The following is a 72089-nucleotide window of genomic DNA, read 5'->3' as shown; positions in this document are numbered from 1 at the left end:
AGAGTAATTAACCTTAAAAATAAACACTAAGAAATATTGTTCCAAATTTTTTTAACAACCTATAAAAGATATCATACAAATCATGAATCCAAACATCTAGATTCTTCTAAAACCATCTAATTTCCCAACAATTAACATCCAAACACATTCTTATATATTGAATAGAACCAAGTAAAAATCGAGATTTGTCTTTGAACACAAAAGAGTAGTCGAAGTTTTGTCTTTGAATATAAGAGAGTAATCACTCGAAGGTGTGGACACTTTGTAAAAAAAAAAAAAATCAACCATCCAAAATGAACATTATGCACCATTTAATGTGTCTGTTATTCAAAATATACCATCAAAGCAAAACATCCTTAAAATCATCCCACATAGACATTGTCTGAAACATGTCATCACCAAAGTTAAAAATCTTTAACAAATACGATTCAAAACTATACATTTTTTTTCCATTAAGAAGGTAAGCCCATGGATTAGGGATTCGCGGTTGAGCACAATCTTGACCCAAACCGACATCTCACTTTTTGGATTAGGCATTGTAACATCTCGCATCGAGCGATAGAAAGGACCGGAATAACTTATTCTAATGGGCTTACACGAACTTCCCAGGAGGTCATACATCATTGAGCTTCCACAGCTCAAGCATGCTTAACCCAAGAGTTCTTTGCCAACATTTAACTCAAAAGGTATCCAACTGGTATTGTTTCATTTCTTACACTATCCTCAATATATACTAATTTCTCTGGGCCAGATTAAGCGTACTTGAGCTAAGGTAGCTCAAGGATGGGTGAGCCCTTGAAAAGTTTGCGTAGGCCCATCAGAATAAGTTGTTCTGGTCTTTCCTATCGCTCGATGCGGGATATTACAGATGGTATCAAAGTCGACCCCCAAGCCTTTGAGCGCGGTGGTGGAGCAGACCTCAGCGAGGACGCTGAGTCCCCAATGAGGGGTGCGTGTAGGCACCTTAGGAAAATCTCACATCGGCCATACAAAAGGGGGAGATCTAGGACTAGTTGTAAGGTCACATAACGAGGACGTCATGTGCTTAAGGGGGAGAGAATGTAATACCCCAAGACCCTAGATACCTTTTGGGCTGAATAAGGGGATGTCATGTGCTTAAGGAAGGAAACAACACCAGCTGGATACCTTTTGGGCTGAATGCAGGCAAAGAACTCCCGAATTAAGCTTGCTTGAGCTAGGAAAACTCAAGGATAGGTGACCCCCTAAGAAGTTCGCCTAGACTCATCAGGGTAAGTTATTCCGATCCTTCCTATCGCTCGATGCGAGATGTTATACGCATTGTGATTGAAACATCTGAATAAGAATCAACAAGACACATATAACCGTGAGACATCTGATAAAACTTAACCAAACCCTTCTTAGCATCAATGTGGCATGATTCACCCCTTCATCTTTTAAACCCAAATAACCATGGTAGGGGACCATGCTAGATCCAATGAGGGGGACAATTGGGGGTTAGGAGGATTTGAACACAAAACCTCCCCTCATCAAGGGCACATCCAACCACTAGACCACCACCTAGATGGTTCAAAACTATACATTTTGGTCAAAGGAGAAATCCACCCATCATTGCTTTCTTTTTCTCTTCAATCGTGCCTGAAATAAAAAACACCCTATTAATATAACCAAAAAAAAAAAAAGCAAGTTGTAAAGGTTAATATAAAAAACATAAACCTAGGACATGCTAAAAGAGCTTAGGAAGAGCTCATTTTCTCTTTGCTCTAAGTGTATTTTTTTAATAGAGTAGTTCTATCTTTTCTTCATTTCACAAATGAGGCTAATAGTTTCTTCTCAAAAGGAGAAGCTATCATATTAATTCTACCATATAGTTGGACTACCAATAACACCTCATCTAGGTTGCAACTTCCTTGTTAAAAGAACTCAAATAATAAAATTAAAGAGCCAATTGCTATCTTCTAGCTTGAAACTTGTTAATTTAATCTACCATATATTCTTAGCACACTGGAGAGAGAATGGTAATGAAGAATAGATTTGAGTAGCTCTTTTGACATCGAGAGTAAACAATATGATCAACTGTAAACATATATAGACATAAACATACATAATAAGAGATAACATGTAGCAGTAATTAAAGCATACAACATCCTTAACCAAAAAGATTAACAGAAGAGCAAGACTTGGGGCTAACATGACCATGGCTTTGACCTCCCATCTCTCTTGGTAGATCATGCAACTGTAACTCTAATTTAAATAAAAGGTAAAGGCTTTCTAACCTAACAACCGACTACAAGTGAAATTATAATGATTATGAATAATTAAACCTACACTACTAATGAGAAAAACAAAATTAATTATCACCTCCTCGTCTGAATCGTTAAAAAATGAAATGGAGTGCAAATTTATTCCCACCATTTCAATCGCTTTTACCATGATTTTCATAAGTATTTTATCAGCCTTGTCATCCTTAGAAGAAGCGGGGGTCTCCATGCCTTCCTACGACCATAATACTTATTAGAAGCAATTTCTAGTCCTTGATCCTTAAGAAGTCAACATCTTTTTGGCCTAGTACTTGTGTGAAGATGGTATCACCATTTAAGTTTTGTGTTAATTATTGAAAGAGGCCAAATAAATTAGAGGATGTATCCAAGATATGGAATAATAGATATGGACATGATAAGAAATTTTGTCATTAGTGGTGACACAAAATTGTCACATATAATTAGAATTTCATCACAAAACTGTATTAGTGACGATTTTATGGCGTCACAGCCATCGTCACGTTAGGTCCGTAGGAAAAAGTAATTAGTGACGTTTTTTATATTTCGTCACAAATGCATAGAGGAAAGGTGATGAAATTTTTGTCGTCACCGAAGGCATATCCTTTAGTGATGCGTAATTTTGCCACGAAAACCAACAAAATTGCATCATTTTAGAGTTCAAATCATCACATAACTGTTGTGGAAGGGTTTCTTATAGTGACAAAATTCCTATCGTAACAAAATACTATGACAACAGTGACGTTAATATGGTTACTATAGTATTTTTATATTTCGTCACTATTAGATCAAATCATCATTGAATAGTTTGATCAAAGTTTGATTTGGTAACACAAACTAAAACGTCACAAAATATTGTGTAATTAGTGACACAAAATATCATGTAATTAGTAAAACTTTATATATATATAAATAATTCAAATGCTAAATAATAATAAATTAATCTTATTTTTAAATAAGATACATTTATTACATATTATTTTTAACATTCAAATAATTTTATTAGTTAAATAAATAATTCAAATCATAATATATTTATCATTAACCAATAAAATTATCTAAATTTTAATAATAAGATATAATAAATGCATACAATCTAACAAAAAATACATTTAATAATAAGAAATTTTAAGTGTCAATCAACTTAAATTTTTTTTTCTAAAATAAAATTATATTATTGTTAATACGTCATTGTTTATTCATCTCACTTGTTTCTGTCTTAGATAAAAGACAAGAACTTCAATATGAATACAAATAAATTTAAAAGATATTAAGATTGCATAATATTATAAATAATATAAATGCTATTTAGAATAAATTTTAATATTTTGTTTAAAATTTAGTATTAATATTCAAAAAATTATTAATAATTATTTATTAACAAGTTATTAATTACTCATTATCTGACGAATAACCATGCATGACATATTTTTTCGTCACCCAATATAATACGTAATAGTGATAATTAATGTTTTGTTAACTTGTACACACAACACAAAAATTATCAATAATTAGAGGCGGGGCCAAGTGAGGCCCAGTGGGGGCAGTTGCGCCCCCACTGAGCTAGACAAAAAAAAAATTATTTTTTATAAAGGCCCAAGAGAGCCAGCAGCCCAAGCCCACTTCACTTGTGACCCCATTAGGGCTCCACTCTAGCCTCCCACGGTCCCACCACTTCCACTATCCTAGCTTCATTTCTATTCTTCTCATTATAGTGTCTCTATCTCTATCTCTCTCTCTCTCTTTTCCAAGTGCGTAAAACACATATTTGTTGAAATCTAGCCGTTCGATCTTAGATTCGATTACATTTTCACCGTAAAAGTAACCCCAATATACAAGAAGGTAAGATTTTTAGTTTCATCAGTTCTATTTTCAGTATAGATTCATGAAATGCGGATTATTTTTTCGTTTTGATCAAAAATTAAAAACCAGATCTACAGCAATCCAACTGTTAGATCTAGCCCATTTTTGGATATATTAACCCCCTTGGCTTTGCATTTCAAACGGTAGCATTTGATCATGGAAATCGCTGGTTGACGGTGGTCGTCAGCTGCTGCCAGTGGCGACGGATACGGATGGTATTAGATATATAGATAATAAACTTCCACAGTTCCACTGCTAGAAACATCAGTGATGATAGATTAATAACTAATCTTTCAATAATCCTATAATTTCATTTTTTTTTTAATTTTATGTTCTTTTCATTAATTGTTATTTTTTTACTCTTTGGAGCTTAAACAAAAAGAGATCATGTTATCATATTACTTACTTATGAAATGTGCTAACAATGACAATTTTGGGTTGTGGAAGAACCAACGGTGGGGGCTGGAGCTTGATTATAAAAATTGTGAGAATGAAAGCTATGAATAGGATGCATTCCAGTTGATAACAACCTCACATCTAGTCTTCTACTCTAAGGTATATGCATTTTACACATTTCTTTACAAGAATAAAATGTTGTTCATATAATCCATTATCCCCTATTCTTATATATTGTTGTTTCTCTATTATTTTTATAAGATGAAAAAATAATGATAATTTGGACGATTTAGAAAAGCTTGACATAGATTCTATGGACATATTATTAATCATTGGTTATTTATGAAATTATTGTTTATTTTTTAGGAAGATATGGAAAGATATTTTAAAAGAAAGTCTCTCTTTTCAATTGAAGAAAATAGTGGGGTAAAGAAAATAAGTGTTGGGGTAGATGATAATCATGATATTCAAGAAAATGATTATACACATAAAGCAAGTATTGAAGAAAATTCTGAAGCAAAGAAAGCAAGTGTGGATGAGGAAAATCATACTAAAGAAAATGAACAAGTTAACAAATGAAGTATTGAGCAAATTGATATTGCACAACTTCCTACAAATCCTGGGCTAAGAACTCCAATAATGGATTACAATGTTAATCTTAGAGATCAAATTAGAAGAGTCTACTTGCAAAGAGGTTCGTGTCAGCCTCGAAATCATGCATTTTCATGAAAAAAATTAAGACGATTCATTACGGCTTGGTTCAATGAATTTAGTGATTGGTTGGAATATAGTATAAGCAAAGATGCCGCATTTTTCTTATATTGTTATCTTTTTAAAACAAATAATGGGGAACAAAGAGGTGGTGATTCTTTTGTGAAAGAAAGGTTCAGTAATTTTAAAAAGAAAGATAAACTTCAAGTTTATGTTGGAGATGCCAATAGTGCACACAATCAAGCTCGAAGTAACTATGAAGTCTTAATGAATCAAGAGCAAAATATTGAGACAGTTTTTTTTAAGCAGTCAGAACAAATACAGTGTGATTATCGAATTCGTTTGAATGCATCAATTGATTGTGTTCGACTTCTTCTACGATAAGGACTTGCCTTTCGTGGTCATGACGAGTCTGAAGATTCAAATAATCAAGGTAACTTTCTTGAACTATTGCAATATCTAGCCAATCATAATAAGGAGATTAAGGCTATTTGAAAAATGCTCCTAAAAATCTCGAGTTAACATCACCTGATATTCAGAAGGATATTGTACAAGCTGCTGCTATTGAAACAATTGATCTTATCATAAAAGATGTTGGTGATGCATTCTTTTCAATTCTAATTGATGAATCTCGGGATATCTCAATAAAGGAACATATATCTACTGTTTTGCGTTATGTGAATAAAACGGGACATGTAGTTGAACGGTTTATTGGGATTGAACATGTTTCCAGTACTACTGCCCTATCACTTAAGGCTGCTATAGATAAATTATTTTCTAGATATGGGTTAAGTATATCTAGATTGCGGGGGCAAGGTTATGATGGGGCTAGCAACATGCAAGGTCAGTTTAATGGTCTCAAAGCACTTATTTTGAAAGAGAACCCATGTGCTTTCTATGTTCATTGTTTTTCTCACCAACTTCAATTGGCACTTGTAGCTATAGCAAAGAAACATGTGCAAGTTACTTCGCTCTTTAATTTGGTTTCTAGAGTGGTGAATATTGTTGGAGCATCATCAAAGCGTTGTGATCTTTTGCGAGAGAAACAAGAAGCTGTAATTTTTGAAGCACTCCATAATGGTGAGATTTCAAGTGGCCGGGGTCTTAATCAACAAAGTACTATTACTCGTTTTGGTGATACTCGTTGGGGATCGCATTATGGTACTTTGATTAGTTTGATTTCCATGTTCTCACCTATAGTTGATGTTCTTGAAATGATTGTTGATGATGGATCTACTGAACAAAAATGTGAGGCAGATGATTTATTGGACTCAATACAGTCATTTGAATTTGCTTTTAATCTACATCTCATGAGAACCATCTTAGCGATTTGAAATGAATTGTCCAAGGCATTATAAAGAAAAGATCAAGATATTGTAAATGCTATTACTTTAGTGAAAATATGCAAACAAAGACTCCAAGTGATGAGGGACAATGAGTGGGATTTGTTTTTGAAAGCAGTGGTTTCTTTTTGTGAAAAGCATAATATTGATGTCCCGGCATGGATGATGTTTTTATACGCCGAGGTTGTTCAAGGCATAACACTGAAGAAATGACAAATTTGCATCACTTTCGTGTGGACTTGTTCTATGCTATCATTGATATGCAACTTCAAGAATTGAATGACCGTTTTTCTGAGGTTAGTACTGAGTTACTTCTTTGTATAGTATGCTTATGCCCAAATGATTCATTTTCTGCTTTTGAAAAAGAAAAATTAATTCGTCTTGCTGAGTATTATCCTGAAGATTTTTCAAGAGTAGAGCTCATGGCACTTGATGATCAGCTTCAAACTTATATTTTTGATATGCGCTCCAACAAAGAGTTTGAAGAATTACGGGGACTCGATGAACTCGGACAGAAGTTGGTTGTAATGAAAAAAAATATAGTGTACCCATTAGTTTATAAGCTTGTGACTTTGGCATTAACTCTTCCGGTTGTGACTACTACAGTTGAAAGGGTATTTTCTGCAATGAATATCGTGAAGAATCGATTGCATAGTAGGATTGGAGACCAATTGATGAATGATAGTTTAGTTTTGTATGTTGAAAATGATGTATTTAACAAAATTGATAATGAGATCATTATGCGACGTTATCAAAGTATGAAAAGCCGCAAACAACCATTGTAATTTTTTTTTTTTTTTTTACATTTTAATGTTATTATTATTGTCTTATGTTGGAAATTATATTTTTTGTATTTAAGTTCGCCCCCACTGAATGAAAATCTTGGCTCCACCCCTGTCAATAACTATTAGTGATGAAACTCAACATCACTCAATGATACTCACAAATATGACTATTTGTAATGTGTCACAAATAGGTATTTTTTCATATGTGACGTAAATAATTATAATCACCCAATGTTTTCACCTTATATGTCAACCTAAAAAATTACTAACAATGGGTGATAAAACTCACCGTCACCTAATACTATTCACGAATATGACAATATGTAATGTGTCACAAATAAGTATTTTTGAATATGTGACGTAATAGATCATCACTGAATGTAATATTGATTAGTGACATTTCTCAAATCGTCACCATATGTATCAAATTAAAATATTACTAAGAAGGGGTGACAAAACGTAATGTCACCTAATACCATTGACAAATTTGATAATATGTAATGCGTCACAAATAGGTATTATTGCATACATGACGAAAAGGCAATCGTTGCTGACTCTAATACTCATTATTGACATTTCAAATGTAGTCACCTTATGCATCAAAACACAATATACTAATAATGGGTGTCGAAACTCAACGTCACCTAATATTATTCACAAATGTAACAATATGTAATGCATCACAAATAAGTTATTCTTGTATACGTGACACAAATAATATCATCCCCAAATGTAACACTGATTAGTGACATTCCTAAAGTCGTGATCTTATGCAACAAACTAAAATATTACTATAAATGGTTGACCAAAGTTAACGTCACTTAATACTATTTACAATTGTGACGATGTTCAATGCGTCACTGATGGTCATTCATTCATTTGTGACACAAATGTATCGTCACCCAATATAATATAACATATTGACTTTTTATTTTTCATCACCTACATATACAAAGCGTCAAGAAATCATTTTTTGCAATTGAGTGTTGGCACTAAAAGTTGGTGCCAACTTATGCGTGACGATTTTTTGTGACGAAATCTCAAAATTATCATCAACAAATAACAATTCACAAATTTTGATGATGAAATGCTTATATCGTCACCAAAAGAGTACTTTTTGTAACGAAAATTCATAGTGCCACTAAAAAATTGTCACTAATAGCAAAATCTGTTATAGTGGGAATATATAGATATTTTCTCCGCATTAGGTAGTTTCCAATTGTACATATTTCCCTTTGTAACTAGTTTCCTTAGTAGGTTGGTTGTTAGTTTCCATATGTAGGTGTCAAGATTCATCTTAAATAAGACTATAAATTCATTCTAGGAATTGAGAAGAATTATGAAAATTTATTCATGGTATCAAAACCATCGTTCTAAGGAACCTTTCTCTGAGCTCCATTACTGTCACCTCAAAATATAGATTTGCCTTTATTGCAGTCCTCCTCAATCCTTTCCTTTGGCCTTCATTGTCACTACCATAGACCTACAAATCGATCTTCATTGCAATCTTCCTTAAACCTTTTCCCGTCTTTGTCACAGTAAGTCAACTGTTTCTCAGGATTCAACCTCTGCTACTATAGGTGAACTATCAACCACACCTATTATTGTCAAAATTGCTAGCACCAGGAATGATTTCCAGAGCATAAATCCTTTTTACAGGCTTAATAAAACTAACTACTTGCAATGGAGCCAGGTAGTTTGCACATTTCTTAAGGGGTGAAGGAAGATAGGGCATCTTACCGATTCCAAATCAAAGAAAAAAGATATAGGTATTAGGGTATGGAATGAAGAAGATTCAATCATCATGTCCTAGTTATGAAACTCCATGAAACTAGAGGTAAGCAATAATCTGATGTTTATTACCACCACAAAGGAGATACAGGAAAACTTGCAGCATACTTACTCCAAGAAGAAGGATGCAACACTAATCTATGAATTGAAGAACCAGGTTAGATCTACCAAGCAAGGGGGTATGTCATTAGTGAGTATTACAACTGGATGACTAGACTTTGCCTAGAAATAGATCACAACCAGGATATGAAATTGGAATGCAGTTATAACATTCAAGATGTTCAAGAGTTACTCGAAACTAATTGGGTATTTGAATTTTTTGCAGGTCTAAATTCTAAATATGATCAAATTAGAATTCAGATCCTTGGTAAGGTTCCTACACCAACTCTTCGTAAGTGTTTCTTGATTATTCATGCTGAAGAAAGTAGACGAGGTGTTGTGTTGAAAGCTCGTAAACATGAGGCTTCAGTAATAGTCTTTCAAAAGCCTAGAGAAAGAGACAATAAAGGAAATACAAATACGAGATTTGTTGATTTAAGGAAACAGTCTAGAAGGGATGGACTATGGTGCACCACAGCAACAAACCTTGCCACACTCGTGAGAACTATTTTAAACTACATGGGAAGGCCCAAGTTTTGGCACAAACAGGAGGATCTAAGGGACAAGCGATTGTGGTTAGTAAAGAGTAGTCTCTAACTGCTGACACTACTCAATTGGATAAAGACTAGCCCACAAAATTCAACCAAGAAGACATAGGAAGATTGAGGTGTCTTCTTGAATCTTTGGACAAACCTTCAAGTTCTTGTTTTCTTTCCAAAAGTGGTATGTGTCTCATGTTGATTCTTTAAAGCATCGCATACTAAACAAATAGGTAAATGGGTTGTAGATTCGGGGGCAACTAATCATATAACCCTTGATATATCCTTTGATTCTTATAGACCAACCCTAGAAAACTAGAAAATTATTGTAGCTGATGGTTTTCCTATTGATATTACTGGACAAGGAAGTCTTCACCTTACCCCCTCTATATCTATTACAAATTTCCTTCATATCTTGAACCTTTCAACCAATCTTATCTTTGTTCAAAAAATTACTAAAACTCTATTGCAAAATAACATTCTTTGACTCTTATTATGTGTTTCAAGATCAAATCTCAAGGAAAATGATTGAATTTGCTAGAGAATGTGATGGGTTGTACTACCTTGAAGATCTTGGAGGTGGTCCAATTAAGGGAAACCAACCTACTCCCTTTCAAGCCTTTTTAACCACATCCAACAAGCAACTGATCTAGGTACATCATATTTGACCTAGTCATCCACTTTTTTCTCTCGTAAAACATATGTTTCCTTTGCTATATAGATATACGATTGTGTCAAAATTTTAGTGTGAGGTGTGTTAATTTGCAAAACACTGTCGTACTTCATTTCCTATAAATTCATGAAATACAGTCTAATATTTGGGGGCCAACAAAAATCTTTGATTCTCATGAGGCAAGTTGGTTTGTTCCCTTCATTGATGATTGTATTAGGACTACGTGGTTATTCTTAATGGAAGACAAATATGATGTTAGTACACTACTTCCTCAATTCGGCATAATACTTTTTACTCAGTTTGGAGTAAAAATTAAACGATTTCAATTAGATAATGCTAGGGATTATTTCAATCAGAATCTCTACCTTTTATTAATGAATGTATTATTCATAAATCATCATGTGTTGAAACTCCATAGCAAAATGGAATGGCATAATAGAAAAATTGCCATCTCTTAGAAGTCACTCATGCACTCCTTTGTCAATCAAATGCTCCAAGATTTCTATGGGAAAGAAGGGGGGGAAGTTGTACTAATAGCCACTTATCTCATTAATCGTTTTCCTTCTAGAGTCCTAAACCATCATAATCCTATAACTATCTTATCCACACATTTCTAGATATTGTGTTTTCCATAAATCTATCTCCCAAAGTGTTTGGCTATGTTTCTTTCTTATATATCCACAAAACTTAATGATCTAAGTTGGAGCCCCAAGCAAGAATGCATCTTTGTTGGTTATTCTTTCACTCAAAAGGATTACAAATGCTATGATCCTTTCAACCGACACAACTTTGTTTCTCTTGATGTTACTTTTAATGAGTCTCAACCATTCTATGGATTTCCTCACACCCATCTACAAGGGGAGCAGTCCAAAGGAAAAGATGTGTGCTCAGGTTCCATCTCATTTCTAGAGTTCTTTGACAAACCACCACCACCATAGTCATCCTTGCCCCAACAAACCATTAAACAAACTGCAAATATTATTGCCACTAAACTTGTCAATACCATTGCATAGGTTGCAAATGACATTACTATTAAATTTGCCAATGATACTGCATGTGTTCTTACTCTTGCCAATCCCATTGAACCAGCCAATGATATTACCATTGAACCACCTAATGACACTGCCAAAGCTCTTGAACGTGCCATTGATATTATTGAAAATGTTCCCGAACTTACCAATCCTATTGAACCAACCAAGAATCAACTTTGAGCTTAGATAATGTAAACACTTTCAACTTGCTTAATTTTGACAATGATACTTCTTGTGATACTCATGCAAATTATGATTGTAATCTTCCCATTGCCTTGAGGAAAGATACACGAAAGTGTACTCAACATCTCATAACAAATGTCATCTCCTCACATAGACTATCCTTTCAGTATACAAGTTCTCTCCACCTTGAACTCAATCGAAACACCCAAAACAGTATATGATGTTTTAAAGGACAAGAACTAAACATATGCAATGAAAGAGATGAGAGCTTTGGAAAAAAATGAAATATTGAAAATTGTGGTGCGTTCTAAGGAAAAGAAAGCAATTGACCAAACAGAAAATAAAAGGCATGCTTTGTGAGAAAGATTTCTATTTTTTATCTTCAAATTTTCATACTAATGAATTTTATATGTTGAATTGATAGAAAAAAATAGAATAATCTATCAAGATGTGTAGCTTATGATGCAAAGATTATGAGTGGAAGTCTCAGCAGAAAAATTTCAACTCATGGTTCCTTCTTTATCTCAAAATCCAATAGCTCAAATCAACATCAATAATGTTAAGAGTGTTATTAGGAGGAGGTTGTGGCATTTTTGTAGGTGTTTTTATGTTTTTACTTTTTTGTTTCAATAATATTTCAGAAAAGTTTGACGATCACATTTATAGTTGATGCTGTAAAACTAAACTTGGTAGGAGGTGTCTACAAAATGTTTATACATTGAAAAAGAAAAATAAACCTAACTAAGTGAAGGAATTTACGAATCATAAGTATAGAAAAAAAATAAAAATTGTTAATCATAAATTCCTTTAGGATTTCTCCAAGGGAATAAATTACGGAGGAAAAGGCCAAGGATTACCTCTTGAAGCGAAAATTCAAGACCAACACTTGATGGAGGCGATCATGAAGCCATTCAAGCGTCTGCCCTTTAACAGTATCTACGGGAGCAAGCAATCTAAGAATCTAGAAGATGGCGGTTTCCCTAAGAACAAAAGAGTGCTAGCTTAAGAAGGCGGCGTGAGAGCTTTCTCACATGCACGTCACAGGGCATCAATGGCTGAGAGGCACACCGAAAAGAACCACATAAGGACTATTTATAACCCTTAGGTATAAAACCCTAATTGGAGGGTTTGGGCCACATGTGTAACGCCCCGCTTTTCTGGGCGTGTCATAAATTAGCACAATTCTGGGACAATAATTTTTTTCCTTTCAAACTAATCCTAAATCACATTATTCCTCGCATCTGTCCCAGAATTCCCATAGATTAATCTCGAAAGAAAATCATCATACACATCTATTGTGGAAGCTATAATCGAACCTGATATCTTAACATTAATCATAAATCACTTCTTACATCCTCATTAACCATAAATAAGGTTATACATCACCATTCCTCAAAACGTTCAGAATTCAAAGTATCAGAACTTAAATACATGGGATACATAAGATACATACAACTCAATACATCATGCACTTTGCTAAGTGCCGTTCCATGTCTCATTCATCCTTATTTTTGCTACAATTTTAATTTAGAACGTTTGAATATTTAAGGGGCAAAGCCCAAGTTAGATGATGAATCATTTAAGTAATGTACAAAATATTTTATCATGCATGTAAGCAATGTCCTACTTCTTCGTACGGGTCAACTGCACATTTATACTGCTTACCATTTTTATGGTCACCTCTTTTGAAACCGAGGTGTATAGGGGTACCCTTGGTAAAGCAGCGGTGTCAGTTCATACTCCAAACAGAAAACATACGCATGATCAATGATATCAATGTGTACATATGCACATTTCATCATAGCATGTAAATGCAATCTACATGACATCTTCACATCAAGACATGATAAAATTATTTACTTAAAATCAAGTTTTTTGGTGGAACCATTTACAAACCAAGCATTTTTCATAAAATTAAATCCAGTTGAGAAGTACCACTTACCTTCTCAAGCTTATCGGGTTATCTCGATATTCGTGACTTGCCTCGAAATACATGCATCGTCTTGATTTGCGTACTAACCTCAAAATTTGCACAAGTCACTTCAACTTTAAGCCTCAAATCATCCTAATTACTATATTTATTTAAGTAAACATTAAAACCTATTTTTTCATAATTTCTTTCATTTTTTTATTTTTCTCTCTATTTTTTCCTATTTTTCCTTAATAAATCCAAACTAAATATTTCTCAAATATTTCACTATAAAAATTTATAAAATAATATTCTTGAATTTCTAAAATTTTCTAAGGAATTTTACTTACCTTAACTTAGCCTCTCAAACTTTCTCAATATGCGTGCCATATCCTCGAAACACGTGCCAGAACAGTTTTCTCACTTAAAATCTACAGAATATTAATAAATATCCACTTCCTATTTTTTGAAATTTTTTCAAGAATTTTCTTCATTTTTTTTCTTTCTTTATTTTTTTTTCTTTTCTTTTCCTTTTCTTTTCTTTTTCTCTTCTTCCCCACTTCATCTTCTTCGCGCTTTTGCTTCTGCCTCCAGCAACCATGCCACCATTTCTTTTTTTATCTTTCTTCTTTATTTCTTTTTCTATTTCCTTTTTTTTTCTTATTTCTTTCTCTTTTTCCTTCCTTCCTTATTCTTCTTCTTCTCTCCCCTGCCACCTGCGCGAACAACCATTGTTGCCGCCTCTAGCTGGGCCTCCGTCAGCTGGTTCGGCAGCCTGCTGCGTCACCTCCTACCGTCCCCGACCTCCCGCGAACCACCGCCATGGCCGATCAACAACTTAAAGCTACCTGTTGCCACCTCCATGCTTGTTGCTTGCTTCGCTTGACTGCCATGACTTCCTGCCACCATAGCTGGTCACCAAGGCCCCTTGGTTGTAGCACACCGAAACCACCAACTCCCTTCCTCAAGGTCTCTTCTCTCTTCTCTTGATCTCTCTCTCTCGCGCGAACTCTCTTGCTACTCTTGGCCGCAACTTGCTGCTATTTCCTTAATTTCTCTATCCTATTTATAGTCGAATTCCACCCTTCTGTTCACTACTTTTTCCCATATTTCTTGGAGTGAAACGTACTCCAATTGCAGCCTTACACTAGCAGAGCATGGAGTTGTAGAGGCATGGAGTGAATTTGCAGAGGCATGGCCTCATGCACACACGCGCACAGCACGCAACCTATGTATATAAATATATAATTATAATTATATATTACACTATAATAAAAATTATATACTTAGACTTCAAATTCCATCTCTATTTCACAAGAAAAATTATTTAATTACCATTACACCCTTACACATTAAATTAATTTACATTTCAATACTAAAAACGCAAAATTAATAACTTCAAAGTTACTCGATAATGACAATTTCACCCCAGTGTCCTTACCGAGCTATCATTTCATCCCCAAACCACTGAAATGTTGCTCATTACAAAAAATCGAAGCCCTCTCAGGCTTCCATTGACTTTCTGGAAGTCCCCTACGACAATTTAGTTTTATAGCCTAAATAGCAGCTGTATTTTAGTTGTATCGAAAATCGTTCTTGATCCGATTTCTTTCGATACCATAAATCCTATCTTTGGATGCTTATCAACGCCGTATCATTTTCCTTAAAAAATTTCACTTTGAGGCATTCCCCGCAATCGATTGGATACTTATAACTGCTATTAAACCAATTTTTTGGTATTCTAAATTTATCGAAATTACGTGGCAACGTCATACAAACATGGGGTATTACATTACCTGTAACATCCCGCATCGAGCGATAGGAATGACCGGAACAACTTACCCTGATAGGCCTACGCGAACTTCCAGTGGGTCACCCATCCTTGAGCTTCCCCAGCTCAAGCAAGCTTAATCCCAAAGTTTTTTGCCTACATTCAGTTCAAAAGGTATCCAGGTGGTGTTGTTTCATTCCTTACTTATCCTCGATACATACTACCCTTCTTTGAGCTCTTGGGGTATTACATTCTCCCCCCTTAAGCACATGACATCCCCGTCATGCGACCTTACAACTGATCCCAGATCTTTTCCCTCCTTTGCATAACTGATGTGGGATTCGTTTAAGGTGCCTACATGCACCCCCCTTAGGGACTCAGCATCCTCACTAAGGTTTACCCCACCACCGAACTCAGAGGCTCAGGGGTTGGCTCTGATACCACCTGTAACATCCCACATCGAGCGATAGGAAGGACCGGAATAACTTATCCTGATGGGCCTACACGAACTTCCCAAGGGGTCACCCATCCTTGAGCTTCCTCAGCTCAAGCACACTTAACCCCGGAGTTCTTTGCCTATATTCAACCCAAAAGGTATCCAGCTGGTGTTGTTTCCTTCCTTACTTATCCTCGATATATACTACCATTCTCTAGACTCTTGGGGTATTACAACATGGACTTTAATCCCATATTTTACACACTTTAAAACGTAGTATTGGGCCTTTCTTTTCAATCTCCTTTTGAACTTTATGTTTTAAACACTTTAAAGCAACCCTTTTGGACATTATATTTTAAACACTTTCAAACAGCCCATTAAACTCCTTAACTCACCAAATGTCCTTAGATTAGTTTCATAAATAAGCCTATAACTTAATTAAGTAACAATCTACCAAAACCTAAGCCCTTAATTTGGGTAGCCTAATCCAATTAGGTTTTCAAGTGAATTATGACAAAATTAAAAGATTAATTTATTATAAGTTTCAAAATATTAACTATTAATATTTAAAAACTCTATCTCCTCATTAGGATTCCCTAATCCTAATCAAGCCTGCCATTACCTTGTATTTCCAAACCCTTATTACGTATAACCTATTAGGCTTTTACTTATGTTAGCAATGACCATTCATAAAAATCATAGACCAAGAACGAAGTCTAGTAAGCCATCATAACCCCCAATTAGTTGAAAGATCAAGTTGTGATCATTACCTTTCAATAGTGGTCTTCCTATGCAATTAATCCTTTCATTGATTTAAAGTGTCTCCATCAAACAAGGATATGGAAAGAGTGTTAATCCCTTTTTAGTTTGATCAAGATATTCTTTGGTCTCCTCAAAGGATAACTTCTCTTGAATCAACATCCAATTGTGACCATAGATTTTAAGTTATCTTTCACCACAGGGTCTATGAGACATATCTCTCCTTAATTAGGGTCTATGAATCCTATCTTGACCACTCACAGCCTTCGCATGTTTCATGGCATACCTAATCACTACCGCACTCACAACCCTTAATAAGATGCTTCCATAATAGTATCAAAGCATACGAATCCACATGCAATGCACTATAGTGATATCAAGTTGAATGATCACTTGCACAATCACCACAACAGGTTTCCTTAGACACTCTTTGCAAGATCCATTTGGAATCCTCAAGTTGGGCCACTATCCAATAAACTTGCTCTCCAACAAACACCTATGTACTAATTTAGAAATCCAATGCCCATAGTTTGTAAGACCAACTACCACCTTCTCTAAGGTGACGACATAACACACACAAATCTCTTTGCATCATTAATGTTCCATCTTAATGATACTTTTGACCAGGGACGTTTTAGAGTATTGTGATGATCCGAAAAATTTCCTCAATTTTTAATTACATTAAGCTAATATCCCAAATACATGGGCTCGGGTTCCCCCAAATAATACCACAACAGAAGCTAAATGAATATGAGACACACCACTCAGGGGCTTAATCATACATAATAGCACAATAACCAGTAAAACCAAACAAGCCACAATGTCCGAGCCCCTGATCACAACTCGTATCTCAAGAATATTTTCAGTCAGGATTGCCCTGTACACACAATCACCTATGCCTGACACACTAAACGGTCTAGCCACGGCGTCAGCTCCCATACCTGGAATGATGGTAAAAATAAGATGAGCCACAAGGCTCAGCAAGCATAACTGGAATGATGGTAAAAACAAAATGAGCCACAAGGCTCAGCAAGCATAACAAAAGAATAGAGGTGAGGCTGGGCATAGATCTCCCACACTAGAACACATTCCATCAAATGCAGGTAAGACAGAATAAAACCAGAAATAACCATACTCAACATATGCCTCGCCAGACAAAGTTAATCCAGAAATAAACCACAATCGAGTACACCTCGCAACATAACAATAACAAAGATGGGAATACATCCCTCACCCAGAATACACCTGCACAAAGTGCAATACAGCATATGAACATGCCATGCCATAACGTACAATAGAGAATCCAATACTCCGTATAAATATAACAATGCACATAACAGTACTTGGGGCCCACATAAGAAATGCACATCCTGGCACCCAAGTCCCAGCATACAAACCTACCACAGCCATGAACTGGCTAGCATATAGCCCATGAGTCTGAGGCTCCCACAACATGATCCACACGAGCCCGAGGCTCTCATCACAATCACATACCGGAGTCCCTGAGTCATAGCTATCTAGACCCCAGCTCACACTCATAGCTATCAAGGGTCAACTCCATACCACGATCCATAATCACATACCAGAGTTCCCGAATCATAGCTATCTAAAGCCCATCTCACACTCATAGCTATCGAGGGTCAACTCCATACCACGATCCACAATCACATACTGGAGTTACCGAGTCATAGCTATCTGGAGCCTAGCTCACACTCATAGTTATCGAGGGTCAACTCTATACCACAGTCCATATCAAATGGTAACCATACAATGCAACAGATAATAGATGCAATAGCTCTTGTAGCATTAACGTGATGACAAGGCCCCCATAAGTTAAACATTAGGCCATGCTACGCCCACATTAGAACTCACACAGGTAAAATGCTTTAAATGCGCATGCTCACCTATCACACCCAAGCCGGCACGTTATGCCAATATGCACACTTCCCCGTACATACAAAGCATGACCCCCAATAAATGTAAGCCCAATCTCATGCACTGTAATGTCATGCAACATGTCACATAATGGTAGAGCCGGTCGACAGTGACCAGGTACCGGTTTACAATATGTGACTAGGGACAGCCACTCTCGGCCCAAAGACGGTTTGCCCTAGTGTCACCAAACAGTCAACATGTTACCTCACCAGACGACAGCTCACGTGTAATACCTGAGAAATTCTAAAGGACTCAAGAGTAATTTATCTTGGGGAAAAAAGAGAATTTTCAGATAAATTGAAGGTATAAGGGTAATTTATTACCGTATGAATAACCGAATCGACTGTAGGGAGTGCCCTAGAGCAGAGATGCCAAAGGAAAATGATATGGACGTGATGAGTATTTTGAGGCATGATTTATGGTATCGAAAGAAATGGAATTCGGAATTATTTTTGGTACAGCTAAAATGCAGCTGCCATTTAGGCTGTAAAATCGAATTGTTATAGGTGACTTTCAAGAAGTCAACGGATGCTTGAAGGGACTTCAGTTTTTCATAAGTAACAACCTTTCGACGGTTTCAGGAAGAAACGAAAGGGTTTAGGGTCAAAATGAAGATTCGGGTCTAAGTGTAGTTTTTTGAAATTGCTAGAGGGAGGTCAAAACGTTTTTTTTTTTTTTTTTTTGAATCTTCAGGGGTCAAATGGATGTTTTAGGACTTGAGGGTCTTAAATACAATTATGGAAAGTTAAGGGGCTATGTGATAAGGCCCAAAAAGGTAAAAGCCAAAAGTTAAGGGGCCAAAGTGAAAAAACATGGGAAAAAACTTGTAATGGGAAACTGAACAACATCTTGTCGGTAGGCCACGACTGATTTTGGCTATGGTGTTACACTAGGGATGGTTAGGGGAGGCTTTTTGATAAAGGAATGGATCGAAAACGGCCACTGGGTTGGCCAGAAAAGAAAGAAAACCGACCAAAAGTTCGGTCGGATTGTTGAATGCCTGCAAATTGCTTTTTGTGGTCGGGTAAGGGTGCTAGTAGGTCGACCTAGGGCGGGTATATGCTCTTAAGGGCTTGGGTTGGCCGAGAAAGGGAATTTGGATGCTCGATTTTTCCTATAAATAGGGGTTCCGCGATGGCCGAAAATGGAGAGAAATGAAGCTTCAAATTGAGGGATTTTTTGAACGAATTGGGAGACCAAATTAAGGGGCTTTTGTTGCCCATGAGGAGTAGATTCATTCTAGAGAATTTGAGCCATTTTGGTTGAGGTTTGGTAGGGTTTCTAGCTTCGCTGGAGAAGGAGGTGATCCGCCTAGGCTGAGACTTCAAGTGGCTGGTCGGAGGCTCTCCGGTGCTCCTTCCGGGCTAAAACTTGGCCATCGAGATCGACTCAAAGAGGGCTACAAGATGGCATTGGAATCTCCAATCTTCGGTGTGTCGTAGCTGGGAAAGATGATCGGCGTGTGGCCTACACGCGCTGGTCATCACTCGCAGACCACGCACCAGCACATGGGTGCTTGGAAAATTGTGCAAAAATGTCCCAAAAATAGAGAAAAATGTTTTATGGGGGTTTCTGCAAAAAAAATTGGATTTAGCCTTCCCGATGTCTCGATTTTTTGCACCAAATAGTCTCGTTTAGCATGAAAACGCAGCATCCAGGTAAGTTCAATAATTTTCTCTTGAAGTTCTTAGTATATTATGAATTGTTGTGGAAAGAGATTTAAGAAAATAGTCTCGAGGGTATTTATTCGGATTTTTAGAAAGAAAAATGGAAGAAAATGAAGGTAAAATGAAAGAAATTGGAATACGGAGATATTTAGTGATTAAATATTATTTATATGATTGTTGTGCTCGAGATAAAGTGATTGGTGCAATTTTTGAGAGTTGACACAAAAATCAAGGCCAGGAACGCATATTGAGGAAATTCGAGTTTATCTCTAAAAGTGAGTGGTTTTATTCCAAGAACTTATATTTATGATATGATTACTTATATATGCATGATATTTATGAATGTTGTGATCATTTTGTCATATTGCATGGAAAGTAGTGATGTTGCAGGCACGATATTATTGGTATATTGATATTTGTGCATAGGATTGAGATGTCACCTTAAGAGTGTAGTCGTAATTCCCCAAGGGCAATTGATGGAATAATATTAGGATTATCTTGCCGGAGGTGTCAAGATTCTACCTAGGATTCTGTGACGGGCTTGTGGGCCAGGGAAGTTATATTAGGGCAAATGTTTGTTCATGTTATTGCATCATGCATCCATATATATGTTTTTGGACCATCACTAAAAGTTTTATCTTCAAATAAGTTATACAACTAGGGCAAATATTTGTTCAGTTAGGATTTGCAGCTATGGCAAGAGGATGATTGATGACGTGGCCAATGGGTTCGGCGAGTTGTTCAGGTATATGCTCTTTCATGAGGATTCAGGACATGTTCTTAGAAGATTATACTATATTGATGATCATGTATAATCATTATGGTTTGATGTATTTTTGAGGCATCACTAGTTTGTATCTGAGGTGCTCAGTTGTTATCTCTTGATGATAAGTCTCCATATATTTAAGTATTTAATAATATGATGGTACAGATTCTTATGATACGATTAAGTGAATTAAGATATGTACCATAACAGATTTTGATTTTAAACTTCCGCATCTATGATGATTACCTGTCTTACCTTATTGATTCTTGTTTAGTATGCTGGGAAGGCAGAACGGGATTGTCAGGAAATGATTTATATTGAAAAAAAAAAATTCCCAAAATTCTTAAGTTATTTAATGCTCGAAAAAGTGGGGTGTTACACACGCTGCCTGTTATTACCACTCACACCTACAAAATAAAACCATAACCATATCATGATATGCACAACACCAGTAGTGGGTGTCCAGCGATATCAGCTTGCCCTACCTGTCTATAGTCTCTCATAACAGCTGAAAACCGACACCTATACATCCAGCCATCAACTGCCACGACCCAATGATCGACAGACAATAGTTGTGTATCCCACACCCTACGACTCACACAAGCAAATCCCAAGACTCCCAGTTACAACAACTCACCACAGAAGGTACCCACAACCACAACTAACTCACTAAGAACCTAGCCTAAACCAGGTTCGACATCATTTCCAACGAAGTAGGGGTGATACAATACCCCGTAAGTACTTATCGAATTAAACCCCGGAAGTCTCCTATTTAATTTAATTAAATTTAATTTATACAACAGATACTCACAATGTACGTAAATAATTTCTAAAACCAAATTTGGCTAAGGAAGGAAACGAAATCCACAAATCGAAGGAGATTCACAAAGGAAGTGAGGAGATTGCCTTAAATTAGCCGATTTTGGTATTTTTCTGCCCACACCGCTAAATTAATACACCCTACATAATAATATATAATCTCCCAAAACTAACAAAATCACATCCAAAATTAAATTCTAACCGTACGGATTTATTCACATAATTAACTCAACTTTCCTGATTATTCAAACCTTAATTTAACTGAATTTCTCTCCAATTTCTTCACAAATTTCTCCTCCACTTCAGCCTTTGTGTGCGCCATTTTCTTCTTCCTATTTCTTTCTCCCGTTTACTGTTTAATTTCCTTGATTTCTACTGCAAATCGTGGCTTAAAAGCCACAAAATGGAGGTCCTAGACGCTGCCACGTGGCAACACAAGTGCACCACCGCCTCAGCCTCACAACGATGCCGTTTTGGGTGCCCATGGCTTGGCAAAAATTAGCAAAATTTCTCCCCAGCGCACTCCTGCCCCACTGTTCAATCCCTCACCCAACCCTCAGGTCCCTCACGCACGTGCCACCCGCATAACTCGCCTTCATCAACTATTATATGCGCCTACTTAATTATAACATAATCTCACACAGTTTCCACTTATTACATTTAAACCCCACTACTTCTGAAAATTCTCACATACACCCCATATAATAATAACTCTTATACCCCAAATTCTCAATAATTAATTACCCATCACTCTAACACAAATAAATTAATAATTCCTTTAAACCTACAGATATTTAACAATCACCTTAAGTACAATAATTATTATTTCCACTAAATTATTCAAATTCTTATCATTCCAATCGGTCACAAGTTACTTTAAATACAAAAATTAATAATTATTACTATTCTCAAATTACTGGGATGTTACAAGTATACTCTTATATGTATCAAAAATCTTATAATTAAAGTCATACTTTAATTCTTTTCTATAGAGAATATCCTTAGAGACTGTCTTTAGGCATCCTATATAATTAAATATAAAAGACAAAGATGTGCTAATTGAATATCATGGACATGAAACAAATAAGTATATTACTCATAATATATTCAACTTTAATGTATCATGTACAACTTAACACTTAAGTTGTAGGCCATACGATAACAATATCAAATCTTAATATATCAAGTACAACTTAACACTAAAGCTTTAGACATACATTAACAACATCAAATCTTAATGTATTAGATACAACTTAACACTTATGTTGTAGGGTATACACTGGCAATGAGCATAGTGCAAAAGGAAATATATACAAAACATAAAACTAAATAAAATAGCAAAAAAGACACGTGAGGTGTTTGCCATAAAATTCCCAATAATACAGGACGGAACCAAGAGCAAAATTAACAAATTTCAACAAAGGGAGCAACTATACCATACAAAGAATTCCATAATCTCACGACACCAATAAAATAGACATCAAACATACACTATACAACAAAATCAAAATCAAAGTCGTTATTTGTATTCCTCGTGGAAAAATAGTGAATGGAACAAAATAGGGCTACAATGTAAAGTAAGTACTTTCATCGGCTATAATGGACAGAAACAAGACTGTTGATGGCAGAGAGAAACCTCAACTTAAGAAACATCATGAAACTAACTTTTAATGGATAAAAAGTCGGTTCATACAGAAAACAATATGATAAGCCCATTTGGTGTACAGAAATGAATTTTACCTCCTTGCCTCTGTTGCCACACTGGATTGCTTTATGCCCTTCTCCCACTCTTTATTCCTCGGACAATGCTACACGAACGAACACAACGACGAACGGGTTGACAAACCCAGATTCTCGCGAGATTTTGACACCAAAATATCGCGAGAACTTGAATCCAAATTATTTGAAGAAGTGCCCAAAATTGGGCGCTTGTACTTTGCCCCTATCTCTCTCCCTCTTTCTCTCATTTCAGAGTGTCTCTCTTTCTTTCCTCTCCATTGTATCTCCAACTATCTCTCTCACTTTCTCTCTCCACTGCATCTCCTTCACCTCCAATGGATCTCCTCCACCTACAAACCCTTCGGTGCTCATTTTTGCCGTCATCGGACTTCCATTAGCAACAGCGTTGGGCGTCGGCGTGCCCCTCTCTTTCTCTTCCTTACCCACCCAACCTGCGTTGCCAGTGAGCTTGAAGACGAAGGAGCCACCGACGAGCTTGAAGACGAAGGAAATCGGTCACCAGCGAGCTCAAAGAAAAAGGAGCCACCTACGTTGCCGGTGAGCTCGCCTAAGTCGGTGGCCGGTGGTCGATGCGCGATGCCCACTATCGTCGTCAAATCATCACAAGGTTGCTGATTTGAGAAGTTTGATTTCTTCGTGCGATGTTTGAGAACTCCTCATCAGGAAACTTTTGTTTCAGAGAGAGATTGTGCATGATTTTAAGAAGTTTAATCTCTCTGTTTTTTCTGTTTATTGTTGTTTTAGGCCTAACATATGTAACTTATAATAGGATAATTTAATTTGTCATTCTACAAAGTGTTCTTTTATTGTTGCAACTACAATATACTAGAGCCTTGACTCCAGTTTTCATATTTTATGGATTGAAATATAAGTGCAAGCAACCTGCAGAAAGACCATGGACCATTGATAGTATGTGAATCGTGGATGATTGTGGGTGCTGAGTGGCCTTGTCTTTTAATGAGAACTTGGATTGGTGGATGATATGCCTTGATACAGTCTTGTTTTTTGGTGCTAATCTCTGATGCGTCCAAACCCATTGTGCTGAAATTCTCTGTTGGATGTTCTTCCTTACTTGTTAGGTTGGATTGTTTTCTGTTAATTTTAAACATCCTTTAAAAAATTGAACAGCCAACAAGAATCACATAAAAGAACATAAAACAAAAAGAAGTTGCACCCACGTATGATCACCAACAAAATACTGATTATGGAATCTTCCATTCCTGGCTCCAAGCTACTCTTAAACCATACAAAACCCACTTCACAATCATACAAACACTTCACAAGCTACTCTTAACAACCAGTCAATGTACTCTACAAGTTTATACATCTCATCTAAACATATAACCATACACAATGTAGACATTGATATAACAACACTATAAGTTCAAATATTATAATTAAATTTATACAGAAGAATAACAAGAAGAAGAAAGGTTTGAAGCCATGGAAGGGAAATCTTTAGCCAGTCACGCACGCGCGAGAGACCCAAGGGATGCTGGACCGCCGAAAGTGGAGGAGACGCAGTCGCCGGTCACGCACTCGGGTGGAGTTGGAGCCAGATCTAAGGGATCCGTTGTTGTGATGAGAAGAGAAAGTGGATGGGCATGAGGGCTGGGCGAGGTGTATGTTGGGTGGGGTCAGTGGTAGAGATGTTGAACATCTTGTTGAGCTTGCCGGACCACTTGATGTCGCTACTCGTGTACAAAACGGTGCAGTGGGCCTTGAGATGCTCGGGTCGATCCAAGATGTAAAGGCTGCTGTTGAGCTGGTGCGATGGGAAGCCGGAGAAGATGCAGTCGCATGCGGGAGAGAGAGAGAGAGAGAGAGAGAGAGAGAGAGAGAGAATGGGTGAGGAAGAAGCAACTGTTGGGCTGGTAAAGAGAGAGAGAAGGTGAAGAAGAAACAGGGGGAAGAAGCAACTATTGGGCTGGTAGAGAGAGAGAGAAGGTGAAGAAGAAACAGGAGTTGGGCGGGATTTTAATTTTTTTAGTTGATTGAGGGTAGATTTGTAATTAAAGCAAAGGATAAATTTGTCATTTAATCTGAGTTTGTCAATCTGTTTGTCGTTGTGTTCGTCCGTGTAGCATTGTCCTTATTCCTCATCTAGCACGAAAACCAACATTATTATTAAAAGAAAAGTCAAACTAAATGCAAAATACTAAAAATCAGCTTGAAATGTTCAAGGACAAACTTTAGCTAAAAATTGTACACCTTGATGATAGGTTGATGGCGATGTGACGATCTGACACACTAGTTGCCAAGAAAGAAAGGTTGACTATGAGCATAATAATTACCTTCTTCAGCTTCCATGACCAGTTCTGTTGTCTATTCTTATTACTAATCCTGTTAGTGTAAAACAAGTATAGAATAAAGAGAAGAAGTTGACTCTTGAAGGATAATTTTATTTACTATATAGTTCTTGTTAAATAGAGCTTCAGTTTAACAAAAAAAAAAATAGAAATCTCCTGATTACAAGACATAAATATCAACTTCCTAATAATAAGTCAAACATTCAAAAATAATATCTTATCTCCTAAATACTTGGTCTTCAGCCACATGTAGTTGTTGACCCATTCTTCAGTAACTGATCAGCCTAATCTTTAGGCTATATGAAGCTACTTCAAGCATTCTTTCAACACTCCTCCTTGGTTTAATAGTTACAGAGACCTAATTTTTAATTTTGGCATGTAGGCATATGGGCATTTTATAGTTTATGGTTATGAGACATAGGTATGGTTATGGGGCATAGGCATGGATATGATTTTGACTAGAGTTAAAATAACTCCTCATTCGATTGGCTATTCATTGCTGTTTTGGTTTTATTTTGTTGTTGATTTTTGCTTACTCTCTCCACATGACCCAATTGATCACATTTATATATTGCATTTGACATCTGGTCTCCACCAACACTTGTTCGTTGGATGTTTTGTCTTTTTATAATGAGAGCAAGTAGGATGATTTTTCTCATTTTTCTTCATTGAATTTGCTTGAAAAGCCCATTCCATAAAGCCTTATGTCCTCATCAATCTTCTTTCTTCTTGTGCCTGTAAAGCACTCAAAACTTCTGCCAAAGTGATCTTGGACAAATCCTTTGTGTTTTCTAAGGAGGTTATTGAAGTTTCATAATTTTTTGAAATAGTAACAAGAATCTTTTTTACTATTCTTGAACAAGTAAACTCTGAACCTAACAACCTGACCTTGTTGGCAATACTCAGAAGTCTGAATACTCTTTTATAGTTTCAAACTCCTTTATCTTTTGCATTTCAAATTCCTTTATTAAGTTTAAGACCTGCATATCTTTTATTCTTTCATTCCCAGCATACTCACTTTTAAGGAAGTTCCATACCTCAAAAGCTGATTTCAAAGTCATTGTAATACCCCATATCTGTATGAGGTCACCGCATAATTTAGATGAATTTAAAATACCGAAAAATGGGTTTGATATTAAAATAGATCATGGGATCGATCGAAGGGAGTGACTCGAACTTTAGATGATTAAGAAAAATGGTATAGTATCATCGAGTAAAATAAATTATGATTTTTGGTGACAAAAGAAATTGTATCGGGAACAATTTTCGGTACAGCTGTCGATCGGGCTAAGAAAACTGAATCGACATAAGAGACGTCCAAAAAGTCAAATGAGCATGTCAATGACTAATATTTTATGTATAGAACAGCCCTTAAGTGATTTCGGGTTGAATCGAGTGGATTTAAGGTCAAAACGATCAGTCGGGCCTAAGTGTAATTTTTTGAATTTGCCCGAGGGAGGTCAAAACGGTAATTTTTCGAATGTTTCAAGGGAGAAATAAGAAGTACTAATCTTGAGGGTCTTAGAGATGGTGCTGGGAAGATCAGTGGCTTGAGGATAAGGACCAAAATGCAAAAGAAAATCTCAAGAGGGCCAAATTGAAATTTTCAAAAAACTGCCAAAGCATGGCAGATCTAGCCGTGATTTTGGCCTGAACATTCAGAGATTTGGGCAGCAAATCTCGTCAGGGCATGGCCAATGACGGTCTAGGAGGCATCTGGGAGAAGTTTTGGCCGAAAATTAGCCACGTGGGGGTCGGTTTTGGCCGAATTTGGAGCATCAAATTGCTCGATTTTGAGAACGAATCGAGGGAAGCCAATAAAGGGCTTTTGATCCTTGAGGCGAGAGGAGCGTTTCTGGAAAGTTTGGTGAATTTTCAAGGTGGTTTGAAAGGGTTTCGAGGGTCGCTAGAAAGTCGCAGGCGGTGGTCGAACCGAGCCTGATTTTGCTCGATTTGGAGGCCTTCTGGTGGTTGTTTCAGGCTCCCAAGGGTGCCATTGTGATCGACTTGAAGAAGGCTTCTAGGAGGTGTGGTCGGGGTCAAATTCCGGTCGCCGGCCAGCGACCAGCTTGCTGGAGAAGATGATGTGCGTGTAGTGCACGCGTTGTCTTCACTCGCAGCACCACTCGCCCGCGCGTGAGGGCTCAGGTATTTTTGAAATTTTTATTATTATTTTTAGAAAATTATTTTATGAATTGTTATGTAAAAACATTTGAGAAAATAGTTGCGTAGATAATTATTTTAGATTATTAGTGATAAGAAAATGGGAGAAAAATAGGAAAATATGAGGAAAATTAAGAAGAAAAATTATATCTAGATAATTGATGGATAGATATGATAAATAGGGTGCCTAGCGGATTAAGGTGAAGTGACTTGTGTGAAGTTCGAGGTGGGCACCCAAATCGAGGCATATCACGCTTTTCGAGGAAATTGAGTAGCATCTAAAGGTGAGTGGTTCTATCAAAAAACTTGTTTGTGGCATGGTTTACTGGGAGTGTTCATCTCCATGGCTAAGGTTATTGTTGGTTTTACAAATGATTATTTACACCTGTATTAGATTTTATACGGTAAATTGCATACATTGAGATGTTGATTTTATGCATGTTATGATTTTTCGGCATTGGCATGTTGTGTTGTCCATGTGGGACGTGGGTTGTTAACCTGTGACGTAGCTCTCGAGTGTCAGCACTCGGGATGCGTGCCAAGGGTTAATGCTATGTGACCCACTTGGGATGGGGCTGAGACGGACTTTACCCTACGGTACTCAAGTGGCGGGGCTGAGAGTGGATACCACCCCGGTTGTTGGCTCAAGTGGCGGGGCTGAGAGTGGACACCACCCCAGGTTTCTTTGAGCAATAGTATTAAGGTCGAGGTGTCGTTGATTCCGGGGATAGTACTGATGTGACACTCTTGGGGCTAGGGTTGCATTGATTTTTGGAATGCTTTTGAGTAGGAGCGTAAAGCCTAACAATGACAATGGGGTGATTCCCGGGTTCATATGTCGAGATTGTTCCTCTTGAGCAGGATTGGTTTACCAATGGGTCGGTGTGGTCGTGTCGCCTTTAGAGAGATTGCATTTTCCCTTATTAGGGCTAAATGCTATGTGGGATTCTCTTAGGCTGGGGCATGTCAGGATTTGTCGGTTTTATATATGATTTTACATGAAAATATTTTTTCACTTAGATGATTCAACATCTAACTTGGACTATGTCCCTGGAATATTCAAATGTTCCAGGTGAAAGCAGTGGCGCTAAGGGAAAGGATGTCGTCGAGATGTAGCTGCCATGTTTAGTTTTCGTAGGTTTTTGTCTATGATTACGATGTTCAAAGGTTATGTAATATTTTGATATTTTCATGTGAAACATCGATTTGGTTATTTAATTGTAAAAGGAATTTGTCAGTTATATATCATCGATGTTTTGATCTTGCTTCCGCTGATATGATTGATAATACTTGTCTTAGTCTATTAATTTTTAAATTTTGATATGCTGAGAAGGTATAATTGGGATTGTCAAGAAATGATTATGATGAAGGTATGTATATCGAGAGACTTAGGTTGTGTGTATGATGTTGAAAAAAAAAAATATTCCCGAAATCTCGAGGTAATACTCGTTTTGGGAAGACGAGGCGTTACAGTCATTATCCTTGTAAAGATGAATGATGAAACTGTAGCAAAAAGAGTAGCTATGGCCTTGGATTTTTTTGACTTTCTCTCCTTGTGGTTCCTCATTTGTGCCACCGTGGGCTTCTCAAGCAGTGGAGGAACTACATACTCCTCTTCAACAGCCTCCCATAGATCATTAGTCTCTAGGTGTGCTTCCATTCTTGTAGACCAAACATGGTAGTTTTCACCACAGAAAACTGGTGATGCAAGGGCCGTAAATGGTACTTTCGAATCCATTGATGTAGAGAATTAAGTGTTTTGTGGAATTTGTGTGTGGTTGATGTTCTTAACTTTGGCTCTGGATCACAAGTCCCTTAAGAATGAGAGCTCTAATACCATTTGTTGGTGTAAAACGAGTATAGAATAGAGGGAAGAAACTGATTCTTGGAGGATAATTTATTCACTCCATAGTTCTTGTTAAATAGAACTTGAATTTAACAGAAAAATAGAAAAATTTGCTAATTACAAGGCATAAATATCAACTTCCTAATAACAAATCAAAAATTCAAAAATAATATCTTATCTCCTAAATACTTGGTCTTCAACCACATGTTGTTATTGATCCATTCCTCAACAACTGATTAACCTAATCTTTAAGCTATATGCAACTACTTCAGTCATTCTTTCAACAAATCAAATATACTATTCAGTTCCTCCTCATCCAAATCAGAGTCATTCTCACGGTAATAATCATCGCTGTCATATTCTTCTCCTCCATGTGTGGACCCTGCAATGTATTTATCGCTGTCATGTTCTTCTCCTCCATCTCTTGATCCTGCAACATATTTGCATAAATCTAAGGTAAGGTAGCTATCCAAAATAATTGTACATGAGGGGCTTAGAAATGTAGCTGCAGTTGTGAGTGTTGGACCACTACAGCACTTCCACGCCAATGGAAGCATGAGTTCTGGCTATCATACTTGCTCAAATCCCAGTCACAAATGACTGACACCATGAGTTTAGTTAGCATTCCTTATGGGACCTGGCATCCCAAATAGACAACATTTTATGGTAACCATGACCTATTTTTGGTTGCCTATTTTAAAAATGAATGTATCAAAAATGAATGTATTAAGAATATGAAGCTACATGAAACACACCTCCACTTTCTGTACTGTCAGTAAATAAGTTATCGAGTAGAATTGCTTTCACTGTATCACTTGCGCCTTTTGCAAGTACAGAGTGCTCAGGGTGCGAGAGGAAGTATGCACCACTCTTCAACTGATATGCTGACATAGCACCATCAATCTCATTTTGGAGAGGGCAGGCAGGATTACATTTACTTACTCCTTCACTCTCTTTTGGTATTCCCTTCTGCTCCTCCTGATCTCCATACACAAAGCTGATTCCACACTCCTTTATGCAGAAAGTAGGACTCCATCCAACCACTGATACATTCACTTCATCGCCAACTTCCAGTTGATTCCCAATCATCCAATGACTTAACCATGTCATATTGTCTCCAGCACCTGGAATGCCAAGGAAAGTTGGGCTGTACACCCACTTCAGACCATTGGTCTTATTGCTGATTTTGACATAATACGAAAACCATTGTCTGAGTTTCGCTTCACCCCAGTACCGGAATTTGCAGTCCCTGGAACGTGAGTAGACAAAGCATACATTCAAGCCTCGAATATTGAGATTTGGCTGAGAAGGGACTTTGAAAGATATTGAGTTTCCCTCAACCTGGCTGAACCAGCCAGGAATTTCATTCCCAGGAAGACAGGTGCTGAATATGCTAAATTCATATAGTCCCTGTGCCAAACAAAACAACATATTAACCTCAAGAGTCCATAGAGGAAGAAAATGAGAGAGTGGGACAGAGAAAGAGGCAGATCACCTGAACAGGACATTTGATTCTTGTTTTTGTCATATTGTTGAACAATTCCACCTCTGTGTTCCCAATGGAGTCCAAGTTGGACAAGCCCAAACCGTTGATCATTTCTAGACCAAAATTTCCTATAGGCTCTAACTTGAACAAGCCCTGGACCTCAACCAGTTTGCTACAATCCATCACATCCAAGAACAGTGACTTCAACAGGTTTGGTAGATTTGTTATTCTTCTCAATGATGTGCAATTTTGTACCTTCAGCTTGACTAAACTCATTGGAAGCTCAGGAAGCAATTGGAGGCTAGTGCATGAATCTAACCAAAGATCCCGGAGCATTGAAAGACCTCTGATGCTCTCAGGTATTCTATGAATTGGGTTCTCACTAAGATTTAAGAACTGCAACAAGGACAAGCTACTTAGATCACGGGGAATAGAATCATCTGAAAGAAAGCAGTTTGCAAGACTTAATTTCACTAATGAGTGTGATAAAGAAGACAAAGGAAAGTTGATGGTCTCTGGGTGTTTTCTTGTTCTTAAAACCCAAGACCAGAAGCGTGCCCTCCTTGATTTCACCTCACCAGTGGTAGACACCAATTGATTTACAATAACTTTGTCTGCATGGAGTTCGGTCAAGAGCTTCAGATTGCCCAGTTCCAAAGGCAACTCAATGAGCTTTGAGCAACCAGAAAGGATGAGTTTTCTAAGAGATTTCAGCTCACAAATACTTTTTGGAAGCTTCCTTAGATTTCTGCAATCTCTTAGATTAAGAAATACCAATTTGCCTAGTTCTCCAATAGTTCCATGAATCTCAACCAGTCTTAAGCAACCTTTAAGCATCAAGTGTTCAAGGTTGGGGAGTCCTGAGAAGTCAGGGGTTTTAGTAAGTTCATGGGAATGACTGAGATCAAGAAATTTCAATGATCTAAGCACCTGTAAGAGGAAAAAAGAGGAAAAACAAAAAATAATGTAGAATTGGTTATTCAACATATTTAATCACCAAAACTGAAAAGGAAACCAAGAAGTAAGAAATACCTTTTTTCCTCTCCAAACTTGTTTTAAGCTGCTATTACGCATTTCAAGAGCAACAAGGCTTTCCAGAGGGAAATCATTGGGTATATATTTCAATGGAAAACCACGCCAATACAGCCTTTTTAATTTTCTGGGAAATTCCTTGTAGCTTCCAGTGAGTTTAACATAATGGAACTGGAGTATTTTCATTTCATGCATCCTTGCAACAGCATCAGTTTTCAAGTTTCCCTCATCTGAAATTTTTGAAATCGCATCTGCTGAGTGCTTAGAGAAATCAAGTCGACGCCGTTTTGATGATCTGAATAGGCCCATAATCTGCAACTCATCAAAAACTTCTTGGCAATGCCTCCCTTTTGCATCGTTACTGAAGACTGGTCGTTCAAACTTGTCCTCCATAAACATTTGCAAGTCAAGTACAAGTCCTCTAACCGTTTCTGTGCCCTGATAGCAGAAAATTTGATGAGTAACTTTCAGTCATGCAAGAAAACATAAATATAGAATGATAAGAATGTTTCTTACAGTTTTTTCACTCAATACATAAAGGGAATCCTTGTGATGCCACAATCTACTACGTTTCCCGGGCTCTTCTGGGGATTCTTGGCGAATAATCTCTCTCCCCATGTCCCGAAGTAAATCATGCATCATCAGCTTGTCATCTTCACCAATCATCAAGAGACATCTACCAATAAGATTCTGAATTCCAGCTAAGCTGTAGAAATCACATTCATCTAGTATTGAAACTGCATAATCTTTGCCTTTCCCAATGAAGAAACAGACAATATCCAGGAATAAGTTCTTGTCGTGGTTGTCATCCAAAGAGTCGTAACTTACTTTGAGCTTTTCAAAGATATGACCATCCGGTATTGCTTCCAATTTCTTTATTGCACTTTTCCACACATCTACACTTCTACCGGACATTGAAGAGCCCAGGACTTTTAGGGCCAAAGGAAGCCCTCCACAATTCTGTGTAACTCTTTGCGAGAGCTCCATATAACCCTCAGCAGGATGGTTCAGTCCAAAGGCATGCCAACTGAAGAGTTGAAGTGATTCTTTATCATCCAGCTCCTTAACCTTATACTTCTCGTATACATCGTGAGCCTTCAGCAATCGCTCATGTTTAGTTGTTATGATAATTTTGCTTCCGGGATAAAACCATTGTCGCATCCCAATTACTGCATTTATTTGATCCAAGTGATCAACATCATCAAGAACAATAAGAACTCTTTTGCAAGATACAACATTTTTAATCCTAAGGATTCCTTCATCAACATTGTATATCTTTTCAGCTTTCCTCTTTAGCATATCTGATAAAAGTTGCCTTTGTAGACGAACCAAACCATTTGGTTGTTCTGAAGCTTCTCTTATGCTGGCAAGAAAGCTGCTACCATCAAATTTGTCAAAGTTTAGGTTGTATGCAGTTTTGGCAATGGTGGTCTTCCCTGTACCACTCATGCCATAGATTGCTAATACACCAACTTCAGTCGAACCGTCTTGCAGCCACAAATTTATGTTTTTGACTCGAGCATCTATACCAACTAGGTGGGGTGCAACATTTGGTGCAGTGCAGTTTAATTTACTTCGGATCACATCCAGAATTTCCTGGATGAACCTACTTTCTTGCCTACAAATTTCAAAAGGTAAGTATGTCTTTAGCTAATATGTTGATGTGTTGATCACACTTAATACTGCATAAAATAATCTCTATCCTCTTGTCAAACCACCAGTCATTTGAAAAGGGAAAAGAGACGTGGGGGAAAGAAGAAGGAGAAGAAAGAAACCAACACATCGAATGCAGTTTCTGTCAACTAGTTTTTCTTTCCTGATATACCAATTACTTTTTTCATTCTTCATTTGAAAATATTAAATGTTTTGACACCAGTATCATGAAAATATTAAAAGAACATCCTCTGACCCCACAAGAAGGGCTAAAAGATTTTAAGATAATTGAGCATTTAAATGTATTTTTAAAATTTCTCGACCTTGGTAGCTCATAGTCACAATGAGTAGGCAGCCCCCTCTGAAATTTCTCAATAGCTCACACGTTTAGTTCACTCAGTAGTTATTTCCAAATAAGTTGACTTGGTAATCAACCAATTTTGAGCCACATGGGAAATCAACTATCAGCCAAACCAAGTTTATGGTCAATAACAAAAATTGCATTAATTGGAATCAAATATCAAAATGCATAAAGGATTTCTTAAGGACAAGCATCAGCATTTTGGAAATTACATAGATCATGATAAACAACAGCAGAATCCCCTATTTGATTCAATTTTTTTTATGACAGACCAAACATTTGGTAGTTAAGATGTTTCTTCTATTTGCAAGGAAGCTGGTCGGTACAATCAAATTTGTCAACATTTGTTTGTATGAGTTTTAGCAATGGTAGTCTTCCCCTATCCCACCCATGCTATAGAATGTTAATTAACCAACTTCACTTGAACCATCTTGTAGCCACAAATTAGTGTTTTTGACTCGAACATCTACCTGTGCAACATTCAGAACAGCATAGCACAATTTACTTCTGATTACTTCCACAATTCCTGAATGAACCTTCCAACAAATTGCAAAAGGAAATCATGCCTTTAGCTAACATGATGATGCAGCACTCATACTTCGTATATGCAGAAAATAGAAGTGAAAGGTGAACCTAGTGCATGAGGCTCCCACATCGCGGGCTCTAGGGGAGGTCAACTTGTTGCAGCCTTACTCTTGCTTAGCAAAGAGGCTATTTCCTAACTTGAACTTCTGACCTCCAGGTTACAATGAAGCAACCCTACCATTGAACCAAGACTCACCTTCTATATGTGCAGAAAATAAAAGGATTTAACCTTTTGTCAAACCATCAGACATTCAACTACAAGATGAAAAGAGAACTGGAAATAAAAAAGTACAAAAAAAAAAAAAAAAAAGAAGAAGAAGAAAGAAAGAAAGAAAGAAACCAAACACATGAAATGCGGCTAACATCAGGATTTTTTCCATTAATTAGTTTTTCTTTCCTGATATACGAAACATCGTTCTGATTCGTATTTGAAAATACTAAACTTTTGCCACCACAAATGTCAAAAAAATTTCCCATAAATCTTGTCCCAAAAGCCATGTTTTAATCTGAATTGGCAAATTTGAAGCAGATAAAGATTATGACCTTGTGCTGACTCTTGTGGTTTCAACGATTTTAATCAAGAGGTGGTATAAAAACCAAGCAATTTAAAGCATGAAATGATAATGGTAATTGAATGGTGAATGACATAATGGTAATTGAATGGTGAATGGCATCTCAGCTTGCAAGAACTTCAAGAGTAATTAGTTCAAATTAAGGGCTTCTGGAGAAATTACCCATCAGCTTCATTTTGTAGGACCTTTCCCCCTAGATTTGCAACTTCAGTGAGAGCTTCCCTCCATTTCTTCATCCTGTCCATCCATTCATTTCTTCTTCCACCTGCCTCTGCCTCAAATTCCTCCTCATGTTTATCAAAAGCTTCTCCAACAGTTCCAGTCTGCTTCCCCACATGAGATGGATGCAAGTCATAAAAAACAGGCAAGATAACCTGCCTAGAGCTCTTCATCCTCTCCACAATTTTCACAAGTTCATCAAGGCACCATCTTGAAGATGCATAATCTTTGGAGAACACAACTACAGAAATCTTCGACTGCTCTATGGCTTTCTTGAGCTCTGAGCTAATATCTTCCCCTATCTCAATTTCTTCATCATCTATGAAGGTATGGATTCCTGCTTGCACAAGGGCTGTCCGGAGATGGCTGATGAATGTCTTCCTAATGTCTTTGCCTCTGAAACTCAAGAACACCTCATAGGCACATCCTGCAGCAGCCATTGGCAAAGCTCCAGGAGATAGATGGATGAGAAAACCAGTTTCAGTCTCCAATAGTCAAATGAGGCACCCACTTGCACAAGATGTCAGAAACAGAATGAAAATGACCAAGTAAATAGACAACGGGATAGAATAGATACATCAAAGTCAATTATACCCAATATAAAAAAGCAACATCTTTGTTGAAATATTTTTCAAAAACAAGTTGATTGATTCATTGCACATGAAGCTTCCTTCAATCACGTCATATGCATACATAAACAAGCACATAGAAATCACCGAAAATACATGGGGATCTAAGTAGTGAAACGGTAGAACCAACAGCGTTTGAAGTCAAAAGGGTTCATTTGGGCATATAGACAAAGAGGAAAGATGCCATCCAATCTGGTCGCCGACTTATTTCTTATGCGATGATCTACATATCTTCTCATGGATGGCACCGTTTGATGGTTGTTTTGAGCAGATATTTGAAGGGAAATTACATTTTACTGATTGGATTAGCTCCAAAATACATAATCTCCCAATACTTTAGACAGGACTCTATGGGCATCAAAAGGTATCAATGTTCTTGAAATTCTAATTATTGAATTAATTTTGATAAATTTTAGTCTTGCCGTTACATGGAAGTCCACACGTTCAACTGGTCAAATTTAAAGATTTAATAAAAATGAAATAAATTACAATAACCATCCTAAGGTTTAATTTAATTATAAAATATAATTCATATATTTTATAAATAACAAATATTACCCATATTCTAAAAAATCAAAACAATTTGACCATCACACCCATACTTGTCCCTCCCCATTATATATATATATAATTTTAAAATCTAATTGTAAACTAAAAATATATATTCAAATATATTTTATAATTTCAAAACTACAAATTAAAGAAAATATAAATATCTATTTTTTATTTCATAAAAGAATATCGAGAAAATCTAATTCTAAACAAAATATATTCTTCTAAAACTAAATCTAAATAAGTTTTTTATGAAAATATTTTTTATATATAAATATAAAATTGAAAAAACTATATATAATCTTCATACATAAGCTAAATATATATATATATAATATTCTAGAAAATAATTAAAAAATTACTACAAAATACCAGTGATGGATACTTTTAAGTTGCATTTACATTATATAACGAATACTAAAATATCTTATCACATTACCAATTCATTGTATTATGATATCCAAATATTATATTATAGGTAGATATGTGAAACCAACCTAGTAAAACTAGAAACCCAAATCAAACCAAACTTCTTAACTTATTTCAATTTAATTTTTTATATAAATCAGTTCAAATTCGGTTTATAATATAAAAAAATGAGGTATCTGGTTCGATTTCAAACAAAGATGTTCGAAAGTTGAATTAAGGGAAAAACTAAATCAAAATCTCATAACTATCTACTCTTAGAATTTTACTATTTCTTCTCAAATTTTGCATATTATAATACAATCATGATATTTTTAAGTTAAAATAATTATCTTATCATAATATTATCTTTGTCATAATTCATTGGATTTACTACCATAATGTAAAAAGATATCCAAAAAGAATAGATTCAATAATGAATAAGTTTATTAAATTTACTTGCTATATTATTTTTATTTAATGACAATTCTATCAATATGTATTCCATAATGAAGAAGTTTATTTAGTTTTATTTTAAACTCTTTATTCTTTTAGCATTCGAAAAGAAGAAGAAGAAGAAACCACAAATTTTTTGAGAACTCAAACTATGTAGTTTGGTTTGTATATGTTTGTGTTAATTACAAATTCAAATTAGTTTCGCCTTGATCAATTTGAAAAAATGAATGTTTTGACTCAATTTAGTATGATATGATTTTTTTTTTTCAAAAATAAACTTTGAACATCCCTAAGTGTGGGATATCTCAATGTTAAATTATGTCTTTCCTAATGTTATATCACGAATACTATTGGATTATTTCACGTACATCCTAATGTTGTATCATAAGTATCATTGTGTTATACTATAAAATTCATAGTTTATATCATGAATGTTATAATGTTATACCATATTTATCCAAGTATTATGCAACAAATATGTTAATGTTATATAAGAAATATCAAAACGTTGTACCACTTATATCATGGTGAGAAATTTGGTATTTTCATTTAATAAGAAGGAAAATTAGTAAATATGGTTCAATGATGATAACTAAAACAATTGAATAAGTTTTTGAGTTTGATAAAATTTTAATCGAGTAGTTTATTCAAAAAATCGAGTAATAAGTTTGGAATAATCAAGTATGTGATGAGCCTAAGTAAGTTTTTCCAAATATAAGTTAATTGAGTAAGCCTTTTGTGTAATTGAGTAATACTCAGTATATTTAAAAAATAATTGATTACAAATGTAGGAATAATCGAGTAAAGATAGGAAGTACTTTACTATCTTAACCCTTGTATCGAGTATGTAATGTAATCTTCTGTCATATTTAAATTAATCGAGTAAGGTATTTTTGTAATCGAGTAATAGATAATGGATTTTCTTTGTAACGAATTGAGTGATCATCAATTAAAAATTATAGGCATCTTTTTACTTGAGTGATTGTTTTTTGTAATCGAGTAATATATCTTTTATACTCGAGTATATAAATTTTGTAATTAAGTAAATATAGATTGAAATAAGCCAACTTTCTGAACTTAAAATTTAATCGAGTAATAACTTTTGTACTCGAGTGAGGATCATAATTAATCGAGTAAATAATATTTTGTAATCAAATAGAAAATGCATTTTTTGGGCTCAAAAATAATCAAGTAATGGTATTTTTGTACTAAAGTAAGTATAAAAAATAATCGATTACATAATACATATAGTCGAATAATGCCTAATTTGTACTCGAGTAATGCTTCACAAATTTTGAATTTCATAACCATTACATAGAGATGTCAGAGATGATAGTTTTGACCATTATTTTACGAAGTCTGATTGTATTCTCTTATAATAAAAATGATAAATATACTTATGTATAGTGCACAAAATGTTTTATCTTCATAATTTGCATATTTTTCTTGATTAATTTGACTATTATCAATTAAATCAAAAGAAGTTGTTAGTATGTGCAGATAATATGTACTAATTAGCCTAATTTCAAGTCTCAAAACTTATATAAAAGGCCAAATGTTGCATGAGATCAAGGAACAGTCATCTAGTGATTATGAGATAATGTCAAGTTAACATAAACCTAGACACAACCAAGCAGAATCCATTTTCAAGCCAAGCTATGTTGCTTGAGTGATAGTCTTTTATGATCATATTCCTTTACCTCAAGTCATTATTTGGTCGAGACTCATAAAGATCTTCTTGAACCAAAAATTAAAAACACGAGAGTAAAGTGCTTTACCATTCATATTTTTTTCACTTATTTTGTTTATTCTCTCATGTGTTGTATTTCTTATTTTTTAGGGTAATTCTTATTGTGAGCTTAAACTTTATCTCTTCTTCTAACAAGTGATTATAAGTGTTGTGCCACGAGAATCGGGAGCAAGGAAATTGAGGATTTTTAAGGAAAAATAAAAATAAAAATCAAGGCTCGTGCCAAGCTTTGTAGCCGGCCTTGTAGCAGTGTGCTGCAAGGCCTTGTGGCCGGCCTTGCGACAATGTGCCGCAAGTCCTTAAGGCCACGCCTTGCGGCCTTGAGGCCACATCTTGCGGCAATGAGTCGTCAGCTCTAGCGATAGTGTGCTGCGAGGTCCATAAGGCCTTGCATTAGGTCTTATGACAGTGTGTCACAATTTGCCGTAAGTGCCTCATGGCAAGCCCAAAGACCTCTCGGTGAGGCCAAGACTTCATTTAGCATGTGCCATGTGTCAGCACCAAGCATCGTTGATAATCGTGCCCTATAAATACCCAACTACAGGACAATGAACAAGACTTTCGATTTTGGTAAAATTTCGACACATTGACTGCATTTTCACTATTTTTGTGAATAGTTATTTAGATCCGATACTGACTTAGGCTTCGAAGGGTTGTCACAAGCAAAGATTCCTACGAGCCTTGTAATCCATTTCTGAGTATCAACAAGGCAAAATCCTTGCAGCAAGAGTCTTAAGGCAAATGAGCGAGATTGTGGCAAAATCCTTGCGGCAAAAGTCTTGAGACAAATGAGATAATGGCAGAATCCTTGCGGCGAGAGTCTTAAGGCAAAGGAGCTTGTGGCGAAATCCTTGCGGTGAGAGTCTTGAGGCAAATGAGCTTGTGGCGAAAGTCTTGAGGCAAATGAGCTTGTGACGGAATCCTTGCAACGAGAGTCTTAAGGCAAAGGAGCTTGTGGCGAAATCCTTGCAGTGGGACAGATCTTTGTGGCGAAATCCTTGTGGCAATAGTCTTAAGGCAAATAAGCTTGTGGCAAAATCCTTGCGACAAGAGTCTTAAGGCAAAGGAGCTTGTGGCGAAATCTTTACGGCAAGACAGATCCTTGTGGAAAACACCCTTGTGGCGAGCATCTTTGTGGAAAACTTCCTTGAGGCAACCTAACTTCATCCGACACCGAGCTCGAGTGGACCCCATATCATAAATTTTAATTGTTGTATTTTTGGCAACAATAATAAGGGTTCTACCTTAGCCCGTAAGATGTATGTATAAATGCTGCTTTATCCTTAAAAACAGAGGTTACTATTTATCCTGCAAAAGTGAGGTTACAACTGCTCCTATAAAAATTTGAGTTCCTATTTAGCCCATAAAAAGTGAAAGTTTCAGTTAAATCTGTTAAAATTGTGTATGGATTGTAATTGATCCCTTAAAAGTTAAATTCTTTAGTGGATATTCTAAAATCCTTAGTGAGGAGTTAAGATAGTAAACTAAACTTGTTGACCGAATCACTTTAAATTGTTGTGTCTTGTAAATTGCTTCTTATGTTTTGATAGTATTGTCTTTCACCTACTATGCAATATTTACATAATCGAATTCAACTCATTAGTTTCAAGCATAACAGTTTTCTTATTCCTCTTTTCAAATACAACCACCTTTCTATATATATAAATTCTATGTCTGAAATATGTTTGGGATAATCCTTATGAAAAATGTATTAATTTATATTAAATTGTTGCATCATTTTTTATGTTATAAAAAAATATCTTTCCAAATCAACCTTGGTGCATATTTTTTAATATTGCAAAAATCTTCAATGCACTCAATTCACCCCCTCTTGGGTATTCTTTCATACCGTAATGCAATATCATATATTCCTTAATTTTGTACCATAAATGGATTTAAGCTACTCCACTTATACCATGAATATTTGAATGTTATACAATAGATATTTTTATGTTGCATCATCTTGTACATTATATCACAATATCCATAGTAGCACCAAACTTATACAATTGAATATTTCAAGAATATTTATATTATATGTCAAAAGTAGCTAGGAAAAAAACAATCTCATTCCTCCTTTAGGGTTATAAGATTATATACCGTTGATAAGGAGAACTATCTAATTTTAGCCTTCTACATTAGGCAATTTCCTAATCTAGATTCTACTAAAATTAAAAAGATTTACAAGATATACTCAAAATGTAGTTTGAACTCATATCTTCCTCCATGGAGTTCACAACCCAAGTCGTCACCATTGAATTTTTGGCATCCTAGGTTTCATATGCTGGATTTGCCCTATTTGGAGCCTTTGTAGCACTCATGAAATAATCGATTTTTTCTCTTCCTTGGATGTACATAAACTAAATAAGACTAGCGTAAAAAATTGGCACCATTGAGTCGAATGGTGATAATCTACACAAGATAGGATTCAGAATTGCAGTGGACCCGAGGAATTCAGAATTGGACGGGATCAATTTGTGACTGAGTTATTAGTGTGGATATAGAGGAAACGTTTGGTCTGATTTAACATAGACATGCCTTACCAAGCGGTGGCGGGTTCGAGGTTAACGACGATTACATGAGCAATTGAAGGGTTGGTGGCTGGCATGACAGTCCCTACCTAGGTGCATATATGGATGTGGTGGTGAACCAAAAAAATGCATAAGGGTTGCTTGTGGTTTGACAAGAGTGAAGAATTCTTCCCTACTCTTATACCATAAAAGCCAAAAAACGATTGGGAGAAGAATGATTTTATTCCACCACACACATGAATACATGACTCATTTCTTCTTATAGAGAAAGGATACAACAAACTAGGAAACTTATTTACAAAATATTCCTATTCTAAAAAACAGGAAACAAATCAATACCAATAAAGGGATTGAATTGGTTCGGACCAATCAATATCCACTAATCAAGGGATAAATTTCCTTTCTATTTCCACACATCTTCATAAAGGTTCCCTACATTGTGCAATGAAAGTGGACCTAGCTAAAACCTATGATTATGTGGAATGAGATTTTCTTCTCATGGTCCTCTGTCTGATGAATTTCCCTCCTCAATTTTGTAGTTAAATTAAGAAGTGTATTACAACTCCCTGTTATTCTATTAAGATTAATGGAAAGTTACATAGTTTTTTTTAAAGAGGTTGAGGTTTAAGGCAAGGGAATCCATTGTCACCCTATTTATTTATATAATTAGTAATGCAGGTCTTGTAACGTATTGTGCGTCATTTTACTCAAGCTGTTGACTTTCAAATTCATTGAAGGTGTGAGCAAACACGTATGGCGATGCTAATGTTTGCTAATGACTTGCTATTATTTTCTCATGGAGGCACATTGAAGTCTTGTTTGGAGTGATACTTTCTTCATTATCAAGTCTTCGAGCTAATCCCTCAAAGAGTGATTGTTTTGTTTCTTACGCTGATAAAACTTTTAGAGAAGAGCTTTATTCTGTATCAAGATTTAGGAGGGGTTCACTGCTCATGAGATATTTGGGGGGTTCCTCTAATATCTACTAAACTCTCGTATAGGGATTGTAAGCCCATTATTGATAAGATTAGGAATAGAGTTTGTGCATGGCAAAGTAGACTACTATTATTCAGTGGTAAACTTCAGCCACTAGTGCACAAATATAATGCTTCTTTCTTTTCTTCCCCATACGTGTTCTTTCTTTTTTCTTTTCTAGATAGAAAGAAGAATTTGATTCGGCATTTCTTCATTTTCATGTGATTGGCTTCGAAAGAAAGGAAGATTCCACCCATCAGATCAGAGGGCTAAGCTTTCCAAAGGGTTAAGGTTAAGGACCTATTAGACAAAAGAAAAGTGAAGACAAGACCAAAGAGATGGCACAGTAAATCTTGTATCAAAGATAGGTAGAGAGCAAGTCAAGCTTTGATTCTACCACTCGTTGAAAGAAGACCACTAGCTTTGGCATCAACATCACTTCCATCAGTAGGGATGTGCTGCCAAACTTAAGGAAACTCCAATAAGCAACCCAAAATGCTTTATTATGGAGGAGGACACATCAATAGCTGATTCTTTGTTTTCACAACTCATGTTACTGATTCCATGTGCAATTATTTTATCTACAATTGAATATATGCCATTTCCCATTTGCGTGGTAACTTTTTTTCTTAACTTAATTCAGCCCATCTTGCTCAAATGTAATGCTTCTTTTCTAACTATTTGTTGCTAACACCTTAACCTAAACCTGAAACCTAAAACCCTAAGGTTGTGTTTTCTTTATTGTTTTTAAATTATTTTTAATTTTCAATTTTCTAAAATAATAAAAACGCGTACAAAATTTTTTTTATAAAAAACTCAAAACAACAAAAAGTTATTTTGAGTGTTTTAATCCAAAACAAACTTTAAAATCAAAACATATTTATTTATTTATTTATTTATATTTTATTATTGTAATGGAAAAAATATTACAAAATTCATTAACTTTAAAATGTATATATATTTTTAATAATATATTAACATTAAATATTTCTAATTTACTGAATAATTAAATTTATTGAATAAGATATTATTAAAAATTATTTTCAAAATTTTAAAGAGAACGCGTTTTCAAATTTTATATTTAAAAAAATAGTTTTTCAAAATAACAAAGAGAACGCGTTTTTAATTTTTTAAAAATAAACTACCAAAATAAAAAACTGAAATAAATTCAAAAGTCAAAACTAAAAATTAAAATGCAAAGAGAACACAGCCTAAATCTTTTATCGTGCGGAGAGTCCATGCTTCTACCTTTGATTCTATATTCTATGATCTGATTTCTAGTGACATAGATAGGTGCAAGAATAAACATATTCCATTTATTTCTTATATGGATGGTAGATTAGGGCAATCAATCATTAATTTTCACATTTTTTTAGTTATTGTTGGAGAATCCCAAATTAGTAGAACCCAAAATTAATGGGATTGAATTTTATGCTTAATTATAAATTAGTCCTTTTATTTGAATTATTTTTTAAAACAATCTTTAAATTTATAATTTTGTTGTAATTTAATTTCCGGTTAAAAAAAACAACGATTGCAAGTGCCTATTGTAGGTAAATGTTGATATAGGTTCAATAGTCAAACTGTGGAAGAAGCCTATGATGCATGAAAATTTTTTAGGAACGTCATTACAATATTTTTGAAATATTTCTATTTCTTAAACGATAAAAAACATTTCTGACCTATTTTTGTAATTTAAATTTTTTTTATGGCCCATTTACAATATTAATAAAATATCGAAAATGTATTTCTAATTTAAAAAAATATTTCCATTCACAAATAGAGATGTAATTTTCTTCATCTTTAACTCAAAATTTTTAATTTTTTCTAAAATTCAATTTGAATACATTATAAAATTTATATATATTTTTAAATTGAATAACTATTTTTTAAAAAAATTTATATTAAAAATTATATTTATAAAAAAACTCCTATATTTTTTTTATTTACGCGTTTTCCTCACATTTTCATTTCTTATTTTTTAAAAAGAATAATATTTTCTTATTTTCGTTTCATATCGTATTTGTTTTTCATTTTTATTTTCATTTCCGTGCAACTTAGGAAGAACCCATTGTTGAATTCTTTCTTTTTCGTTGAAAATTGCTAAGTTTTTTTTATAAATTTTTCCTTTAACTCCTTAAAACTGAAAGACATAGTATATTATTTACGTAATTTCTTTTGTTTAGAAAATTACATCAACACCCCTTATCCAAGTTCCAACAACACAGCACACATTTTGGACACATCTTTTGAGGCATGGAGTTTTGAGTTTACGAGGAAAAGGAGTAATGCTAGGCGTCATCACTGATGACAGTCATGACACTTAGGTGGCGGTAGCACACCATTGGGTGTGTTGTGCCTCACATGAGACTGATGACAATTATGACGACGCCCTCACAAAAGGAGTAATGCTAGACGTCATCACTGATGACAGTCATGACACTTAGGTGGCGGTAGCACACCATTGGGTGTGCTGTGCCTCACATGAGACTGATGACAATTATGACAACGCCCTCACAAAAGGAGTAATGTTAGGCGTCATCACTGATGACAGTCATGACACTTAGGTGGCGGTAGCACACCATTGGGTGTGTTGTGCCTCACATGAGACTGATGACAATTATGACGACGCCCTCACATAAGGCGTTGTCATGATTGTCATCAGTCTCATGTGAGGCGCAGCTGATGAGAATGTAAAATATCATATTTTACTCTCTTAATGTTTAGTCTTTTATATTTATTTGGTATTTAAATGTACTCATTATTCTTATTTTGATTTAGAGAGCAAAACGAGGCATTAAATGAAAAAACATAGTTAATTGTATTTTTTTGGACAGTTTCGACACTGCTTCGTAATTCGGGCATAACTCTCTCGTACAAGCTCCGATTGAGATGATTCAAGATGCTACGGAAAGCCAAGAAAACAATCTACAACTTTCATATTTTGAGTTTTCAGAAATTCTGTTTACATCAAGGACGACATGGAGTTTGAAGTTGCTGTAGTTGCACAATTGGAAAAGAAATTCGTGAATAATGGGCCTCTGACAAAATATAAGAGTATTTATAATATAATATTATATGATATATATAATATATTAATAATTCTAAGGTGAAGCAGTGATAGCCCAAAGTGAAATTGGGCTTGGATTGGAAAAGAAGAACAAAGCCCACGCATTGCACCATATATACATAATAATATAATATTATGAAGGCTGCTTTGCTTGCAATTGGAAATTAAAGGCCCAATGAAGCTATGTACATTGGGAATGGAAGTGGGCCATGGAAATTGAGGGCTTGCATGCGCTGCACTTGATATATATATATATATATATATAATATATTAAGGATGCAGCATCGCACGCAAAGAAGAACAGACGGAAGAAGGCGCTCGTTCTCGTCCCTTATGTGTTTTCCTTTCTTAGGTGTTTTCTTTTACTTTTTAATGGATTGCTAAACTCTTATTCAAGTTCAAAGATAATCGAAGTTTTGATTCTACAAAAATTATGAGATCGAATTGATTTTTATTATTCTCTTATTCTCTCTCTATTTATATATCTTCTATGTTTGTTGAAATTATTGTTTCGATTAATTAATATAAAGAGCCCGTTGTATAATTGTTAGAATAATATATCGCCAATTGGAAATCTGAATCCGTAATTGTTTAGATGTTCTAATATTGGTGGCAATTAACATAATTGATTACAGATAGGTCTTCAATTTATATTAAGGAGATATATAATCTAACTTAAATGAATCGAGCTTGTGTATTCATTGATTAGAATTTGTCGTCTTTCTAGTAATTAAAGCTGTTGATAAGAGCTTGTTTAGGATTGTTTATTAACAAGAAAAATAATCAATGAACTTGTCTTGATTATCATCAAAGTAAGGAGGGATAGGTTATTAGAGTTTGTTAATAATCATAACCAATTTAGTGAAAAAATGGAAGATTTTATTTTTGCATCAATGATCAATTTTTCAAATCAATTCTAAGATTATACCTTGAATTGGATACTTGCTTAAACTATTTTCTTGTTAATTCATATCCTTACATTTGTTTTATTTTAAATTGTTCAAATTTCAAAACACCCAATCATTTTTTTCTATTTATTTTAATACATCCAATGGTGTGCTGCCACCTAAATATCATGATTGTCATCAATCTCATGTGAGGCATAGCACACCCAATCGTGTGCTGCCACCTAGGCGTCATGACTGTCATCAGTCACGACACAAAGCATTATTCAAGGAAAAGAGTGATGAGTATTTGCTAAGTTAGATGCAGTTTAGGAGCTAGCGCATAAAATTGAACAAGAAGACTGATCTCATTTGGGCTCTTTTAGAGATCGCCACATCATCTTTTCAACCCTAATCAAGAACATGAAGTTTTGCTTCCAATTAATCTTTTACCTTAATCATATCATCAAGAAGCAAAAGGTTACCCGGTTCCATAGGCAATTCAATGAGCTCGACTGCTTGAAAAACCACAAAGACGAAGATGGTGATTTTTCCAGCTCACAAATGCTTCTGCAAATTGATAAATGCAAAAAAATAAAATAAAAATAATTAACATAGGAAATGGAGATGGCAATATGGATATGCCCGTGAGTCAAGAGTTGGTCATTTTATTTAATTTAAGTTTATTTATTTTATTTAGATAATATTAATGGATATTAGTGAGTTAGTTTGTTGTTAGTGTCTTTCTATTTTTTAGCTTAGTGGATTTGTTTGTCTATTTAATAAGCGCTTAAATTGTATTAATTATTATGAGGAATGAAAAAAATTATCTCTCTCTTGAATCTTTCTCCTACAGCTTCTCTGCTCTTCTTTTCACTACAATTTACAGCAGGATTCATTCCCCCTAAATTCCATCCCTATCAATGGCATTAGTGCCAGTTCCGACCATGGATGTGGTCCTAACTCAAATCGAGTCTAGGTTATTCCAAGTTCAGTTAACTCTCGAAATTATGCATACTGAACTTCGATCTATCCCCAAACTCTTGAATCTATCGTCTTCCTCTGCCAAGACCAACAGCAATAACGCGGCCAACGCTCGCTGCAAGATGGTAGCAGCTCCTGCGAAGTCGACCATGATAGTGCCAATCCTAGCGCCAACAATCCAACAAGGGCCTTTCCAATAACCTAACAGCGACAACCACAACAACAATGTCTACTGGTGTGCCTTTTTAGGCGCTTTCTTCCACTCCTTCATCGGAAAGATTAACTCACCGTATAGTTCTGGTGTATGGATCAAAAAGGAAAGTATTTTCCGACAAAAAAATATCACCAGTGGTTTTCCTTTTCCCTTGAGGACAAGGACAATTTTTAAGGGGGGGGGGGGGGGGGGAAATGATAAATGCAAAAAAATAAAATAAAAACAGTTAGCACAGAAAATGGAGATGGCAATATAGATATGGCTACGTGGGTCAAGAGTTGGTCATTTTATTTTATTTAAGTTTATTTATTTTGTTTAGATAATATTAGTAGATATTAATGGGTTAGTTTGTTGTTAATGCTTTTCTATTTTTTAACTTAATGGATTTGTTTGTCTATTTAATAAGGGCTTGAATTGTATTAGTTATTATGAGAAATGAAAAAAATTATCTTTCTCTTGAATCTTTCTCCTACAGCTTCTCTGCTCTTCCTTTCACTGCAATTTGCAGCAGGTTTTCTTCCCCCTAAATTCCATCCCTATCACAAATCTCTTGGATTCAGATGTAAAACTCTCTCTCTACTTCTCCAATGGATTCATATCTTGTGCAACAGCAACCTTCTTCAATAATCAAGTCGTTTTCTGAGGCTGGTAAGGCCATGCATGACCCATGAGAATGACTGAATCGTAAGACAAAAGAACACAAATAATGTAGAATCAATTTGCTCTTCTTCTACATAAATTTAATCACCAAAACTAGAATGGAAAGCAACAAGCAATTTAGACATACCTTGGTTCCTTTCCAAACTTGTTCAACCTCTGCTATTACCAACATAACATACATACCCATTATAATTCTTTGGGAAATTCTTCATAGCTTCCAGAGTTCAAGATAGAGAAGTTCCACATCAAGAATCATTGCAAGGGCGTGCAAATGGCATCTGATGGTTGCCTAGAGAAATCGAGTTGTTCTCGTTTGAATGATCTGTGCAGTTTCATCATCAGTAGCTCACCAAAAATATTCTGGGACTTTTTGCATCATTACTGAATAGTGGTCCCTTATTTAGACGTGTTCCATAAACATTTGCATGTCAAGCACAAGGCCTCTCACTGTTTCTATACCATGTTAACAGAAAATTTGGCAACTAACAAGCATAAAAGGAAAAATAAACATATTAGAAATGACAAGCATGTTTCTTACAGTTGGGTGTAAGAATCATTGTGATGCCAGAGTCTGCTGCATTCTACAGGCTCTTCCGGTGATTCTTGGCAAAACTTCTCTTTCCCCATGTCTCAAAGTGCATCATCAGCTTGTCATCTTCACCAATCACCAAGACAAATTATCAATAAGATTCTAAACTCCAACTGCAACCACTACCCTCATTCACCTAACCATGTAAGCCTATAAAGAAATATACAATGAGTAGTAACTTACCTTGAGCTTTTTAAGGATGTGACAGTCCGGCATTGCTTCCAATTTCTTTATTGCACTTTCCCAAACATCTATACTACTACCAGACATTGATGACCCCAAGGTTTGAAGGGCTAAAGGAATCCCTCCACAAAGCTCCAGAACTCGTTGTGAGAGCTCCGCATAACCCTCAGCAGGATGGTCCTGTCCATAGGCATGCCAACTAAAGAGTTGAAGTGATTCTTTATCATCCAGCTCCTTAACCTTATACTTCTCATGCACATCATGAGCCTTCAGCAATTGCTCATGTCTCGTTGTTATGATAATTTTGCTTCCCGGATAAAACCATTGTCGCCTCCCAATTACGGCATTCATTTGATCCAACCGATCAACATCATCAAGAACAATAAGAACTCTTTTGCAAGATACAGCAGTTTTAATCCTAGGGAGTCCTTCATCAACATTGTATATCTTTTCAGCTTCCCTCTTTAGCATATCTGATAGAAGTTGCCTCTGTAGACGAACCAAACCATTTGGTTGTTCTGATGCTTTTCTTATATTTGCAAGAAAGCTGCTACAATCAAACTGGTCAAAGTTTAGGTTGTATGCAGTTTTTGCAATGGCAGACTTCCCTATCCCACTCATGCCATAGATTGCTAATAGACCAACTTCAGTTGAACCATCTCGTATCCACAAATTTATGTTTTTCACTCGAGCATCTATACCAATCGGGTGTGGTGCAACATTCAGAACAGTGTGGTTCAATTTCCTTTCAATCACTTTTATAATTTCCTGGATGAACCTTCCTTCGTACCTACACATTGCAAAAGGTAAGCATGTCTTTAGCTAATATGACAACGTGTTAACACTCTCTGCATCTTGAGAAACTAAAATGATCTAACCTTTTGCAAACCATCAGACATTCAACTGAAATGGCAAAGGAGAATTTAAAACATACAACAGCACATAATAAGTCATAATTCCTCTAGGTGGGGTCGGCTAATTGGAAACATTAAGAAAAATGTTTTTTTCTTTAATCGGAAACATAAAAGAAGAAAGAAAGAAACCAACACACCAAATGCAAGCTAGCATAGAACTTTCCATCAATTGTTTTCTCTTTCCTGACATATAAAACACCATACTCATTCATCATTTCAATGAATTGAACTTTTGCCACCGCGATGGCATAATTTTGTCCAGTAATTACTTCTCCAAAAAGCCATGTCTTAATTTGGATAGGCAGATTTGAAGCAGATACTGTAACTTTGTGCAGAGCCATGTAGTTTCAAGGATTTTGATAAGAGAGATTGTGCAAAAATAAGAAACTTAAAGCATCAAACAATACGGTAACTGAACAGAAAATTATAGTGCTTAATCAAATAAGGAATTTAAAGCATCAAACAGTAAGGAATTAGAATAAGACACTATTTACACATTCGTCATTTCACTGAATTAACATAAGGAATTTAACGCATCAGTTTTGAAGAACTTCAACAGAAAATAGTGTCTAATCCAAAGAAAATAGTGCCCAATTAAGCAATTTGGAGGAAATTACCCATCAACTTCATTCTCCAGGACCTTTCCCCCTAGATTTGCAGCTTCAGTGAGAGCTTCCCTCCATTTCTTTATCCTGTCCGTCCATTCGGCTCTTCTTACACCTGTCTCCACCTCAAACTCCTTTTCATGTTTGGCAAAAGCTTCACCAACAGCCCCAGTCTGCTTCCTCACATGAGACGGATCTAAATCATAGAATATCGGCAAGATAACCTGTCTAAAGCTCCTCATCCGTTCAACAATCTTGACGACTTCATCGAGGCACCATCTCGAAGACGCATAATCTTTGGAGAACACAACAACAGAAATCCGTGACTGCTCTAGAGCTTTCTGAAGCTCAATGGTAAGATCTTCGCCTCTCTGAATCTGATCGTCATCTAAAAAGGTGATGATTCCTGCTTGCGCTAGGGCCTTGTAGAGGTGGCTGATGAAGGTCTTGCCGACGTCTTGGCCTCTGAAAGTCAAGAACACCTGATAGTGGCGTTGCGACGGGGAAGAGGAGAAGGCGCACTGATCTATTGCAGTGGCAGCAGCCATTGATGATTGAACGAAGCCCCAAGAGATGGACAGAGAGATGACAACACCGATCGTCAAAACGGTGGGGATGAAAGACAGATGCTGGAAGAAATTCTGATCTTCTCTGTAATTTTTCAAATTAGAGGGAGGTGCCTGTAATTATGCCAAACCTCAAGGCTAATTTACTATAATTTATCCAAAATAATAATGATATATTAAAAATTCTTTTTGTATTATTAATATTTAAAATTAAAGAAAAATACTTATTTGTTGGGATAACGTTTTGGAAAGTAACTAGTGAACGGGTATTTGGACCTTTTAGAACAGGGGCAAAATGGTCCAAATACCCATTTAAACTGCAATTTTGATCGAATCGTTTAGCATTATTTCATAAATAAACACCCAGATAACATTATTTGATAACCCAGTTTAAAAATAATAATGGGTCGAAAAGTGTCATCCAGTTTGTAAAATTGTTGATGCGTTGTCCATGTTGAACAACATTTAGCGTTTAAGTTTTAAGGTGAAGGGAAGGGTAGGCCTGAAGGCCAAGCCCACCCCCGTTGTTTGACCGCTCATGCCTTTCATCGTTAACCCCATTTGCTCCCCTTATATCACGACTAGCAATATTTGTAAATCATTGATTTTGTGTCTGATCAAAAATTTAAACTTAGATTTATAAAAAATCGAGCATTAGATCTTGTTGATTTTTGGGCATATTTAGTCGATAGGGATAAGGGTATTAGGTGGTTGCCTTTGATCGCCAAAAACAACCGACTATGATGGCCAATGGCGACTGCCAGTGCATTTACGCAAGTGTTGGGTCTGATCAAAAGTTTAAGTTTAAATTTATAGATATTCGACCGTTAAATGTTGCTGATTTTTTGTTATGTTGGTCGACGAGAATGAGGGTGTCAGGTGGTTATCTCTAATAGTTGAAAATCACCGGCCAAAATGACTAATGATGATTGATAATGCATTTTTTAATTTTGATTAAAAATTAAATATATATAAAAATTCAGCCGTTAAATCTATCTTATTTTTGTGTATTTTAACCCTCTAACTTGAAGTTTCATAAGCTCTGATTGTGAATATCTCTAACCACTGTCCACTAATTATGGCTGGTTTAGGCTACTCATTCAATGAAATATTATAAAATAATTTTTTAAAAAATTTTAAAATAAATACGTTTTTTAATTTTTTATTTTAAAAAATAATTTTTTAAAATAACAAAAATAAAACACATTTTCAAAAATCTCAAAATACACATTCAAAACATAAAACTAAAAATAAATTTAAACGAATTAAAAATAAATTTAAAAGTCAAAAGTGAAAATTTAAACACGAAAAAAACAGTCATACGTTTTAACCCTACAATAGTCTGAAGCATGCATACTCTCTAGGGCATTTTTATACGCAACATTACCCTTACTTTGCACAAAAATTGTTTCTACGACTTGAACAATAAAAATGGGGAGTACATTGGCCTACAAGGCATGCAACTCTTACATTGGCCTTAAAGACTGGCATGTTGAATAAGATCAGAATGCAGAAGGATGCAGATTTAGAGAAAGAATAACAGAAAAAGGTGGTCAAATATATCAAAGTTTGGCCTACAAGGCATCTATATATCTGCTGCAACTCTTACAGCTCAAAAGTTTCAAACAATTTGATAGAAAACCATCCCCCTGGCAAAGGGAAAAAGAACAACAGCTACAGCTAGTTCAAAAGATGACCTAAAAATGGAAGAGCAAGAAGGTAATATGATATGATCCCATCCATATTAGCAGAAGATTCTGATAAGAACAGCCTTTAACTACTTTAAACCATATGCTTTGCTCAAAACCTCTTAGCTAAAGGAACCTTTAAGAGTCTGTCTGGTTAACTCCTACAGGAATGGGGGCAGGATGACCCATCGCCGGGGATACTTTGGTCGTCCCTCCTTTCCATCAAATAGCTGCATCAAAAAAAAAAAAAAAAAAAATTAAAAGGGAAACACAAACATTTAATTTAAAAAAAACAAGGAATGACAGAAAGGGAAAAGAACAGCAGTTAAAGAGTAGGAGAGATGAGTGTATTTTGTATCTGTTTGTTCCTGAATACTGTCAACTAATAACACAAGTAAACATCAGCATGCTCGGGCTGTCGAGCAATGAAGATAAGTTTCTGCATTTTAGAGATTGGCTGGTTAGATTATTTTGGAAAAGGAACACGATGGAATGAAGTTCAGTTAGCCAATCTAAGGCACAAAAATCCATAGATCTTGAGCATGCACTGTTGCCTTCCTACATAGTTGCAGTAGATACCGATATTACTTTAAGCCATTAAAGGAAGGGCTTGCTGTCTAAATGTCACAGTGAGGTAGTTTAGCATTTGACACAATGGTTATAATGCCAAAACAAATCTAATCAATAAGCAGGAATGCATGAAAAAGCATATCTAAGTGAGATTCACATCATATGGGACCAAATTTAGAGATTGAATCACCCGAACAACTAATTTGCTAGACACAAAGATATTGAATGGAGTTGATTCCTATGCAGTTAGTCAATCTTCAAGGCCAAACAACCACATTACTCTCAACTCAAGAATGCAGGCAATGCCCTCAATTTTTCTGTATGAGTGAGATACACCCGGTGCAGAGGATCGGATGAAGCTTCGGGATTGGTTCCAATATGGAGTCTCAAAATGAGCAAAGAAGTTTTTTTTAAATATGAGTTAGTCTTGGTGGTTTCAAGTTTCTAGTGGACTCAAAAGTTGTAAAGATATAAAAGAGCCAATATCAGCAGTCTCAAACAAAGAGGAGGTTTCTAAGAAACTTAGATGACTGTCCGGAACTCAACCAAATGGTTCTCCTCATCCGTTATTGTTGTCTTTGTTTTTAGAACACAAAGTTATATGAGAAAGTAAGATTAAGAGACTAAGATCTCTGTTCCAAAGGGCTACAGCTGAATAAGGAACCTGCCTTTGGGGTTTCAGGTTGTTGGGGTTATGGTACTTCAAAAATAACACAAATAGTAAAAGCAAAAGGATAATTAGAAATTTGAACTGTTTGTTTTGTGCATCTGATAAACAACACATTCACCGAGACAAAAAAGCAAAGCAAATCCTAATCAAGGAGCCCAAACTTTTAAATGCAGAGAATAGATCCATGAGTTGGATATGCCAAAAAGTGGCATTGGAAGTATCTTGTTAAGGAAAAGGGAAAGAAACTAACCTTCTTCAGACGACGGTGCTTAGTCAGCGCCCAGTTAGTCATGATAAGAGCAGCAACCACAAGAAAGACATAACCTGCAACTGTCTGAGTTGCAATATTGAAGCCAAGCCACTGATAAATCTCCGTTGTGTAGTTTGCACATGTCACGATATTGAACAAAAACCCTTGTGGGATTTGATATCCTCCATTGCCATCAGGACTCCGAAGATTCCTCAGCAAGATGTGGCAATAGAAGTTGGACAATTGACAAACTAATCCAAAACCAAATCCAATCTTCATTTGGATGTCAGGAACAGGTGTATAAAGTGGGTGATTCACATAATAAGCAATATAAGAACCAAATGTCCAGTAGTAAGCACAATTCCGGAACACATTAGATAGAGGTGAGGTTGCATGGCTGAAGCGGTGAACAAAGAATGTCTCCATGATGCGTTTGAAGTAGTGAAAACACCAGTAGTACAAGGCATATGTCTGAACTGGGTGGATGACTCGGTCTCCTTTGTAGCCAAAATATTGATACACAGGGAAATAGTAAAAAATTGGATAGATGAATAGAGGGCCTAAATACTCGCAGAAGAAAAGTACACGGTAGGAAACTTGTGGACCAAGGTCCTTGAGCACCACAGACAACTTCCCCGAGTTCCCATCATAGTATTCCTTGAGACTCTTCCTGTAGTAAAGGACAACAGGCTTTTCCTTCGATCCAGGTTGGATGGGTAGGGTCAGGCGCTGTCTAGAAGGATAGTATTTTCTCGCTGTTGATACAAAACATGTATATCAGGCTACTGAGATCAGAAGAACAACAAAAGCAACCAATACATGGAGAGTATACAAAACTTAAAATAAAACAAATAACAAGAGCCTAAAAGAACAAATGCAAATGTAATAAACAAGTACGTATACTCAATAGCTTCTGTTACATCCGTTAAAAAAGGCTATACCCATCAAAATAAACATGCGAACTGTTATCTCATGGTCCTCATTTTTATATTCTTTCATCACAGAGAACGGTTCGTAGGAACAAAAAAATTGCCACAAACTGTTCCTAAGCTCTCTATGAAATGCATCATGCATGCACTATATAATACACCAATTATAGAAGAGCATCCCCCCCCCCCCCCCCCCCCCCCAACACCTCAAAACAATAGAAAGAAGTAGAATAAAATAATAGCCATGCATAAAAAGTTGGAGTCACCTAGGGAAACCAACATGATCCTTGTTCTATGACTTGATATTTACTTAGGCTCTATTTGTTTTATTGTAAATATTTTACATTAAAAACATATATATGTTAAAACAATATATGTTATACATTGTTTGGGGAAATGTCATGCTTCAAAAATATTTTTCATCTTTTTTTTTTTACATTAAATATTTTATGTTAAAAAAAGTCAAAACACTAGAAAATCTAATAATTTTTTGTGTGTATAATCATGATTCCTAGCCACAATAGTGAAGTTTTAGTTTTGGTCTCAAAACCAAAAATAATTTACCAAACTTTTCTACTTAAGTCATTTTTTACATTCTGATATAGTATGTTACATAAGCAAAAACAAAACAGACCCTTCATTTAACAATCATGAGATGTGCAAATGACTTCAGCAACTACATAGAGCTCAAATAAGCATAATCAACTAATGATTTTATGGAAGAAGTAAATTTCAGGAAGAATGAACTCAAGAGAAGCAGTAGAGATGCCAGACTTTCAAATTTTCCACAAGTGATATCATGCTTAAAAGTTGACCAGGGAGAATCTCTAAACTGTCTCATCACTGCACATGTATTAGTTAACCAAATAAGCATTTCTACTCAGGTCAATTAGATTAGCTGTTAAGGTCCAGCAAACTTTAAAAGTAGGAGTTATCATTTTGAATGGCCCTCACAACCAATTAGATTAGTCCTTTTTAAATGGCCCTCAAAACCAATTAGATTAGTCTTTTTTAAATGGTTCACAGTTAATGTATAGGAAAAGCCACGCACAATAACATTGAAATGGCTTGTGAGGCACATAGGAATAAAACTTATAAAAAATTTTACTGAGACTATGAGTTTGAAGAGAATCAATTTAAACAAATAGAACCTCCCAAGTAATTGGGAAGGTGCTAGTCGAGTTCTGCTTAACAGAAAACTTCAACATTTTGGTGAGAGATCAGTAAGTAATTACTTCTTTGGTTAACAGCTATAACTGTGAAATTCCTCACCTCATGATTAATTTATCAGGGTATAAATTGAAGCTAAGAAGGCCAACTAATATATGTCAATCCCACGTACTTCAGGCATGAAAACATAAACAGAGAAAGGCTATAACAAGGAACAAGTAGTGACTAGATGACAACGAAGACAACAATAACAGATACAGCCACTGAACAACTACTATGAGAAGGTTTGCTGTGTTTGTGTCAGAAAATGTTGATCACCCACACTCAGTGGACATCCTTTGTCCTCCAACAATATTCGCACACATGTCAAGCATGTACAACCACCAAGCCTTTATTCCACTGTGTGGAAAAAAAGAAAATCAAACCTCAATAACAGACACAGGCACTGAACAAATGTTGATCACCCACACTCACTGGGCATCCTCAGTCCTCCAACAATAATCACACATGTCATACATGTTCCATTCATTACTAAATTGTTGAAAACCAAACACTTCTTCGGCACTGGTATCCATTAATCACCAGTTTGCAATGTATCATTTGAATATAAATTGTTAGCTCTGTCCAACTAAAACCACAACAACCTCTTGTTGATATAAGGGTTTTAAATGATTCACCAAGGCAAAAGTAGTTGTGTATCAACAAACAGCTGGGTTGCATCCTCAAACAAAAAGCATGCAAGACAACCCAAATATTATTTCTAAAACCATTACGTAGACTCCCTCCAAGTACAACAACATGACCACAACATTTAAAAAAGAAAAGAAAAGAAAAGAAAAGAAATGAGGTCTATTCATATTCAGCTGAGCACACGCAAACCATCACCTTGGATGAAATGATAAAAAATCTATAATATACGGGATCCAAAGGAAATTGATCTGGTTCACTAAGGTTAGCTTAGTGACTCAATCCAAGACTAGTGGTTGTTAGGCAAGGAAAGGAGGAACGCCTGAATAATCAAAACGAAATTCACTACATGATCTTTTTCTTTTTCCATTTTCTCTTCTTGTCATAGTGAAAGAACAAGTACATAAATCAGCCAGCATAGCCGTGAAATATTCAATCAGACCCTAATTAAGTTTAGCCTTTAAATTTAATTTTTTTTCTGGGTCATTAGGGGAAGGAATTACATCATTGCTACCAGAAGAATCAAAAGAGGACTAAAATCATTTGCTAAAGAATGATCCCTTCCAAAAATCATCCGCATCTTCCTCTCCCTCTTTCTATGAACTTACATACGAAAATGTAAAAATCACACAAGCATAACAACAATACTTACTTCGCCGGTGAATCGCTTCCTGCAGATCAGCCACCGTAGCCTGCAAAACAACCCAGACCGACTCAAATCCAAAAACCCACAAATGAATTCTAAGTACACATAAATCCGGAGAACAAAAGCCGTCCCAGTTGACGAAACTCACGGAGTCATCGAGCTCAAGTCCCCCCTTGACGACTTCCTTGCCGCTGCGCGAAACCACGGTCACTTTCATCTTGGGAGACCCAGCTCAAGAATCAGAATGAGCAACGCGAGAGACAGAGAGGGCTTCCGATCTGGCGGAGAAAAATACGAGCTTGATATGCAATGGGTCTGAGAATTTATGCGAATAAACAAACACTGGACAGAGAGCGTTGGAGTGAATGAGAGAGAGAGAGAGAGAGAGAGTTGGAGTGAATGAATTAATGGCGTGTGGTTGGGGCAGATGAGCTAATCCTAGTCCCAGTTGATGAGCCACCACCCCTACCTGTCACAAACCCAAACTGGGAAATCTTTCCTTTTTGCCCTCGTCGAGTTATATGAGATTTGCCCAAATTGAGAGTGGAGCGGCGGGGGGTCAAAAATATTATTAGTACATATTATGTATAAGGGGATCAAAGATATTATTAGTATATTATTATATATATTTTGAATTATATAATGATATATTAACGTCTAAAATATCTTCACCGAAAATATGAGACACAATAAAATAAGATGTATTTATATTATTTATGTGTCTTATGTAACCCAAAATGTACATAAATAATATACAGGTAGTATGATCTAATTGAAATAAACTCCATAAGAAAATACCTAAATGAAACCTTTTACTATTTTACTAGGTTTGGTTGTTTATTTATATATATATATATATATGAGAGTATAATAAGGTTCCAATAGAATATTTAATCAGACTCTATGTTACACAGAAACACCTCATAGGTGTTGTTTTTCCGTTTTCGAAATGTTTCGAAAACGTTTCTTATTTCTGTTTCGGACCCTATTTATGGCTATTTTTTAAAAAAACGTCTATTTCCACGTTTTTCGTTTTTGATAGAAAACGTTTTTTATTTTTGTTTCCGTGCAACATAGACCAGACTTATGAGTATAGATGAATAATTAAGTATTTGACCTAAATTTTTGTATAAGGGAATGTATAGGTATACCCGGATGAGTTGCCAGTTAGTAAAGTATTATTTTCATTTCTTTGGGTGTTAAATAATATTTTTTTTATTTCTAAGTACTAAAAGAATATTGTTCTATTTTTGTGGGTATTAATAACATATTATTTTATTTTTAAGTGTTAATAATATATATATTTTCTAATTTTGTCCCAATAAGTATCATTCTTATTCCAACTAATTGTCTAGTACGACTCTAACAAGGATTTCTAAATCGTTCTCTATTATATTATAAACAATTTGCTATCTATTTTGATTTTGTCAAGAAATTTGTATTTGCTCCAATAACACTCCATATTCTTTTTTCTATTTGACTCCATGTTTCATTCATTTATTAATAAACTTTAATTTTATTTATTTTACCTTACATATAATTCTTACTATACAAATTAATAATTAAATACACAAAATAATCAAATACGCACATACTCAATAATTAAATACACCAAATAATCAAATACGCACATACACAAACTCAATAATTAAATACATAAATCAATAATCAAAATATACAAATACACAATATCATTCATTCAATACACAAATAAATTAAAAATTTAGAAAAGGAATCACAAACCAATTTGGAAATCGGATGAATAGCAAGTTGTAGCAACAAGTTTACTGCCGGTCGTTCTGCTCGTTGTCGCCACTGCCATTGCTTGTCCCTACCACCTCTAAATCTGGTCAACCTCTTCCAATGTTGCTCGTTGCCTTCCTTGGTCTTCCACTGCAACTACAACTCGTTTTTTCTGATGTTGATGGCTGTTGTGGGAAGGTGAAGTGGGAGAGATGATGTTGTCCTTAAAGATTTTAATGGCCACAGTTGGCGACCCCTTTGAACTTCATTAGAAATTTGGCAAATCAATTTGACGATGGCGAGCGCTATTGGAGGCATGATTTTGGGGTTGATTCTCTAAATTTGGCGATGACAATTTATTTAGAAAGCTCTTGAGAGACGTTTGGTATAAGAGAAATTTTATTATTTATGAAAATGTTAGGTTAAGAATTTATATTCTCATGTTTGGTATAACTTTTTTATAAAAAGAATTCTGTGAAATAGGATTCTCAGGAATGATTTTTAAGTAACTTTCTCATAAAAAGATTTCCATGAAGGGTTGGGAATCCAAGTTTTTCATAGACTTGGGAATGTTTTTAACAAAGAAAAAGACTAAAACACCCCTAACCCTTTTATAACTCCATACAAGCATATTATATATATTACATATATATAATATATTTATATTATTTATTATAAAATATTATATATATATATTAAAGTAGATATTCATGCAAACATATATATTATGTATATATATTATATATATACACACATGCATATATATACATAATATATAAAAAATAACATTTTTTTTTACTTTCTAAAGATATTGTGGGTCCTAATATTTTATATAGTGGAAGGAATTTATTATTTTTAAATAAAAAATCAAATAAGGGTAATTTTGAAAAAAAAAATATGAATTTTCAAGAATGTTGCATTTAAATCAAACATAAAATTCCTAAAAAAAAATACTCAACATTTTTGAAAATGTTTAAATCTAAACAAACATAGAATTATATAAATTCTGAGAATCAAAAATTTTCAAAAGCATTCTCAAGAATTATGAATTTCAAGAATTTAAAAAGTTCTCCCGTACCAAGCGTTCCTTTGGAGTCAGCCTAATAATAGGTGTTGGTGAGTTATTATTAGTCATCCATATCTTAAAATTATGTTTATCTGGTGTCATTTATTATTATTGCAATTGTTTCATACAAGCTAGACATGGCCACGGTTCATGAACCGCCGGTTCCGGTTCAAGAAATCTTTGAACCTGAACCTGAACCGAACCGCCCAAGGGCGGTTTGGGACGGTTCGGTTCCGGTTCCGGTTCGTGCCGGTTCGGTCAACGGTTTGGACCGGTTCGGTCAACGGTTTGAGCCGGTTCGGTCAACGGTTCCGGTTCCGGTTCAAACCGAATTTTTTTAATTTTTTTTAAATATTGTTGTATTCAATTTTGGTCCTTGTTCCGTTGTTCGGTTCGGTTTGGTTTCGATTTTTAATTGTTAAATGTAATTGTAAATATAAATATTCTCAACCATATTTTTAATAAAAAAACACTACTAAAAATTGAAGAAATATAAGTAATAATTTCATTAAAAATAATTAAAACAACTAAACAAGTATGTAATACAAGTAATTAATTTTTACAAATGTGAAAAATAAAAAATAAAAAATAGAATTAGACTTAATTTCATTAAAAAATAATTACAACAAAAATGTAATACAAGTAATTAATTTTTACAAATGTGAAAAAAAATAAAATATGGACTTGGATCCTACGCATCTTCATTGGAGTCGGAAGTCGCCGTTGTTGAACCATCATTAACCCATTCGTCAGATGATGATGAATGGATAAGTTCTTCTTGACGTCGCATGTTAGCTCTTTCCCAATCATCGAGGCAAACTTGAGCTTCCAATGATTCTGGAGCCAATCTTGATCTTCTTTCGTCCAAAATGTTGCCTCCACTACTGAATGTTTGTTCAACGGCTACAGTTGAAGCTGGAACTGCAAGAAGTTGACTTGCAATAATTGCAAGAGTTGGAAATGTCTCCTTGTGCCTTTTCCACCACTCCAAAATTTCAAAATTTAAACCTGTATCATCACCAAACTCAAAAACTGTGGTTAGATAAGTTTCGAGCTCCGAATGTGAGCTCGATCTAGGTTTTTTCCTCCTTTGATCTAAAAATTTATGACCCCATTTCATTGGTTGGGAGGAAGAGGAATGCGGAGCCATGGATGGAAATGATTCTTCACTACTAGGAGCAATAACATATGCTTCATATAATTGATTGCATAAAGTTCTAACCTTAGAAATTATAATATTCACATCAATTTCTTCATTATTTTCTAATCCTAACAACGAATAATAGTTAGACAAACACTCAATTAAACCATCAAATTTACACCTAGGATCAAATACCATAGTAACAAGAAAAATTTCAGGAATAAATTGATAATAACGTAACCATTTTTCTCTCATTTCTAAAACAGCATGACAAATTTCTTCAACATTAATTCCTTCCATTAATACACCGGCCACATTCATTGCTTCTATTAAAAATTGATGTGAAGTTGGTTTATAAACACTACTAAGTGTATGAGTAGCATCATTAAAAATTCGTAAAATATTCAAAATTGAACTACAAACATTCCACATAGTTGGAAAAATAGGATATTGTGGAATATAATTTGCTGCAAAAGAACACAATAAATCTTTATATTCAAAAGATTGATTAAGTAATTTAAAAGTTGAGTTCCAACGAGTAGGGACATCTTTTGAAAAACGTTTTGGGGTTTGACCATTGGAGGTGCAAAAATGTGCCCATGCTTTTGCAGTTCGAGGGTGTACCCAAATATAAGAAATAACATTTCTAATTGGATCTAAATAAGAATTAAGTGACTTAATACCATCTTGAACACATAAATTTAAAACATGACATGCACATCTAACATGAAAAAATCTTCCACCAAAATTTGATTGGCAAATTCTTTTCAATTCATTAATAGAAGCAGTATTAGCCGATGCATTATCAAAAGAAATTGAAAAAATTCTATTAACTAATCTATATTCTTGTAAAATTTGTTGAATTAATCTACAAATATTTTCAGCATTATGACTTTCATCAAAACATCGATACGCAAGAATTCTTTTTTGTAAAACATAATTTTCATCAACCCAATGACAAGTAATACCCATATATGAATGAGTTTGCCAATGATCACTCCAAATATCACTACAAATAGAAACATTAATATTATTGTTTTGAAAATATGTTATCAATTCAATTTTTGAGTTTTTAAACAATTTTAACAAATTCCTTTTCAAAGTATTTCTAGGAATTGATTTAAAACTAGGATTAACAAAGTTTTGACAAAATCGAGTAAAACCTAATTTTTCACCAAAACTAAAAGATAAATGATCAATTGCTACCATTTCAGCTAAACCAGACCTACAATTAGCTTCATTATAATGAAATAATTGAGGAGAGTTTGAAGAGGTAGCAAACCCGGATATTTGTGTTTGATCGCGGCTCAATCCAATCTTGAGCGGGTGCTTTGTTTGCAAATGTCGGGCGAAAGTACCATATCCACCTCCTTGCTTGAATTTGTATACCTGATTACAATAATTACAAGATACATCAAATTTACCATCTCCTTTTGGTGTTTTCTTGAAATGAATATTAAAAATATCAGAAGTAGAAATTTTTCCACCTCCCTTTTGTTGAGTTTCACTCTCTTGTGTTTGAAAATTTTGAGCTTCAAACTCAACATTTTCAACATTTTCAAAATTTCTACCTTCACTTGCCATTTTTTTGAAAAAAGTATGATAATAAAAAAATATAATAATGATAAAATAATATAGTAACAAGTAATAAATAATTAACAATATAATTGAATAAATTGATAAATAACAAAATGAGAAGATTGAAGAAATTGAAATTAAAATATTAAATGAGAGACAAAATTGAGAGAATAATAGTTTGAGACTTGAGAGAGAGAGAGAGAGAGAGAGAGAGAGAGAGAGAGAGAAAGTGTGAAAAATGAGTGGGGGAGGGAGGGGTATATATAGATAGGAATTATAAAATTTAAAAAAAAAAAAAAATTGGCTGGGGGTGGCAGCCAACGGTCCAATTTTGGACCGTTGGGGGGAGGGGGGGGGCAACGGTCCAAAATTGGACCGTTGGGGGAGGGGGGGCACGGCCGCACGGGGGAGAGGGGGCACGGGGGAGGGAGGGGGGGGCACGGTCGCACTGGGGGGAGGGGGGGCACGGCCGGTTCCGCGGAACCGGCGGTTCCGGCTCCGCGGAACCGGCGGTTCCGGTTTTCCGGAACCTTGAACCGGAACCGGACCGAATTTCGCCGGTTCGGTCCGGTTCTGGTTTCGGTTCCGATTCGGCCGGTTCCGGGTCCGGTTCCGGTCGGTCCGGTTCCGGTTCGAACCGCCGGTCCGGTTCAATTTTGGCCATGTCTAATACAAGCCCATGATGTATGGTTCCTACCAGGATGGATGGTAACTATTTTTGTCACTTGTCATAATTGGTCAAAAACTATTACTAGCTTCTCGTTGCTTTTACCCATTTGATTGATAGAGTATAAGTAATTACTTGAATAATTATACATCTTGTTTTTGAATGCCCATAAATAATTAATTATCTAGTGCACAAGTTATGCGACCCATTAAGATTTCACCCAACTAATAAACCATCAAACTTGTACCAATTTATCTAACATGTAGTGGTGAGAAAGCTTGTGCTATACATGAAATTAGAGTGGATTTGATTACACACATTTATTATAAAAAATATATATATAATTATTATACATATTTTTTATGAAAATAATCAAATTCTCTTAACTTTTTTATGAAAAAATATATATGGTACAAGCATTTAAAACTTCTTTCCATGAAATTCATTTTTCAAGGAGGTGGGAGGGTTTTTGTTTTCTAGATAATCATTATCTAAAATTAAATTCTAAATAATGTAATCAAATACACCCTTAATGTTATTTTTTTAATAAAATAAAATTATAAGTTTAAATTATATGCTTTGGGAGACCCTTTTTAGGACTTCTCCTAATTATCTTAGGAGATCCTTTTGATGACCTCTCTTGGGTGCATCTAAAAGACTCTTTTGGATTAAAGAATATGTTAATTGGTTTATGAGATTTTTGCTCGAACATATGAAATAGACAATCTTGAAGGACTCAGATGTTTATTTCCCTAACAGTCTCAATTTGTATAAATAAAGTTATTCCTCAAATCAAGATATGACTAGAACTCCACTAAGACTATATTTTCGTTACTTCTACATACGCTTTTGAATACTGACTTAAGTATCGGAAGACTTGCATGATAGACACCCTGTACTCCTTCTTGTTTTCTGTCTCGTAAGTCTTCTAGATATAAGCTTGAGAAGGATACTCTCCCGTAACTATAAATTTATTATTATATCTAAACAACATTTATGTTTTTATTCTCTTTTACATCCCCATCCTCAAATTTTTGTAAGGCCATCTCCAACCATACTCCCTATCTCATTCCCTATTATATTATAAATAATTCACTTTCTATTTTAATTTTGTTTAAAAAATTGTGCCTATTCCAACTACACTCCATATTTTCTTCTCTATTTCACTCCTTATCCCATTTATTTATTAATAAATTTTAATTCTATTTATTTTACCTCACTTATAAATTTTATTACTATAGAATTTATTAGTTATTTGATAATTTAATAATAAATATGATGGTATTAGATTTTTATAATATTTAATATATTTGTAAATAAATTTACTAATATTTTTTAAAAATAATTATTTAACAATACACGTATACATAATCAATAATTAAATACACACACAAAATGAATAATCAAATACATAAAATAATAAAATACATGCACACACAAAATTTATAATCAAACACACAAAATAATCAAATATTCGCATACAAACAAATGTATAATCAAATACACAAAATAATCAAATATTAGTATACAAAAAAATGTATAATCCAATGCACAAATTAATCAAGTATTCGCATATAAACAAATGTATAATCAAATACACAAATTAATTAAAATATAATTAAAACTCAATCCTTCAATATATACAAAATTTATATAAAATACATAATAAAAATCACAAGCCTAGATGGAAAACGCAGTGGCTAGATGCTAGATGAGGGAGTCGTCGCCTCCATTGTTGTTGCTGGAGCCACCACTGCTGCTGCTGGTAGCTGGATTTGGCTTTTCTCTGGCGCCAAATCTAGTTCTTCTCCGCCGTTGGTAGCTAGATCTGGCGTCGCAGTCGTCACTGCTTATCCTAGTCGATGCTCCTTCTTCTCTACTGCTTCTCGCTACGGCCGCCTTAGTTGCCTTGCCGATTCTCCTTCTTTTCTTCTGCTCGTCACCTCGGCCGCTGCCGTAGCTCGTCTCCACCATCTCTACTGTTATTGCTCGTTGTCGTTGCTGCTACTACTCATCGTCGGAGTTTTCTTCAACTTTCAGATGAAGCAAAGAGTCGTTGGAATCTTCTTCAAATCTCACAAAAAGCCGTTGGAGAAATATAGGAAGCCAAAAATCACTCCTCAATTGTAGGGAGCCTTTTGAAGCTCCTTAAAAATTTGAGGACGAAATCGCTAGATAGAGAACCCCAATGAAGAGGTTTCCAGCCATTTCCTCCTCAAAATTTGACTTAGAGAGGAAATTTTACCGGTGTTGGAGATGGCCTAATATGCTATAAAAACTAAGTTTGAAATATTGGAGACACAATGATCGAGAAGGTTACATAAAATATAGTAAATAAGTTTTTATTTTTTTATATGAATTATTTATTATGAAACTTTTAGATATGATAAGAGTGGTTAGTTTATTAACAATATAGAAATTAACATTTTAAAATAATTTTAGATTTTAAAATTATAAAAAATGGGGATGAGAGACTTAGGATATTAGTTTATTAATACAAATAGGAGGAAGAGGTATAAATCAAGCGCCCAAGGGGCATAGTTGGTGGTCTTGGTGACTCTTTTAAAAGTCTACTCCATCATTGTTAGAGTATTGATCTGAGATAAAAAACGATGACCACCAAGTTTTTTGATTTATCTTCTAAACTATCTGTTAGGTCTCGGTAGCATAGGACGTCTGTGAGGGAACGTAAATCCCAAGGGGTATAAATCAAGGTTATTAATTTTGTTTTAGCTATCGTTTTGAATTCTTTATTAGAATGAGATATTTCGATACTAGAGCATTTGGGCAGTTCTTTTCAAAATTATATATATGAGTATATATAAAGTACTTAATAGTTAATATATTAATAATATATTTTAAAGAGAAAAAAAAAAGATTTTTATAATGATAGTCTCACAACATCATCCTAAAATTTAAATTAAAATCATCAAACGCTGGTAAAACCCTTTGAATTTTGAGTTAGAATAACTTCATCTTCATTATCAAAGTTTGACGGGTATCTCGTCAATTTATCCTAATATTTAATATTTAATATATGATAATATATATTTAATTAATTATCCATATTCGAACCGATGACAACATATGTAATCAAACTGAATCTAAGTTTGGATAAGGATTCATGTTAATAACAAACCAAAATTGTCTTTGAATTTGCTTATTTCTAGATTTAGGTTTAGTTTTATAACTTTGTAACTTGTTATACGTATTTTTCGAATTACATCTTATGGATCGGGCTCAACCCTACAAGCCAACTCAATTGCCTGAGGCCCAATAGACTCCAACTTGAGCTCGTCGGAGCAGGCTTACGCATCGTTGAAACTAGAGCTCGAATCGCAGGGCCAAGCGAGCTCCAAGTGATACTTCTAGCAAGCTTCCAGCCACTCTTCTAGTTCGCTAGCCTAACTAATCAGCTCACATAACAAGAAGACCACAAACCAAAAAACAGTGGTGGACTAGGTGTTGTCCCAGCTAGGTCATTCAGGCCCAACCTATTCCCATCTTCTCAACCCATTTGTTTGGCCCATGTTAGGCCCATCCTGGTCCTTGCAACTAGGGGTGTGCAAAAAAATCGTCAAATCGCGGAAACCGCCCGCACCAAACCGTGCAATTTTTTGGGGGTGCGGTTCGGCACGGTTTGAGAAATTCTCAAACCGTGCGGTTTGCGATTTGTGATTTTTTTGGTTCGGTTAAAACCAAACCGGCCAAGTAGTATATTAATAAAAAAATTAAAAATATCTAATAATTCAAAAATTAAAAAAATAAATTAAAAATATATACTTTCTTGACCATGAATTATATTGTGGATTTTTGTGTTATTTTTATATTATGAGCATGTGGTTATGTTGTAGATTTAAAACTTTTAAATTTGCATTTTTTATTAGATAGTAACTTATTTTAGTTTTAAACTCCAAGATACTATAAAAATTTAAAAATTATGATTTTATGCATTGATTTTTATATTTTAATTAAAAATTTATAAGTTAGTAGAGGAAACACCAAATGAAACAATAAAGAAGCACCAAACCGCGGAAATCGCACCGCAAATGTGGTGCGGTCTGGTGCGGTTTGTGCACACCAAACCAGACCGCGTGGTCTAGTTTAATGCCAAACCGCACATGCGGTTTGGCTTATTAAATCCTTCCCAAACCGCACCGTGCACACCCCTACTTGCAACAACATCATTGCAACCATTTTTGGATTTTCGCGCGCTTGTCTCAGATCTCATCCTCATTAATGGCGGATCTCATCCACATTAATGAGGATCCCATCGACACCTTGCAACCGCCTAGGCGTCTTCGTTGGCTCCAGATATTCTGTCTCATCACCTACAAATGTACGATACATGCAAGATGACATCTTCTTCTCCTATATATTGGCCAGCTTTCTTGAGAACCAGTGTATGTTCTCTCTGCTAACTTGCTGATACTCTGCATCTTTATACTCATTTACTTATTTGAGTGTCGGAGTATTTTGCATAGGCCAACTGCCCGGCGGATCAATAAACCAAATCACACCCTATACCATTCTCCCTTTCGAATTGATTACATCAGTGCGAGCTAACGAATCACAATCGACTAATCCCGAACGTCAACATAACTTAAATTTGACATGTCTTTGTTACTTATTGTGCAAAAGGAAATAAAATAAAATAATCTAATAAAAATTGAGCGCTAAATAATCTAAGTTTTCATATAAGTAAAAAAAAAAATTATTTTAACACTTAAATCGTTAAATATGAGAGGAATCCAATCATATGAGTGGGATTTTGGTTTGTGTCCAAGAAATATTCATTTCTTCTTCACAATACTTACTTTTAACATTGCTTATGATAAATAACGTAAATAGCATAAAATAAAAATAAAAAATAAATATGATATGAAAAAGAAATAAAGAAACAATATTTTTCAAAAAAGTTGGAATTGGAAATGCGACAAAAAAAGCTTAAATAAAAATATAAGGGTCTTTTTTAAATATAATTTTTAATATAAAAATAAATAATTATTTAATTTAGAAATAAACATAAGTTTCATAACCTCTTTGTGGTTAGACATGAAAAAAATCGAGTCACGAAAATTGTAATTGGCCTAGAAGTGTTTATCGAAACGGTCCAAAAACATTTTCAAAATTGGAGAAAACATTTTTTTGATATTTTTCACCATTTCAATACAAAAAATGTTTTCAAAATGGCAAAAAGATATTACTTCCATTTATCATAGTAAATAACAATGTGCCTTTAGTTTTACTAGTTAAAATCAATCATAAAAATTTTAGTTTATTGGTCACCTCTATCATTTCATCACTTGGCATCTAATAAATTTTGTTTTTTCCAAACTAAGAATATCATTATTATTATTATTATTATAGCTAATTCTATAGTTATATCACAAATTTATTACGATAGTATTTGTTTATTAAAATATAAAAAAATAAGATATAAAAAGTATTTCAGGTAAAAATATTTTTTTATTATATTTGTTAAATTTATCTAACAATCATTGGAAAAAAATCATGTGACTTTTTATTTTAAACTTTTTAGATAAATTTATTTCTCTCCCCCCTTCAAATAAGAAAAAATGATTCATATGTCTTCCAGCATATTCTAAATAATTTAATAAAAATCTTAAAATACTTCTTAATTTTAGCTTGATCATTCTATATTTTGACTTAAAAAATATTTTAATTTTATTTTAATATAATTTTATCTTATTCATTTTAACAAATACGAAATTAAGATAAAACCAACCATCTTGTCAATAAAGAGTCAGTGATATCCTACTTAATCGCCAAAAAGAAGTCATCCCAAACTAACCAACCATGTGATTTCTCCCTTACTAAAAACAAAATGTCATTATATTGTATGGAGAGTAACTAGGGGTGGCAATTTGTGTTGGCGGGTCGTAATCGTATCATGTTGAGATACACGTATAACACGTATCAGGCTAACCCGAACACGACCCGTTTAATAATTGTGTCAAATTTCTTAAACCCGAACACAACATGTTTATTAAACGTGTAACATGACACAACCTGTTTAACTAAACGTGTCATGTCACCTGTTAACCTATTTAACCCGTTTAATTTAAACGGGTCGTGTTGTGTCACCTGTTAAACGTGTTATTTAGTTTTAAACATGTTATTTCGAATATAATCGTGTTAATATATTCAGATCAACCCACTAACGTGTTATTTCGTTTATAATCGTGTTAACGTGTTTGGGTCAACCCGTTAACACGTTTAATTAAATGTGTTATTTCATGTCTAAACGGGTTAGACGAGTTGACCCGCCTAAGACACGAAAATAATCGTGTCATAAACAGGTTGACCCGTATGACCCGAATCCGATTAACCTCAACCCTAACTCGCTTAACTCCATGTCGTATCGTGTCGTGTAATCAGGCTGTGTCCAAAATCACCAGCCCTAGGAGTAACGTCATTGAGAATGTTTTTTTTTCGTATATTAGATTAAATGAAGTTAGGCTGCAGATAAGTGGCTAACCATAAATCATAAATGGAAAAGGGCGGGCCATACGCTAGATGGAGCCAATCCCCCAACCTATCAAATACAGCAACCATGCGTATCTGAGATCCACATAGAATTACGGTTTATGTTTCCAAAAGTGCGAATTGATAACGACTCTTCCTACTCTTCTAAGACCTCCATGATAAATTAGCCAAATTTATATTTCTATCTATATATTTTTATTTTTTTTTGTAATCACTCAAATTTTTATTATTTTAATTATATCTTTAAATTTATATTTTTGACTCAATTTAATCTCTATACTGTAATATTTTCTTTTTATAACAACTCAAATCTTTTATTTTTTTAATTACACATCTAAATTTATATTTTAAGTCAATTTAATCCTGTATTTTGACATAAACAGAATGACATAATTTGTCATCTCATTTTTTTTATATATAAAAATATAAAAATTAAATTAACTAAAAAATATAAGTCTAGAAATATAATTGAAATAATAAAAAGTTTGAACTGCAACAAAAAAAATTAAAGTAAAAGAATTAAATTAATTTAAAAATTAAATTTAATAAGATGTAATAAAAATAACGAAAAGTTTGAATAACTATATGAACAAAAAATGTAAAAATAGAAAACGCAGTTGGCTACCCCTTTGAAATAAATTTACTAATATTTTTTAAAAATAATTATTTAACAATACACGTATACATAATCAATAATTAAATACACACAAAATGAATAATCAAATACACAAAATAATAAAATACATGCACACACAAAATTTATAATAAAATACACAAAATAATCAAATATTCGCATACAAACAAATGTATAATCAAATATATAAAATAATCAAATATTCGCATACAAACAAATGTATAATCAAATACACACAATAATCAAATATTAGCGTACAAACAAATGTATAATCAAATGCACAAATTAATCAAAATATAATTAAAACCCAATACTTCCATATATACAAAATTTATATAAAATACATAATAAAAATCACAAGCCTAGATGGAAAACGCAGTCGTTGGATACTAGAAGAGGGAGTCGTTGCCTCCATTATTGTTGCTGGAGCCGCCACCGTTGCTGCTGGTAGTCAGATTTGGCTTTTCTCTGGT

The 72089-nt window shown here is 34.9% G+C and overlaps 3 protein-coding genes across 3 annotated transcripts; all 3 read right to left on the bottom strand.

The window, feature by feature from the left end:
- Window positions 1-29799: 29799 nt before the first annotated feature.
- LOC127809899 (disease resistance protein RPV1-like) lies at window positions 29800-36694 on the bottom strand. The gene is made up of 6 exons (XM_052349068.1): window positions 35644-36694; window positions 32827-33928; window positions 32311-32748; window positions 31288-32208; window positions 30548-31202; window positions 29800-30222 (listed from the first exon to the last, which is right to left on the bottom strand). Exons 1-6 carry the CDS (start codon window positions 36138-36140, stop codon window positions 30065-30067), a joined length of 3771 nt encoding a protein of 1256 aa, XP_052205028.1. The 5' UTR covers window positions 36141-36694; the 3' UTR covers window positions 29800-30064.
- A 10602-nt stretch (window positions 36695-47296) lies between these two features.
- LOC127809900 (disease resistance protein RPV1-like) lies at window positions 47297-51756 on the bottom strand. Its single transcript, XM_052349069.1, has 3 exons — window positions 51114-51756; window positions 49583-50372; window positions 47297-49465 (listed from the first exon to the last, which is right to left on the bottom strand). Exons 1-3 carry the CDS (start codon window positions 51647-51649, stop codon window positions 49454-49456), a joined length of 1338 nt encoding a protein of 445 aa, XP_052205029.1. The 5' UTR covers window positions 51650-51756; the 3' UTR covers window positions 47297-49453.
- Window positions 51757-53204: 1448 nt separating this feature from the next.
- LOC127810506 (very-long-chain enoyl-CoA reductase) lies at window positions 53205-58776 on the bottom strand. Its single transcript, XM_052350026.1, has 4 exons — window positions 58426-58776; window positions 58284-58323; window positions 54846-55600; window positions 53205-53585 (listed from the first exon to the last, which is right to left on the bottom strand). Exons 1-4 carry the CDS (start codon window positions 58492-58494, stop codon window positions 53517-53519), a joined length of 933 nt encoding a protein of 310 aa, XP_052205986.1. The 5' UTR covers window positions 58495-58776; the 3' UTR covers window positions 53205-53516.
- Between the last annotated feature and the right edge of the window lie 13313 nt (window positions 58777-72089).

The sequence above is a fragment of the Diospyros lotus genome, chromosome 9 (assembly GCF_014633365.1).
Source record: "Diospyros lotus cultivar Yz01 chromosome 9, ASM1463336v1, whole genome shotgun sequence".
In the NCBI taxonomy this organism is placed as follows: Eukaryota; Viridiplantae; Streptophyta; class Magnoliopsida; order Ericales; family Ebenaceae; genus Diospyros; species Diospyros lotus.
The sequence above is the reverse complement of the archived record's forward strand: the minus strand, read 5'-3'. Positions and strand labels throughout refer to the sequence as shown.

Bases quoted from the DNA above. Each gene is read 5' to 3' on its own strand.
- LOC127809899 (XM_052349068.1), bottom strand. From the start codon at position 36,140: ATGGCTGCTGCAGGATGTGCCTATGAGGTGTTCTTGAGTTTCAGAGGC. The intron at 32,749-32,826 runs GTAAGAAACATT...TTCTGCTATCAG, and splicing joins ATGTATTGAGTGAAAAAACT to GGCACAGAAACGGTTAGAGG. The intron at 32,209-32,310 runs GTATTTCTTACT...TTCCTCTTACAG, and splicing joins AAGTTTGGAGAGGAAAAAAG to GTGCTTAGATCATTGAAATT.
- LOC127809900 (XM_052349069.1), bottom strand. From the start codon at position 51,649: ATGGCTGCTGCCACTGCAATAGATCAGTGCGCCTTCTCCTCTTCCCCG. The intron at 50,373-51,113 runs GTAATTTCCTCC...TGCAATGTGTAG, and splicing joins CTGGAGAATGAAGTTGATGG to GTACGAAGGAAGGTTCATCC.
- LOC127810506 (XM_052350026.1), bottom strand. From the start codon at position 58,494: ATGAAAGTGACCGTGGTTTCGCGCAGCGGCAAGGAAGTCGTCAAGGGG. The intron at 55,601-58,283 runs GTAAGTATTGTT...TTGTATCAACAG, and splicing joins GGAAGCGATTCACCGGCGAA to CGAGAAAATACTATCCTTCT. The intron at 53,586-54,845 runs GTTAGTTTCTTT...TTTTTGATGCAG, and splicing joins AGCACCGTCGTCTGAAGAAG to CTATTTGATGGAAAGGAGGG.